This window comes from Miscanthus floridulus, chromosome 3 (assembly GCF_019320115.1).
Source record: "Miscanthus floridulus cultivar M001 chromosome 3, ASM1932011v1, whole genome shotgun sequence".
Taxonomy (NCBI): domain Eukaryota; kingdom Viridiplantae; phylum Streptophyta; class Magnoliopsida; order Poales; family Poaceae; genus Miscanthus; species Miscanthus floridulus.
Window position 1 is genome coordinate 26657566 of NC_089582.1, and position 70552 is coordinate 26728117.

General features: G+C 51.1%; 3 protein-coding genes and 1 pseudogene across 3 annotated transcripts; 3 read left to right on the top strand and 1 right to left on the bottom strand.

Annotated features, from left to right (window-relative positions):
- The first annotated feature begins 23487 nt into the window (after positions 1-23487).
- On the top strand, positions 23488-24580 carry LOC136545283 (non-specific lipid transfer protein GPI-anchored 20-like; annotated as a pseudogene).
- Positions 24581-26210: 1630 nt separating this feature from the next.
- On the bottom strand, positions 26211-38853 carry LOC136545284 (protein FATTY ACID EXPORT 1, chloroplastic-like). Its single transcript, XM_066537319.1, has 6 exons — positions 38492-38853; positions 35798-36020; positions 35310-35477; positions 35039-35085; positions 34921-34961; positions 26211-26901 (listed from the first exon to the last, which is right to left on the bottom strand). The coding sequence occupies exons 1-6, from the start codon at positions 38684-38686 to the stop codon at positions 26820-26822; spliced, it is 756 nt and encodes a 251-aa protein (XP_066393416.1). The 5' UTR covers positions 38687-38853; the 3' UTR covers positions 26211-26819.
- On the top strand, positions 29673-31582 carry LOC136542876 (uncharacterized). Its single transcript, XM_066535515.1, has 3 exons — positions 29673-30423; positions 30544-30756; positions 30868-31582. The coding sequence occupies exons 1-3, from the start codon at positions 29673-29675 to the stop codon at positions 31506-31508; spliced, it is 1605 nt and encodes a 534-aa protein (XP_066391612.1). The 3' UTR covers positions 31509-31582.
- A 2128-nt stretch (positions 38854-40981) lies between the features above and the next one.
- On the top strand, positions 40982-41956 carry LOC136545285 (non-specific lipid transfer protein GPI-anchored 20-like). The gene is made up of 2 exons (XM_066537320.1): positions 40982-41496; positions 41596-41956. Exons 1-2 carry the CDS (start codon positions 41121-41123, stop codon positions 41844-41846), a joined length of 627 nt encoding a protein of 208 aa, XP_066393417.1. The 5' UTR covers positions 40982-41120; the 3' UTR covers positions 41847-41956.
- The last annotated feature ends 28596 nt before the right edge of the window (positions 41957-70552 follow it).

Below are 70552 nucleotides of genomic sequence, written 5' to 3' on the forward strand. Positions count from 1 at the left end.
TAGCACAAAGCGCATTATCGATGTTTGTCGAATAAAGAATACTTGCCACCCTTCGTCAACCAAATGAACATCAGAGACGCCTTGCATACTGGGCATGAGAACTTCCCATGAACACACTAGCCATAGAATATCCCATACTCTGGAAAGTCGTACAGGGAGTACTGGTACCAAACATGCATTTTGAAGTTTGTCTTTGTAGCTCGGTCGTATGTCCATACCCCTTCCTCCTAAGCACAGACCAAATAATCAATTAGAGGCTCCATGTACACACTCATATTATTCCATGGGTGTTTAGGAATTATCAACGCCAAGAATATGTTGTGTCAATGAAAGAGGATGCCAGGGGGGAGATTGAGAGGGATAACGAACATGGGCCAACAAGTGTATGAGGCAGCTGTCATTGCATAAGGATTGAACCCATCTGTTGCCAGCGCAACACGTACATTATGAGCCTCTAGAGCTTTTTCACGATGAATCATATCAAACCTTGTCCATGCTTCACCATCGGATGGATGCACTAGCTTCTCAAGATTGTATCGACGTCCGTATTTGTACCATGTCATCTGTTTCGCGGATTCCTCAGTCATATAAACCTGTTGGATCCTTGGTATGATTGGAAGGTACCGTAGGATCTTCACAGGGATGGCGAGCTGCCTCTTCTGACCATCATCAGAGTCTACCTCCAGGAACCTAGATGATTTATACTTCACACGGTACTTTGCTTCCGCATGTTCTTTCCTAAATAAGATGCATCCCTTTAGACAAGCATTTACCTACTCATATGGCATCTTAAGTGCACGAAGGAGTTTCTGTGCCTCATACATGCTCTTTGGCAGGATGTGAACATCCAGGAGCAGGCTACCCACAACTATTAGCATAACATCGAAGGCTTCTCGACTCAAGCTAAATTGGGACTTTACGGCCATTAGACGTGCAATGGCATCCAGTTGAGAAACCTTGGCATGCCCGTGAAGGGGTTGCTGTGCCGCAGACAACATATCGTAATACGCCTTTGTGGTTGGCTCTGTCTTCTCCTCCCTACGTTCTTCATGGAAGTGTGCTTCATGATAGTCATTTAACATGTCTCCTACCCCAGCATCAAAATCATAATCCTCGATGCGTTGTCTCATGAGCTCGTCTCTCATATGATTGGATTCACCATGGTAGATCCACCCGGTATAGTACGCCGTAAATTCATTCTTGCAAAGATTTTTATCCATGACCACCTTTGTTTGTCGACCGTCACTTTGACTCCAAATCTTACTGAATCCTTCTTAACGCTACGATTCTTCTTCTGAGATATTTCAATTTGTAAACATCATACATGACAGATTGTGTAAAACCTTCTCAATTTTTACCATAACCTCCACGTATGATATCATGAGATCTTGACAAATCTCATGATTTTCAGACTTTGTTTGCTTTTTTTAGAATTTAAAAATCATTCGACCACACGTTCGTGGTCGTGTTTCCTAAATAAGTCTTTGAAATTTCTTTTCATTTCTCGGATAAGGCCTCACACCGGACTCAATAACATGAATATCATTTTTCTATATTATTTGAATCACTTGCGGTTCAAATTTGACTTATACCAAAAAAATCCTTCAAATGTAATTGTCGGTGTTTCGTACAAGCACCGGCAAGTAAATTTATAGTAATGCGCGTTAGGCTCGGATGGTGCGCTAAAGGACACAAGATTTATACTGGTTCGGGCGGAACGTCCCTACGTCCAGTTTGCTGCTGCTTGTGTTATTAGCACCGTGAACGATCTGTAGTAAGGGGTACAAACTATCGAGAGAGGGACTGGTCCCAAGTCTCTGATGGAAGGGTTGGAAGGTGGTCAAGAGCTTCGTAGCCGCTTGACTGTGCGTATGAGTGCGTACTCTTGTCCGATCTTCTTTTTCCGGTCCTCCCTGATGGAGGAAGCGCATCCCCTTTTATAGATGAAGGGGCTGGCTTTACAAGGGTGAGGGACTCCAGGATGTGTACTCTACTTAGTCATGTGGCTCACGTTTACCTGGTCAGGTCCTTCAGTGCGAAGGAAAATAAGTGCTTACCATGTTGTCGATGTCTCTGTAGGATGTCAGGTTAGCGCAGGGTATGGGCTGCAGTACAGTGGTTTTGACTTATGAGCCTCCCCTAGCCTTGCTCTGCACAGCCTTCTGGTTCCCATGAGTCCTCGTTGGAGGAACGCGGGGTCGGGGGTCGATGTAGCGCCGTGGCTAAGGCCTTCTGACTAGGTGGGCCTGAGGGGTCGGGAAGCGGGCGCCGCTCCCCCGGGTCCACAGCGTGGTGACGGAATATCCGTCGTTCGTGGAGATAGCAAATCCTTTCCTGGAGCGTAGCGGTTGTCGTATATCTTCGTCGGGTTCCGTGTCCCAGAGCTGAAGGCGGCGCCTACAACTCTACAGGGCGAGATGCACGCACCTGTAATACCTTTTGGGCTCTGCGGCGCCCGAAAGGGTCTAAAGCATCAGTCCTGTCATTCCCTGGCAGTCCTTTTCCTGCCAGGGCGCAGGGTATGGTCGTCGGAGCCATGGTTGACCCGAACGTCTTGTCTCGTCCTGTACCCATCATTATAAGGGACAGATATCGATCAGGGCGAGGCTCGTTCTGTGCCGTCGGGTGAGGCGGAGACCAATCCCTATCTCTTGGGCGAGACCTAACCTATCCCTCTGGGATCGAGCGAGGCGGAATCCATCCCTTTGCCTTCGGGCGAGACCGAGCCTGCCCTATAGGCGTCGGGTGAGACGGAGATTAGCCTTGAGCTTTTGGGGCGAGGTAGGGTTATCCCACAAAGGCATCGGGTGAGGCTGACCCCGCCCCTCCGGGGTCGGGCGAGACGGAATTTATCCCTCAGCCCTCGGGCGAGACCGAGCCCACCCTCAAGGCGTCAGGCGAGACGGAGTTTATCCCTCGGCCCTCGGGCGAGACCAAGCCCGCCCTCAAGGCGTCAGGCGAGACAGAGTTTATCCCTCGGCCCTCGGGCGAGACCGAGCCCGTCCCGAAGGTGTCGGGCGAGGCGGAACCGAACTCCTGTCACTCGAACAAGGGATGACATGGAGCCCTTATGCGTCCAGAAGTTTTTCACGTTCGGTGGTCATCGGTTCCACCTTCTGGGGTACCCTGGTATTAGGTCCCCGACAGTAGCCCCCGAGACTCCAGGTGATTCGGGTAGAACCGCCTGGAGGGTGTTTTTGATTTCGTTGAAGCTAATTTGCCGGAGGGTGCGCGCGAGCGCACCCGATGGGTGTAGCCCCCGAGCCCCCGGGTGACTCGAGTAGAGTCGCCCAGGGGGTTGTATCGGCCCCTTCGCGGGTAAGGCTGAAGGACTTAGTTTTTCATCAACTGGGTGCTTTTCCGAGTGGGTCGTGGCGTCCCAGTTCGCTGGGGACTGATTCGGGGCCGTCCTAACTGGTGCTTCTGCCCTTGGTGGCGGATTGTTCATGGATTCCTTCTTAGTTGGGCCGGCCGGCGAGTTGCTGGGCCCTAGGTGGCCAAAGAGAAAAGAACAGGCCTTTGTGGCTTGCGCTTCCCCGGTGGGTAGAGAGTCCGGATTCGCTTGGGGAAGGCGAACCGTCCGCCGAGATTTTTTGGGATGAGAGGATAGGGACTGCGGGCGCGTGTCCCGCGACGTGACGCGGTGGCGCGCGTGGCAGGCCCGGAGATCGAGGCGGACTGGTTGCCCTTCTCGCGTCCGTCAGCCCCCTATAAAACCGCGGGGTTCGCCCCCAGGGTCCCGTGTTTCGCTCCCCTTCCTTTGCGTTCTGAAACATCCGCCGCCAATCTTCCCAGCCTCTCGCGCCCGCATCGCCACCGTCGACCGGCCTAGCGTTCGCGTTCCAGCCGCCGTTAAGCTCGCACCTGCCCTTTCCCCCTACTGCTTCAATGGAGTTGTGGGGCAGATCAAGCATCACTTCCCGACGTCTGGAGGGCCTCGTCCGCCGTGGCCTTCTCCGCCCACTATCCGCCGTCCAGGAGTGGTTACTCCCCGGCGACGAGGGTGAGCCGGTGCCGCCTGAAGGGTATGTCGTCTCCTTTGCCATCTTCCATGAGCGGGGATTCGAGGGTACCCGCGCATAGATTCCTTCGGGGGCTATTAGATTACTATGAGGTAGAGCTGCAGCATCTCACTCCCAATGGGATTCAGCATATGGCGGCGTTCGTTGCCCTGTGCGAGGGTTTCCTGGGGATCGATCCCCACTTTGATCTGTGGCGGTATTTCTTTAGCATTAGTCTGTCGAAGAGGAAGATTGGGGGGAAAGAAGTGAATGCGCCGATGGGGTGTGCCAGGCATTCACCTGCGCCATACCCGGTCGAAGGGTTACCCGTACATGCGTCTGGCTACATCCAACAAGGGATGGCATTCGCAGTGGTTTTATGTTAAGGATGATGTGAGTGCCACCCTACCGAAGTACACCGGACGTCTTATTGTGGATGCTCCGGAGTCGTGGGGCTGGGGCGTCCTGACTAAAGACAAGAAACATATCTCCGACCTTCTCTCCGCCCTCCATGCCCTGAAGGGTCGGGGTGTAAAGGGGTCGGGAATTATCTGCGCCTACCACGCGAGGAGGGTGGCACCACTGATGGCGCGTGTGCTTCCCCTGCATCGGATGATGCCCGAGATATCGTTCGAGGGGACGGTGCTCGTTGACGAGGCGCTCCCTTATTCGGAAGTGGCGCAGCGTATCAAGGAGGCGACGGAGCCGACGAAGGATTCCGCCGGCAGGGTCCTCGACATCGTGTATCCGGTGCTCGGGCATCCTCCAATGCGGCCGGAGCCTGGGTTCTTCGAATTCGTAAGCTCTCTTCTCCCGCACTCTTTTCTTTCTCCTGAATCTCCCTCTTTTAACACTTGCTTTTGTAATGTTGGGGCTAGCCGAGGGGGCTAGTCTTCAAGGATAGTCCGGCCCCGCTGCCGAAGGACAAGGTTGTGGTGGCGGCGAATCGACTCGCGGCCGAGCGGGACAAGAAGGCAAAGGAGGAGATGAAGAAGGCGAAACGACTGAAGTAGGAGGCACGGGATCGGGGAGAGGACGTGAGTAGTGAGGATGACGACGATGATGATGATGACGATGACGACGACGAGGTAGCCGTCGACATGGATTGGGGCGTCTTGGAGGACGAGGACACGCTGACGAGTGGCCACCCATCCGTGCAGGGGCCCTTCCCTTTCCACGCGGAGGGAAGTGGATTGATGAGGTCAGTGGAGGCCGGCGAGTCCGCCGCTTCGCACGGCGTGCCGGCCGAGGACCGGTGGATGGGGGAGGGCGGGCCTGTCGCCGCCATCCCTGAGGCGACGATGGAGGGGAGCAGCTCCGGTGCTGCACCCCGTGAGACGATGGAGGGGGACGGCTCTGGTGCCGCGCCCGATGAGACGATGGAGAGGAGCGACTCCGGTGCCGCGCCCGACGAGATGAACCCCCCTGCCCCGGAGCAGGGGGCAGGCATGAAACGGTCCCGCCCAGATGAGTCAGGGCAGGGTCTAGGGATCCATCCCCAAAACGCTTCCGCCGGCCGAGGACGTCAACGTAAGCTGTTGATTCCTCTGTTTTCATCCTTTTTCCATTTTTATTTTGACTTAATGGTTATTACCTTTGCGCAGGTTCTTGCGGACGGGTCACCCCCTGGGGCTGGCGCCCAAGAAGAGTCTCGCCCTTCAAGCGGGACAGACGGCGTCGCCTGGAGTCACCCCTATTTCGGGCAGGAGTGGTGCCGATGTCGAGGCCGCGTTGGCCGAACCGACGGCGTCCATGGTGGCTCCCACGCCCGCGGAGGTTACTGAGCGAGCGGTCTCTTCCGTGGCGGGACGTGGAACAGCCAGCCGAGGACCGCATACCGCCGGTGACGGTGGTCGTGACTGCGCCAAGCCAGGATCAGCCGGACGCGGTCGTGGTGGCACCCGAGGGCGTGGTGCAATCCGCGTCGCCAGGCGCCCATGTGGATCCACCCGTGGCGCTCGAAGCGGCCCAGACGGAGGAGGGTCCAGCCGGAGGGTCCTCGAGTGCGGCGGTGGTGCCGCACAGGGTCAGGAGGGAGCCGCCACCGGCCCCTTTGTCGGGAGGAAGCCGCTCCCCTGCGCGGGGGGAGCCGCCGCTCCAGTGGATGGATGCTCAGGACCCGACGTCGGCTCTTTTCTCGCTCGATGATCATTCCGAGAGCATGGAGCGGGAGGGTCTTGACATCGGGATCTCGACCATGCTGAACGCCCTGGACCAGGCCAGAGGAGCCCTCCGTGAGATCGTTATCCCTACCACTCAGGTATTTTCTGGACTTTCTTCTTTCTTCATGTGTTTTTGTGTTCTCGTATTCCTGATATCAGTCTTCTTCCTCCTCAGATTCTTGTTGCTCGTAGCCGGGATAAATCCCAATTCCTCCGCGAACAGAAGGCGGAGAGGGATCGCCTTTCCGAGGAGGCCCGGCTGCGAGCAGACTTGGCCGCCCAGCTTGCTACTGTCCAGGAGCGGGAGGCCCAGGCGCGTTAGGATGCGGAGGAGGCGCACGGGATGTTCGAGGACCTGTCGGCGAGGTCTAAGCTGGATGGAGAGGAGATTGCCAGACTCAAAAAAGAGCGAGACGAGCTGCTGCAGAGGAATGCCGCGGCCAATGAGAAGGCCGGCGAAGTCCTGAAGGAGCTGGAGATGGAGCGGGACCTCCGGCAGGAAGGCCGAGAGTAGGGCCATAGCCCTCCAGCAGAAGGTGGACGAGGACGTCGAGGTGGTCCGCTCTCTCCGGGCGGAGCTTGATGACGCGGTGAAAGGAAAGTTGAGTGCTGAGAACATCGCCACCAAGCTGGAGAAAGAGGCTGCCTATACGCGAAGGGCCCTTCAGGTTGAGAGCGATGAGCACGATCTTCTACAAGCTGCGGTCGGGGTGGTCCTTAACGCCCTGAATGTGACGGAGCCGGTGGAGACCAGCCCGCTCGCGGCCCGTGTCGGAGGTATCACGGCTCGGGTGGGCCAACTTGAGGAGAGTGCCTTTCACGCCGGGATTACCCAGGCCTTCACCGTCGCCCACGCCCATTATGAGAAGGAAATAAACCTGAAGGTGATGAGCGAAGGCTTCCCGTCCACCTACGAGGATGAAGAGCTGGAGGAAATGGAGAAGATGGTCGCTCCCCTTGCGAAGAACCTGGCAGACAGTCTGAAAGAAATGGTTCTCCCTTCGCGGGAGTAATTAATCGAACAATTTTGAGAACAGCTTATATGTAATATGTGGACAAGTGTCGGTACTTTTCGAGTCTGGACGCCTTTCGTGCTTTTGCGTCTTAATTTCGTTTTGTTTGATTTTTTGCGATTTCATTTTTTACGGTCTTACCAATATGTTCCCCTGAATTATGCCGCTGATTATAATGCGAGGAGATTGAGGAGGTAGCCGTACCTTAACAGCCCCCGAGTAAGGTCCGACCCCCGCACCTGCTGGGGTCGGGTGTTACTGGAGACCGGAATCGTGGTTTTGGTGACAATGGATGTCATCGCAATAATCCCCGCCCTGTCTTCCAACAGAAATCCCCACTGGGGACTTTATGGGCTCGGCAAGGTGGGGCCTTTGTCCCTGCATTGTTTGGCCCGAGCCCCCGAGCCTTGTTAGGGTCTGATAGGGGTCGGCCGTTATTTGCGTGTTACCCCGTCCTCGGTTTTCGCAATCGGAGGGGCTGAGGGAACGACACTTGCCTCGACGGCTTGAGTACCGCGCTCAACGAGCTCGCTAACGGGTACGTTCGTGCGGAATCCGGGTCCATCATTTGCTGATGGGGTCGGCAGAGCCCTCTGGGGGCACTCCACAACTTCTTAACCCGCCTCCCGGCAGATGCCTGAGTCGTTCGATAAGCTCAGGGGGCCCGATGGCCTCTCCTCGATGGAGATTCTGTGGGTTTGGCTCGAGGTTAGAATCGAACGAGAGAAGGTCGAGACGTCCCGGTTCGCTTCTGAGCGGGGTCGGGCAGGGCCGCTGGGGCTCGTCTCGGTTATCTCTCCCTGGCTCTGTTCGGCGTGAGGCGGCCTCGAGCCCTTTGCGGGCCGACCTTCGAACCTCAGCCTGTGGTTGCCTATATCGAAATGAGGCGACAGCCGTTTCGTGGTGCGACACGAATCGTTGGGATGCAATTTTTTGCATATGAATTTTTGAATGCAAGATTTAATTGAAAGTAAAGGCGGTGACGTTACCTTGGTGGTATGAGTGGCGGAAAAGCTCCTACCAGATGGGTTCGGGCCCTGACGTTTGTGACGAGGTTGGAAAAACCTGCGTAAGAATTGCTATTCTTTGTTTTCGTGTCTCGGTGACAATCCGAGCTGTTCGATTAACTTGGGCAACCTGACAGCTTCTCCTTTGGGGGAGATTCTGTAGGCGGACCCCTCCGATCCCCTCTTTGGGAAGGCAGACGTCGAAACTAGAGACGCGAGAGGCGTTGAGCATGATTTTTCTGGTGAATAGAAACACCGTAGCAATCGGGGCGTAGGGTTTGCTAGTTCGTCCAGTTTTACTCAAAGCTTTGTGCCTGTATGTCGCGCCCTTAGTTTCAAGCGTACGGAGGGGTCGGGTGGAGAGGATGTCTAGATTGGTAGTCATCCTCGACAGCCCCCGAGTGATGCTCGCGTCCCTGCTATTTGACGGGGTCGGAATCTTGCGAACAAATTTTAACGCATAAAGTGAGAAAGCTGAGAGGCTTATCTTTCTTTGGTCGTTCGTTCGTCGTGTCTTCTGGGCCGAACGGCCGACCCAGGAGATCTGAAAGGTCCCGTCGCCGGGTCGTCCGTGGTCCTGCATGGGGAGGCGAAAAAGTTGTCTGCCTATGTGGGTGCCTTAATCGCCGCGTCCGGAGCGGGTCAGTGGCGGGCCATACCCAGGCAGTGTTCAGTTTGACCAAAGAGGGACGCCTCGTAGACCGGGGTTCGTCCCGTCACCTCTGGCGCGTCCCCTCAGATATCAATCAGCATTGATTGCGTATTAAAAAAGGGGAAGGGAGAGGGTTTTTTCGTCCGACCTTTCGCCTTTCCTTAGTTACAGCGCTTCCTCTTTAAATAGGGAGGGGGAGAGGAGTTCTCATCCCACCTCCCCCTCTGCCTCCGAGCCGCTATCTCTCCTTCTTCTTCCTTTCCGCCAAACGCGTCCGTGCGTCGCGGTGGTTCCTGAGTGAGGAAGAGTAATGCCAGAGAGAGATAGAGAACTTACAAACTTGCTCGTGAGTCTGGTGCGTGATGTCGAGCCGGAGGTTATCCAACGTAGATGAGATGGTGCGCGCGGCCCTTGCTGAGGAGTCGCTGCTGCTGAAGGAAAAAAGGCGTCGGTGGGCGTCGTACGTCGTTGACTGCGCCGTCGTTCGCCAGCGCTCCTCCCTTGGCGGGAGGCGTTTCCTGCCCATACGCCAGTTGTCAGGGTTATGGCTGGGGATGATGGCGTAGTCCCCAGACGCCATGGCTGGTGGCGTTGCTGCCGGGGTTGCGGCTGACGACGATGGCGTAGTCCCCGGACGCTCCGGCGGAGGCGTCGCAGATGGTGGCGCCTTCGAGGATCCAGCGAAGATGTCGCCGATGGAGAGCGTGGCACGGCGACCGCAGTAGACGAGCTGGCCCGTGTACACGCCCCGGACGTCACCGATGGAGAGCGTGGCGCGGCGACCGCAGTAGTACTTGTGGTAGAGCTGAACCGAGACTGTAATGAAATAACGTTGTGGGGAAGCCCCCGAGTAAACAGTCCTCAGAGTATATTGTTCCTTTTTTGTAATGACATTGCTTTGTAAGTGGTGAATTTGTGCAAAAAATGAACAAAATTACATCCTTTGCTTATGGCAAGTCATTTTAACGCTTTCCAACTCTTCTCATGGTCTAAGTCACTAGGAAGCTAGGAACATCCTGGGAACTAATTCTGATTGAACTGGTGAGCAAAGAGGTTGCAGCCGCTGGGGCGTGGGTGTCTCGCAGTCCTACCAGTTGTATTCAGAATTGGTTCCCAAGATCTTAGCCTTCGAGACTCATTTACGAGGCGAATGGAAAACTTAGAGAATGTTTGTAAGTATAACACAGGGATTTTTTTACAAACGTAATACTTGTATTACACATGACATATGTTACGATCACATGCCAGCCCCCGAGTGAGGTCTGACCCCTCGCGATTTGCAGGGGTCGGAAGTCACTAAGGATCGGGGTTCTGTTAAGACAAAAACTGATAAGGAAAAGTGTAAGCTTATTTTAAGGATAGAAACGACGTAGCTGCTCAATGTTCCAGGCGTTGGTGAAGACCTCGCCTTTGATGGTTTTCAACCGGTAGGCGCCTGGGCGAAGTATTTCCGCGACGATGTAGGGCCCTTCCCAGGGCGGGGAGAGTTTGTGGCGATCCTTGTTGCTCTGCACAAGACGGAGGACGAGGTCTCCGACGTTGAAGGCTCGACCCCGCACCCGTCGGCTGTGGTACCGCCGTAACGCTTGTTGGTACTTAGCTGAACGGAGGAGGGCGATGTCGCGGGCCTCATCCAGTTGGTCCATGGCGTCTTGGTGAGATGCCTCGGCTCCCTGTTCGTCATATGCTCTGATTCTTGGTGCTCCATAGTCGAGGTCCGTCGGGAGAACGGCCTCGGAACCGTAGATCATGAAGAAGGGTGTGTAGCCGGTGGCCCGGCTAGGAGTCGTCCTTAGGCTCCAGAGCACAGCCGGGAGCTCAGCGAGCCAACGCGCGCCGAACTTGTTCAACCGGTTGAAAATTCTGGGTTTGAGGCCTTGAAGAAGCATGCCGTTTGCGCGCTCGACCTGTCCGTTCGTCCGGGGGTGCGCGACGGCTGCCCAATCGATTCGGATGTGTTGTTCATCACAGAAACGAACGAATTTCCTACCGGTGAACTGCGTGCCGTTGTCTGTGATGATGGAGTTCGGTACTCCAAAGCGATGGATGATGTCGAGAAAGAACAGCACAGCTTGCTCGGATTTGATTGTGGATATTGGCCGAGCTTCAATCCATTTTGTGAACTTGTCTATGGTGACAAGCAGGTGGGTAAAGCCCCCGGGCGCCTTTTTAAGTGGCCCAACCAGGTCAAGCCCCCAGACCGCGAAGGGCCACGTGACGGGGATCATCTGGAGAGCCTGGGCCGGGAGGTGTGTTTGCCGAGCGTAGTATTGGCACCCTTCGCAGGTGCGTACAATTTGCTCGGCGTCGGCTACTGCAGTGGGCCAATAGAAACCCTGTCGGAATGCCTTCCCAACCAAGGTTCTTGGTGCGGCATGGTGACCGCATGCTCCACCGTGGATGTCGCTCAGTAGGAGTTTTCCCTGTTCGCTAGGGATACAAAGTTGCAGAATTCCGATGTGACTTCGTTTGTAGAGTTCGCCCTCTACAAGAACGAAGGATTTGGCGCGTCGCGCGAGCCGTCGGGCTTCTGTCTTGTCGGTTGGTAGTACGTCGTGGAGGAGATAGTCGAGGTAAAGCGTTCTCCAGTCATTGGGAAGATCGGACTCCATTGCTGGGTCTTCTTCAAGCTCCATGACCTCGGGGTCGGGAGGAGCAGTTGGCGGATCGGCCTTGGGGGTCGGACTTGAAGGGCCATCGTCGGCTTGTTCCGACCCCGCATAGCGTACCGAGGGTTTGTGTTGATCACTGGCAAAGACGCCTGTTGGAACTGGCTCTCGGTTGGATGCTGCTTTTGCGAGTGTGTCGGCCGCTTCGTTGAGGCGTCTGGGGATATGATTGAGTTCGAGGCCGTCGAATTTGTCCTCCAGACGTCGGACCTCTTGACAGTATGCCTCCATCTTGATATCGTGGCAGCCTGACTCTTTCATGACCTGGTTGACGACCAGCTGAGAGTCGCCCCTGACGTCGAGGCGTCGGATGCCCAGTTCGATGGCGATTCGTAGGCCGTTGATGAGCGCTTCGTATTCTGCAGCATTGTTTGATGAGGGAAAATGAAGCCGAACCATGTACCTCATGTGCACCCCGAGGGGGGATACAAAGACTAGTCCTGCTCCGGCGCCCTTCTTCATCAGCGATCCGTCAAAGTACATTATCCAGTACTCTTGGTCGACGGCTGCTGGTGGCATCTGGACCTCGGTCCACTCCGCGATGAAGTCAGCTAGTGCCTGAGATTTGATCGCCGTTCGGGGGACATAAGAAATGCCCTGATCCATCAGCTCGAGTGCCCACTTTGCGGTTCTTCCCGTAGCGTCATGGCTACGAACGACCTCGCCGAGGGGGAACGACGTCACTACTGTCACGGGGTGTGACTCGAAGTAGTGGCGTAGCTTCCTTTTGGTGATGAGGACGGTGTAGAGGAGTTTCTGGATCTGGGAGTAGCGGGTTTTGGAGTCGGATAACACCTCGCTGATGAAATATACAGGGCGCTGCACCTTGAAGGCGTGCCCCTCTTCCTCCCGCTCTACTATTAAGGCGGAGCTAACCACTTGGGTGGTGGCCGATATATATAGTAGGAGAGATTCTCCATCGCATGGAGGAACTAGGACCGGTGGCTTAGTTAAAAATCGTTTAACCATGTCAAGTGCCTCCTGAGCCTCGGCCGTCCACTCGAAGCGGTCAGTTTTCTTCAGGAGTCGATAAAGGGGGAGTCCTCGTTCGCCGAGGCGTGAAATGAATCGGCTGAGGGCGGCAAGGCACCCGGTGATCCGCTGAACCCCCTTTATGTTTTGGATCGGGCCCATCCTCGTGATGGCTGATATCTTCTCTGGGTTGGCTTCGATGCCACGCTCGGAGACGATGAAGCCGAGCAGCATGCCCCTCGGGACCCCGAAAACACATTTTTCGGGATTGAGCTTGATGCCGTTCGCTCGGAGTTTCGCAAAGGTGCGTTCAAGGTCGGCGACAAGGTGGTCAGCCCGCTTGGATTTGACTACGATGTCGTCGACATAGGCCTCAACGGTTCGCCCGATGAGATCTCCGAAGCAACTAAGCATACAGCGCTGGTACGTTGCCCCAGCGTTCTTCAGACCAAACGGCATTGAAACGTAGCAAAATGATCCGAAGGGCGTGATAAAAGATGTCGCGAGCTGGTCGGACTCTTTCATCGCGATTTGATGGTAGCCTGAGTATGCGTCAAGGAAACAGAGGGTTTCGCACCCCGAGGTGGAATCGACTATTTGGTCTATTCGTGGCAAAGGAAATGGATCCTTTGGACACGCTTTGTTGAGGCCAGTATAATCAACACACATCCTCCATTTCCCGCTCTTTTTCCGGACAAGAACAGGATTTGCTAACCACTCTGGGTGGTACACTTCCTTAATGAATCCTGCGGCCAGTAGTTTGGCTATCTCCTCGCCGATGGCCCTGCGTTTCTCCTCGTCGAAGCGGCGCAGGCGTTGTTTCACCGGCTTGGAGCCCGGGAGGATTTGGAGAGTATGCTCGGCGACCTCCCTCGGGATGCCCGGCATATCCGAGGGTTTCCACGCAAAGATGTCCTTGTTGGCGCGGAGGAAGTCGACTGAGCGCGCTTTCCTATGCGGAGGAGAGCGCGGTCCCGATTCGGACTTTTTTGCCCTCGGAGCTACTGGGATCCAAGAGGACGTCCCTGGAACCCTCTGCCGATTCGAACGATCCGGACGACTTCTTTGCGTCGGGTGTCCCTTCAATGACCTCCTCCCTGAGGGTGGCGAGCTCTTCGGATGCGATGACCGCGGATGCGTGTCCGCAGCATTCGACCTCGCACTCGTAAGCGCGCTGGAAGGAGGTGCCGATGGTGATGATCCCACGGGGGCCCGGCATCTTCAGCTTCAGGTATGTGTAATTGGGTACGGCCATGAACTTCGCGTAACATGGTCGCCCCAGAATGGCGTGGAAAGTCCCCGGGAACCCCACTACATCGAAGGTGAGGGTCTCGGTCCGGTAATTGGATCGATCCCCAAAAGTGACGGGCAGGTCAATCTGCCCCAGTGGCACGGCTTGCCTTCCAGGCACGACGCCATGGAAAGGTGCTCGAACGGGACGGAGGTGCGTTCGGTCGACGCCCATCTCGTCGAGCGTCTTGGCGTACATGATGTTGAGGCCGCTGCCCCCATCCATCAGTACCTTGGTGAGCCGCTTTGGACCGACGATCGGGTCGACGACAAGCGGATACCTTCCCGGGTGTGGGATGGCATCCGGATGGTCGGTCCGGTCGAAGGTTATGGCGGATTCCGACCACCGGAGATAAGCTGGCATAGCCGGTCCAGCGGTATAGACCTCTCGACGTGCGACCTTCTGGTGGCGCTTGGAGTCGTAGGCCGTCGATCCTCCGAAGATCATGAGGGCACCGGTTGGAGTTGGGAAGGTGTCGTCCTTCTCCTCCGTGTCGTTAGTGGTGGGAACAGGCTCCTTCCCCTGCTCCTCCTTATTCAGGCCCCCGGCCAAGTATTTGCGCATAAGGCCGCATTCCTTGTATAGGTGCTTGGCCGGGAAGGCGTGGTTTGGGCATGGCCCCTCGAGCATTTTCTCGAAGTGGTTCGGAGTGCCCTCCGCGGGCTTCCGGCCACCTTTGCGGTCGGCAGCGGCCGCGAGTGAGTTGTCGCGCCGTTGCTTCTTATTTTTCCCTTTGGCGGGACGGTTGGAGGCGCCTTCGCTGGCGTCCTCGTCCCGCCTTGTCTTTCCGTCGGAGCGATCAAAGATGGCTCCGACCGCCTCCTCTCCAGAGGCGTGACTGGTGGCGATGTCCAGGAGTTCCTTGGTAGTTCGCGGGCCCCTGCGTCCCAGCTTGTGGACCAGGGATTCGCAGGTCGTTCCGGACAGAAAGGCTCCTATCACGTCGGCGTCGGCGACGTTCGGGAGCTCATTGCACTAGTCGGGAAAAGCGCCGGATGTACCCGCGGAGGGTTTCATCGGCCTTCTGACGGCAGTTCTTGAGGTCCCATGGGTTTCCAGGGCGTTTGTACGTGCCCTGGAAATTACCCACGAAGATCTCAGTCAGATCCGCCCAGCTCTGAATAGCATTGGACGGTAGGTGCTCCAGCCATGCTCGTGCCGAGTCGGCCAAGAACAGCGGGAGATTGCGAATAATGAAGTTATCATCACTCGCACCACCGGCCTGACATGCAAGCCGATAGTCTTCGAGCCAAAGCCCGGGATTTGTTTCGCCAGAATATTTAGGAATGTTCGTAGGTGGTCGATACCTTAGAGGGAACGCAGCGTTGAGGATGTGCCGGCCAAAGGCCTGAGGGCCTGGCAGGACGGGGCTCGGGCTTCGGTCCTCGTTGCTGTCGTAGCGCCCGCCACGTCGGGGATGATAGCCGCGGCGCGCTGCTTCTCCCTCGTCGCCGTGGGCACGTCTCCGGGCGTTGATGATGCTGCGTACGTCGCGGCCACGACCGAGGCGTTGATGTACAGGGACGACGGAGGGCTGCCCGCCGGCTGGCGGTGTTTGGTGTACGGATGCGTCCTTGGTGGGACGCACTGAGGGCGTGCGCTGGCTGGTGTCGGGTTCGCGTCGTCGAGACAACGAACTTTCCGCCTGCTGCGCTGCTGCACGCTCGAGCAACGTGCGAATCTCCCGATAAGCGCGTCGATCCTCGGACGTCGCGGCCTCCGGGAGGCCATGCAGCAAGGCGGTTGCTGCGGCGATGTTCTGGCTGGCTCGAGCAAAGTGAGGAAAGGCCCCATCGTCGGTGAGGATCCTTTGATGTACGGTGCGGGCTGTGGCGCGCGCGCGCCCCCCGTCTTTGCGGCGTTCAATCTCACGATTGATGTCCGCGTATTCCCGTGCGAGCCCTTGCCCGGCCTCATCGATCTCTTGCTGACGAGCCCTTAGCTGCTCCATCCTCAGGTGAGATGGGGCTGTCCCCTCTTCCCCGGATCTGCTGTCAGGATTGTTTGTAGGGGTGGCCTCTTCCCTGGAGGCGCTTTCGACGTGACCCTCGGGGGTCTGCGTCATGTAGCATTCCCGGGAAGGGTGGTGGCTCCCCCTACTGGAATCTGAGCTGGAGAGCGATACAGGTTCCTCGTTGAGAAGCTCGTAGAGGGTCTCCGTATCCCGCTCAATCGCCCCCACGAACTCGATGTCCGTGGGTGGTTGAACCACACGTAGCGCCAGAAGGAGGCCAGCGGTTGCCCGCAACGTTGCGGAGACCGAACGGAAACGCTGTCGGGGCGCTCCATACGGACCCTTCCGGACACATGGTGGCGTTGTGAGAGGCCTCCTTGGGTGACGGGACTCCCCGGGAGTTGCCCGGTGGGCCCCTAAGCCTGAGACGGCTGAGGTTGATCGAAGGGGGAGATGGGGCGGCTGAGTGAGTCAGCGCCAGCTCTCCTCCTAGTGTGATGATGAAATCCAGGTCGCCGAAACGCACGTGTGCGCCCGGGGCCCAGGTGATTGCGTGGGTGGCCATCCGAGACCTGATTTGGAACGCGCAAAGCCCCTACCTAGGCGCGCCAACTGTCGGTGTTTCGTACAAGCACCGGCAAGTAAATTTATAGTAATGCGCGTTAGGCTCGGATGGTGCGCTAAAGGACACAAGATTTATACTGGTTCGGGCGGAACGTCCCTACGTCCAGTTTGCTGCTGCTTGTGTTATTAGCACCGTGAACGATCTGTAGTAAGGGGTACAAACTATCGAGAGAGGGACTGGTCCCAAGTCTCTGATGGAAGGGTTGGAAGGTGGTCAAGAGCTTCGTAGCCGCTTGACTGTGCGTATGAGTGCGTACTCTTGTCCGATCTTCTTTTTCCGGTCCCTCCTGATGGAGGAAGCGCATCCCCTTTTATAGATGAAGGGGCTGGCTTTACAAGGGTGAGGGACTCCAGGATGTGTACTCTACTTAGTCATGTGGCTCACGTTTACCTGGTCAGGTCCTTCAGTGCGAAGGAAAATAAGTGCTTACCATGTTGTCGATGTCTCTGTAGGATGTCAGGTTAGCGCAGGGTATGGGCTGCAGTACAGTGGTTTTGACTTATGAGCCTCCCCTAGCCTTGCTCTGCACGCCTTCTGGTTCCCATGAGTCCTCGTTGGAGGAACGCGGGGTCGGGGGTCGATGTAGCGCCGTGGCTAAGGCCTTCTGACTAGGTGGGCCTGAGGGGTCGGGAAGCGGGCGCCGCTCCCCCGGGTCCACAGCGTGGTGACGGAATATCCGTCGTTCGTGGAGATAGCAAATCCTTTCCTGGAGCGTAGCGGTTGTCGTATATCTTCGTCGGGTTCCGTGTCCCAGAGCTGAAGGCGGCGCCTACAACTCTACAGGGCGAGATGCACGCACCTGTAATACCTTTTGGGCTCTGTGGCGCCCGGAAGGGTCTAAAGCATCAGTCCTGTCGTTCCCTGGCAGTCCTTTTCCTGCCAGGGCGCAGGGTATGGTCGTTCGGAGCCATGGTTGACCCGAACGTCTTGTCTCGTCCTGTACCCATCATTATGAGGGACAGATATCGATCAGGGCGAGGCTCGTTCTGTGCCGTCGGGTGAGGCGGAGACCAATCCCTATCTCTTGGGCGAGACCTAACCTATCCCTCTGGGATCGGGCGAGGCGGAATCCATCCCTTTGCCTTCGGGCGAGACCGAGCCCGCCCTATAGGCGTCGGGTGAGACGGAGATTAGCCTTGAGCTTTTGGGGCGAGGCAGGGTTATCCCACAAAGGCGTCGGGTGAGGCTGACCCCGCCCCTCCGGGGTCGGGCGAGACGGAATTCATCCCTCAGCCCTCGGGCGAGACCGAGCCCGCCCTCAAGGCGTCAGGCGAGACGGAGTTTATCCCTCGGCCCTCGGGCGAGACCGAGCCCGCCCTCAAGGCGTCAGGCGAGACGGAGTTTATCCCTCGGCCCTCGGGCGAGACCGAGCCCGTCCCGAAGGTGTCGGGCGAGGCGGAACCGAACTCCTGTCACTCGAACAAGGGATGACATGGAGCCCTTATGCGTCCAGAAGTTTTTCACGTTCGGTGGTCATCGGTTCCACCTTCTAGGGTACCCTGGTATTAGGTCCCCGACAGTAATAAATTAATTAAATATAGCAAACAGATCTAGAAATATATCAAATCCTAACATGAAGTACCACATGTTGTATGTGGAGAGTAGAAAAGGTTTTAAGGCCAGAAGAGAAAAAAAATTATTATTTTATGCAGTTATAGCTCAAATTCAATTTATATCAATTAAAATTCTATAATTGCACTTAATAAATTAAAATTATCAAACGGATCCAAAAAATTACCAAAATTTCATATGTTATCTATTACCTATACAAAAAGTTTTGAAGTCAAACCCTAATTCAACCGTCACTTTGACTTCAAACTTATTGAATCCTTCTCAACGCTACGATTCTTCTTCTGAGATACTTCGTTTCATAAACATCGTACATGACATATTGTGTGAAACATTCTCAATTTTTTACCACCGCCTCCACGTATGATATCATGAGATATTGACAAATCTCATGATTTTCGTACTTCGTTTGCTTTTTTATAATTTAAAAACCATTCGGCCACACGTTCGTGGTCGTGTTTCCTGAATAAGATGTTCGAATTTTCTTTTCATTTCCTGGATAAGGCCTCACACTGGACTCAATAACATGAATATTATTTTTCTACTCATTTTATTCTATTATTTGAATTACTTGCAGTTCAAATTTGACTTATACCAAAAAAAATCCTTGAAATGTAATAAAATAATTAAATATAGCAAACAGATCAAGAAATATACCAAATCTTAACATGAAGTACCACATGTTGTATGTAGAGAGTAGAAAAAGTTTCAAGGCCAGAAGACAAACAAAACTTATTTATTTGTCGAGTGCAAAAAAAAATACACTCGACAAACTTATTTATTTGCCAAGTGCCACTAACGGACACTCGGCAAACTCCTAATGGCCGACACACTATCCGATGGATATCCACGTGGCGATTTTTTGCCGAGTGTCGCTGTTTTACCGAGTGTTTTCTTAGTTTGCCGAGTATGTTTTTTTAACACTCGGCAAAGAGTTTGTTTGCCGAGTGCCATTATTTTGTCGAGTGTGTTTTTTTGCAGCACTCGACAAAGAACTTTTTTATCGAGTGTCCGATATAATGCACACGACAAATCTACTGTTTCTGGTAGAGCATCTCCTGTGATCCTATCTCTCTCCCTCTCAGCAAATTGTTTTCTTTCTTTGATTTGATTCTCCATCGTTTAGTCTTCCAGCAGATCGAGCAGATCATATAGCTTCAAGATGATCCGGCGGTTTGTGAATCTGGTGGCGAGAAAGCCGCGCAGCGAAAACGGCGCGTACTCGCTGCATCGGCTGGACGTCGCCAAGCATCTCTTCTACCCGTCCACAGCCAAAGCAGAAGCAGCAAACGCGAAAGGGCAGAGCAGTAGCGGCGGCGGCGATAATAACTAATAAGCAGCCGGAAATCGGCAGCCTGCTGCGCCGGCTGCCGAGGCCGATCGTGCAATTCCAACAGGTCCCTCAAACTCCCACATGGCGGCCTTTGGATGACATGTTTGTGCTCCTAAGCCCCGGCGGCGGCGCGGCGGGCGACAGGATCCTCCACCTCCACGCCAGCAAGGAGGGCCACGGCGACGTCTACGACGCCGACTCGGGTTCCGTCATCAGCACCATGCCAGCCCAGCCCAGCCCCACCCTCGACGGGCCCAACAGAGTCGGAGTACAACCCATCACCTTCTCCATCACCACCGGAAGAACAACCGACCACGACGGGGAAGAGAAGCAGGACAGCTGCCGCCTCTACGTGATGACCGACCGCGGCGGCCAGAGCTTCCAGTGCCTGGACCTCAGCCAGCACCCTCACAGGTGGCAGCCTCTCCCACCCGCACCCTTCGCCGTGGCCGCCGCCGCGCCCGCCGCGGCTTCTTGCATCACGTCCTTCACGACCGTCGACGGCGGCTCTGGCTCCACCATCTGCGTGTCGACGGTGGCCAAGGGCACGTACTGCTTCGACACGAGGACCAACGAGTGGCAGCACGCCGGCGACTGGGTGCTGCCCTTCGACGGGCGCGCCCAGTACGTCCCCGAGCTCGACGCCTGGCTCGGCTTCAGCAGCCGCGCTGACAACGACACCGGCCACGACCACCAGCTCTGCGCCTCCTCGGACCTCGCCGCCGCCATGGACGCTCGCCGAGCGCCGACCCTGGATCACGTGTGGGAGGACCTCGCCCTGCCTAGGGACCAGGAGAAGATGAAGCTGAGCCCGCGCTTCGGCGAGTTCGAGATCGAGAGGTGGAACGAGTGGTACCCGTACGGCTACTACCCGCACGGCGGCCACCACCTGATCAACCTGGGTGGAGGCAGGTTTTGCGTCGCCAAGGCCTTGCGACTCAAGCAGATGAGACACTTTGAAACTTACTGTTACTGTGACGATGAACCAGATGAATTCGCTACAGAAGACCTTGTTGTGCTCGGCGGCGTGGAGGTGCTTCGCGACGGCGGCGACGGAGGAGGGCCGAGGATGGTGAAGCATAAGTCCAAACGTTACAATTTGACCAGCGACGCCGACGAAATCAAGTGGGTTCTCTGAACAATCCTGGCATCCAGCTTCGAGTCTAAACAGTCAGTTATGCATTAGCTTCATGTCTCAACAGTCAGTAATACTACAATGTGATCTGGAAATCGAATTGTGTCATTGTTTACCTATTATAGATAAAAAATTATGGATTCTCTTGTGAGTTGTCCTTTTAATTGTAATAGTTGATTGTGTAACATCGTTGCCTGAGAACTTCTAAAAGTTTAGGCACAAAATTCCACATTTTCAAGCTATGCCATACAGGATTTTAGTGGACAAGACAACGCGAATATTTTCACGTTCAGTACTGGTCCAAAATGTAAATTCCAGGTTTCGTCATCCCAAGCCTAATCTATCTATTTCATGCCAAAGAATGTTATAATTCTAGGTTTGAACTATGTCAAACTTATAAAAAATGCTATCAATATTTATATCTTCAAATAGATTTATTATAAAAGATATGTTCCATGATTCAAATAATAATATTTATTATGCATCATAAATATTAGTACCTTTTATTTTATATATATTTAGATAAAATTGAGATTCATTCACTCCAAAAACAAGAATGCCATTCTTTTTTAAGATGGAGTGTATTTCTATTCTATATTAGTAATATATACAACTAGCACAGTGTCCGCCATAGTTAATATGATTTATACATATATGAACTTTTCATGTTTAACATCAGCAATGTAAACAACTTGCTGCAATTGTCTTTAGGGACGGTTTTTTTAGTTCGTGGCTAGCGCCCAGACGGACGCCCACGCAGCCCACTCTGTTTGCCTTCGCCCTGCCCCATGAGTGTACTCTGTTCCCGTCTCTGTGCCCGCCGGTCCTTCCCCTGACCCCTCCTCTCTCTCAGACTCTCCGCGTGGGCGACACTCGGGAGCCGGGATGAGCGGCTGAGGACGAGCACGCCCCAACCAGCAGCAATCCCGTCCGACGGCCCCTAGCACCCTCGCCACCCCCCCCCCCCCCCCGGGCGCCGCGCGCCCCGTCCACGCGGCACTCGACTCGCCCCACGACCAAACAACGTAAAACACTTGCAACACATGAGTGCAACATAAGATTGAAAATAAATGAAACATTTAGAACATCACTTGCAACATGTGTGTGAAACACATGAAACATAAAAAAACACTTGCAACATGAAACCACTTGCTGCAACATAAGACTGAACCAAATGAAACATTTGGAACATACTGTTGTAAAATATGTGTGAAACATATGCAACATCCAAATCAAAATCGATTGCAACATATGTCTAGAAACAGATGAAATATTTTGAAAAAACGCTTGCAACATGTCTCTGAAACACTTGCAATATATGCAACATCCCCCGATCTACTTTTCCAACATCAAGATGAAATAATTGCAACATACATCTGAAACGTCTAAAACACTTGAAACATACATATGCAACATAGGGGAGGGAAGGCTGGCCCGATCGATTCTGGCCGTCAGGATGGGAGCTGGCAGCGAGCCATGGCGCGCGAGCACCACAAGTACCAACCACGCTCGTTGGTGCCCTTGGCTCGGCCGAGGAAGACCTGAGGCGCCATGGCACGTGCGCCCTAGCGGCCATGGCTGGCTCAGCGGTGCACCCAACGGCGGTGGGTGACGGATGGACGGCGAGGGAGCGAGCAGCGCAGGTGACTAGGATGTAGGTGAGCGGTGCAGGGAGCGAGGGCGTGCGGCGACAAGTGATGGCGGAAGGGCACGGCATGGCATCCCGACGAGTGCGCGGTGCAGGAAGTCATGGACGGACGTCCATATTGGATCATTATCGATTTTTTAACATGGTTGAAGGTCTATAGGATTGACCAGCAATTATAGGTTCAATTTTCAGTTCGTTTTGCACAAGTGCATCCGAGGGGATTCGACCCCATGACTTCTCGCCTCATGCGTACCACCACACATCACAAACACTTGTGACTACATATATGGTGATATCCATGCGTACTAATACGTACAAATCATATATAACTAATATTTCAACTCGTAATTGATTTAAATGGAAAAAATTTCTACTATAAAGTTCTAGATCTCGTCGAGAACTACAAATTTGATATAGAGTGTGTCTCCATTCAAGGTCATTTGAAAAATTCAAAAATTTGAAATTCAAAATCTAAGAACTTAATATAAATATCTTGGCCCCTGAATGATTTCGAATAAAAATTTTACCAACTATAAAGTTTTAGATCTCGTTGAGCTCTACAATTTTAAATAAATTTTGTCTTCAACCGACTTCTTTTGAAAAATTATGAATTTATTTGTACTCCAACTACAGCCATTTCAGAGAAGTCAACCGCAAACCCATAGAAATCACCCATTTTTAGAGGCGGTTGTTATACGTAATTGTCTCGAGAAATCATTTTTTAGGGTGGTTCTCCTATGCCAGCCGTCTCTAAAAATAGATATATTTTTAGAAACTGTTTACTTAACAGAACACTCCCTTAAAAATGTATTTTCAGTTACGGTTTGTAAGCTACGGTGCTCATGATGCTAGTTAAAATTGCTTGCTAGCGTCTGTAGAAGCCATTTCTGCAGTAGTGCACTGCGGAGAAAACGTGTGCAAAGATTTTGAAAGAGGTATATATAGTTAGACCTAATGCAAGAATTTTTTTATACTTAATGCAAGAATATTGTACATATATATAATAATGTTGCCCATCAAATGGTAGATGAAGATGACTAGAGGTAGATGCAGATTTAACTTATTAGCCCATGCTGTATGGATGTTGACACTCAGAAAGAAAGTCTTTGTTCGCAACAGGTGTCATCCTAAGAAGTTGAAAATGGTGACACTTTATCCCTTAGCTTAGCTTGTTTTTTCGTGAGAAACCAATTTAAGAAATAATTTGGTGACGAACCCTTCCTACCTGAGCTGGTCGGTCTCCCATCTTGGTGACGACACTTTTGACAAATGCAAGAGAATATAGTTACGGTAGTTATGCTACCATGACCAACTTCTGACGAACCAACGCAGACACCTCACAAGTCACAACCACATTCCACTCATGCGTCATGCACCCAGTCCTCTTTTTTATCACTATGTGTACATATAAACACGAGCGAGCACATCTGCAACGACGCATCGCATCAGCCAGCAAAGTAGAGCTCTGTCGTGCACGGAAGCATAGAAAGAGAGAGATACGGTCGATGGGCATGACGACGACGACGAGGCTAATGCTCACCTTGGCCGCCGCGGTGGCGATGCTGCTGCTGGCCACGCCGGCGCCGGTGTCCGGGCAGCCCGGCGCCGGCGTCGCGGGCGCGGTGTCGTGCACGGCGTCGCTGGTCACCAGCTTCACGCCGTGCCTCAACTTCATCACCAACGGCGGCGCCTCTCCGACCGACGACTGCTGCCGGTCCCTTGGGCGCGCTGACCAAGGCGAGCGCCGGCTGCGCCTGCCTCATCCTCACCGGCAGCGTGCCTCTCGGCGTGCCCGTCAACCGGACGCTCGCCGTCACGCTCCCCAGGGCGTGCAACTCCACCTCTCTCCAGCTGCAATGCCGAGGTGATCCATCGAGCTGAGCATTCACTGACTAGCTAGTATAGCACTATAGCTAGCGTCCATTGTAACATTGCTAAAGTATCAATCCTGTGATGATCTTGCTTGCAGACGCGTCGTCAGCTCAGAGCCCAGCTCCAGGCCCCGTCGCAGATGCGCCTGCGCCGTCCATGTTCATGGCCCCGTTGCGTAAGAACCTAGCTACCTTGTCAGAACATGGTTAGAGTTTTTTGTGTGTGTGGAAATTTTACTGATGAACGCCATGGATGGTGGTTTCCTTCAAACTGGGCAGCACCAGCGACGGCAGCAGCGCCGGAGCCTGAAGCACCGGCGACAGCTCCACCTGTGGAACCCACGGCCACGGCGACGCCACCGATCAGCCAGGTACAGACGAAGCCGACGGTTGTGCCCAGCGCCGCCTGGAGAGCAAGCTCGGACGTGCCAGCGACGGCTGGTTTGGCACTGCTGCTTGCAGTTGGAGCTGCGCTGATGGCCTGATGTGTGAACAAATGTTTATGTGATCCGTCCTTAGCAGTGGTTAGCTAAATAACGGAGCACTGGAGTGTCTTGGTGAATATTTTATTAGCTGAGTATGCATTATTTGTTTGTTACTAAATTGATGTTCTGAATTGGCAGTACCTGTATTTTACCAGATTTCTTTCACGTTGTTTGAGCCTTAGATCATCAGCACTTGAGCAGAATAAAGTACTGTTATGGTGGAACATATATATTTTGTATTGCCTTCACCAACAAATATTTTTGGAAAAAAAAAACATACGGTTGTGGCAACAGACGCTAAAAAGAACTCTATGCTGCGCTCCGCCTCCACCGCACCGCCCATCTTCCATACTCCGCCTCCCCCGCGTCGCCCGCCGTGGCCACCTCCACAGAGCCGGCAAGCATTCACCACGGATGCTCTAGCAACAGCAAGCAGCCAAGCAGGCAATGAGAAGAGCTTCGTGTGACGCCACCCTACTAGCGAGTTGCCCGCGCCGCTGTCGCACCGGCAAGCTCCGCGCCGCCGCCGACCTCTACACCACCGACGAATAGCCTCCATTCGTCCGAGCAGTAGGGTAACATTGCGCTGAAAGTGCTTGTTGCAAGCGTACGTTTCAATTATTTCAGATATTTCAGAGGTATGTTGCAATTGTTTTATATCAATGCTGCAAAAGTAGATCGGAATGTTGCACATGTTGCAATGACTATACACGTATGTTTTAAGTGTATGTTCTAAATATTTTATCCATTTCATATATATGTTGCAAGTGTTTTATTTGGATGTTGCAAATATAGATCTGGATGTTGCATATATATGCAAATATTTTAAGTGTTTTCATATACGTTGTAAATATTTTATCTGGATGTTTGCATATGTTTGCAATGGTTACACATGTGTTTTCAAGTTTTTCTGCTGTTTTGCAAGTGTTTCAGACTATGTTGCAAATGTTTTAGCTATTTTCGATGTATGATGCAAGTGTTTCATCTAGATATTGTAAAAGTAGATCGGGTGTTGCACATGTTACAATGAGACCCACCTGCTACCGCTGCTGGAGCGCCGCGCCAAGTGGGGGCGTAGACGGTCCTAGCGTGCAGTTGGATGGCGCGGGCGACGTCCGGGGAGCACGACCCCGCGTGGGCGCGAGAAACTGGGTGCTGACAATCCCGAAAAACTTATATATTTTGTACTGCCTTCACCAACAAATAATTTTAGAAAAACAAAAAAGACAGCTACATAGTTCTCTACTACATGCACTCCCTACGGTTGGTCGGGCCGACTAATGAGAAGATCGGACAACACGGAGATATTATCTACGTGGTGGACAAGGCAAGGCAATATATACAAGAAACAAATCCGATTTGTTGTAATAACCGACTAGAATTTATCAATAAACCGACTAGTAAACCAATCTGTAACCTAATCATGACCATATACAACTGTCCCCGGAATATATAAAGAGCCCTGTCCCCAGAATGTATAAGGAGAAATAGACAGCTCCCAATTGGCATCCACCTTAGATCACATCCGATAGAGCATAGTTGGGATCGCCTACTCGCATCTGACACCCAGCTCACGCCACACAAACGATAAAAGCATCATCAATTCATCATACACCAGACGTATGGCATCCCATGTCTGAACCAAAATATATTATGTCTCATGTGCTACCCCTCTAATCTACTTCATGTGATAATCGATCACAAGTCGGAGGCTAAAAATACTAACACTAATGAATGTTTATCAAATCATTATCCAGTAAAACACTCACTAAAATTGTTGAAAGATTATTGTTGTTGATAGGTTGCAAAAGAAAACGTTAAAATGCTTGAAAAACAAGGCAAAACCCTACATTGCTCTGTTAATTTAGGAAAACCAGGTTAAAACAACAATCTACCTAGCTAAACTAGGCTTCACAGCTAACCACACCCCCAACACAAGGGCGAAGATGTGGTCAACAACAACCCAGCCCCGGCACAAAGGTGAAATGAGGCATAACCACTTATAGCAACAGAAGACAAGGACACAATATTTAGACGATTCTAACGTACCATTAAGGTATCGCCGTGCAATTCACTAGACACAACAGCTTCTTTGACCACGCCTTCAAAGAGGGATATGACGTCAGGGATGTCATCGCCGCCGGCCTTAGCATAAGCCAGGCAAGTCTTTGCCCAAAGTCCTATGCCAAGAAGGAATAACCTGGGACAACCCTATTTACCACCATGGTTCAATCCAGCCAAAAAAAATGGTATGGAACCAAACCATCCTTTATTGATGTAGGAAACAACAGTTATGCAGGATAAGGGAAAATCTTATCTCCTCAGTCTTTTACTAAGTAACAGAGCCTAACACAACTTTTGTGTTCAGTATTCACCAGCAGAGAGATATAGTACAATTATGAGAAGATTCAGTGAATGTCTTCAAGATCAGATCAAGCAGCAGCCTTTGCCTTCTTAGGAGGTGGATTCCCTCCAGCAAGAACAACATAGGAGTAGAAGCAGATCATTGCAGCACTGGTAAAATAAGAGATTGTCAGAAGGGCAGCGCAGGATGATATGAGAAATGGCATATTGACATAACATAATTTAGACAAAGATGACAGTAGTGGATTTCCACCACCACCACCACAACAACAACAAAGCCTTTAAGTCCCAAACAAGTTGAGGTAGGCTAGAGTTGAAACCCAGCAGAAGCAATCAAGGTTCAGACACGTAAATAGCTGTTTTCCGAGCACTCCTATATAAGGCTAAGTCTTTGGGTATATTCCATCATTTCAAGTCTCCTTTTATTGCCTCTACCCAAGTCAACTTCGGTCTTCCTCTGCCTCTCTTCACGTTACTATCCTAGCCTAAGATTCCACTACGCACCGATGCCTCTGGAGGTCTCCGTTGGACATGTTCAAACCATCTCAACCGGTGTTGAACAAGCTTTTCTTCAATTGGTGCTACCCCTAATCTATCACGTGCATTATCGTTCCGAACTCGATCCCTTCTCGTATGACCGCAAATCCAACGCAACATACGCATTTCCGCAACACTTATCTGTTGAACATATCGTCTTTTCGTAGGCCAACATTCTGCAACATACAACATAGCAGGTCTAATCGCCGTCCTATAAAACTTGCCTTTTAGCTTCTGTGGTACCCTTTTGTCACATAGGACACCAGATGCTTGGCGCCACTTCATCCACCCTGCTTTGATTCTATGGCTAACATCTTCATCAATATCCATGTCACTGTAGCATTGATCCTAAATATCGAAAGGTATCATTCCTAGGCACTATTTGACCTTCCAAGCTAATATCTTCCTTCTCCCGAATAGTAGTGCCGAAGTCACATCTCATGTACTCAATTTTAGTTCTACTTGAAAATTTTTATCAGCCGAAAGTCATGGATTTTTCCAGAATATCGTCTCTATCGGTGGGGTCCGATAAAAATAGGTATCGGCCAAATTTTCCGGCTTTTTCCTCTTCCCGCGCAGATGGGCCCAAACTTCCCGCGCGACAGTCCAACAGCGCCTCCCAGCCCACAAAATACCCCCAAACCCTAGAAATCCAATCGTAATCCCATTTGTTCCCCTCAAGCAGGCACAGCCGCACAGCCGTGCTCATGGCGCTGCCGCCGCCATAGCCTGGACCCACGAATCCACCCCGCGGTGCCGCACGGAGTCGATGAACGGCGGGCATGCGTGCCGGCGTGCGGCAGCGCCACCGCCGCGAACTGCTCCTCGAGCGCCCGTCGCGGCAGGGGACCTGCTGGTGAGCTTCACACCTTCAGCAGTTCAGCACTCCAGAGTCCAGAGTTTGGTGTGTTTTCTCTTTTCTACTCAAGGAATTAACTTTCTTGCCAGCAATAGATGGTAGATGGTAGAGAAGTGCAGTGGTGGTTTGCTAGCTGAATAATTAGTGCTGAATCATTCTAGGATGTTGTTTGAGTACAAAATAATTTCTTTTATTTGTTCAACTTGGTGGAGTAGAGAATAGTACACTTAACTGGAAGCGTGTATCAACCTGCAATTTTGTACAGAATAATTACTCTTGTATAAAATGAAATTTATTTTAGGAATTTTGATACAGCATGTTTCAATCCTAATTGGCAGACAAATTCTAGGAGAGATGGAATGCCATAGCAGTGGCAAGGGGAAAGTACCTGGCAGCAGCGGCGAGCCATCCAGTGTGGCTGACACATGTGGTTACTACTGGAGGTTTGTTTGTGTAGCAAAATACCCTTTTTTGTTTCATGTTTCATCCATGAATTGTTCTGTTCTAACGATGGATCACACTGTTTTTTAGGGAGGCGGATAAAATTGAAAAGACCAATTGAAGATACATGGAGCCATGGGACACAGTCGGGTACAAATGGCTGGAAGTGTGGCTACTGTTCTGCAGGCCAGAAAAGTGGAGGGAAGACCCGCTTAACGGAGCATTTGTGTGCAATATCTGGTAATGAGAAGTCATGTTCCCATGTGCCACCTAATGTTAAGACAATATTGCTGGATCAAGTAGCCTTAGTGAAGAAAAAGAAGAGAGATGTTAAGGAAAGTCGTCTCTATATTGAGAAGGCACTCATGGAACATGATTATAGAACAATTTAGCTAGCCTTGACGAAGAGGCACAGTATGAGATGGCAATGCAAAACTCACTGATGGATATTGGCTCAACTCCTAAGAATAGGGCAAGTGGTAGTGGTATTTGTCGGACTGCCAGTCCAAGTGGGTCAAGTGGCAGCCCTCTGTTTCATAAGGGAAGTGCCACTAGTACTGGGCTTTCAAATCTAGGCAAAGCAAGTAGCAGTGGGAGTAAGTCCGCTACCTTAGGCAAGGCAAGTAGCAGTGGCAGTGGGGCTGCTGCCTCCACTAGACAAAGTTCGCTTCACAGTTTCTACCAGAACCCAAGTTCTTCAAAAGCGCCCTTTGACATAGACTTGGCACGTAGTAAGGCGCCCTTACAGCCTCGAATTGACAGTATGCTTAGTGGGGATTCCGCGCTTAGGCTTGCGAAAACTTGGTCTAAGTGGTTCCATGCCAATGATGTTCCTGGAAGGAAAGCTGACTGCCCCTACTTTTGATCAGCAATTAAATTGACTCAACAACTTGGTGATGTGCCTATCCCAAAAGGAAAAGATATAGATGGTCCATTGCTAGAACAGAACTTTAATGACTTGAAAGCTCACATGAAGTCTTTTAGGGAAGATTGGGATCGATTTGGAGTCACCCTCATGTGTGATTCATGGACAAGCAACAATATGATGTGTATCATTAACTTTATGATCTTTTGCAATGGTCGCATGTTCTTTCACAAGACTGTGAATGCAACTGGTGAGGTCCAAAATGCAGAATTCATTTATGATTGTATTAGTAAGGTCGTTGAGGAAGAGATTGGTCCCAAGTATATCGTTCAGATTGTGACTGATAATGGTTCCAATTACAAGAAAGCATGCAAAATGCTTGTTGCTAAGCATAAACACATTACATGGCAGCCATGTGCTGCACATACTATAAATTTGATGCTGAAGGACATAGGGCGATTTGATGAGGTTGACCATGTAGTGAAGAGTGCAAAGCGCATATGTAATTTTTTCTATAACCATAACAGACTTCATGCTATGATGAGACAGAAGATTGGTGGAGAGCTGGTCCGATGGAATGCCACTAGATTTGGCAAGGTGTTCTTGTGCTTGCAAAGTTTTTTTGATAGGCAGGATGAGTTCAAGGCATGGATGGTCTCTCCTGAGTGGAAAAACATTGAATGGAGAAATGATCCAGACCATGAATTTGCATATGATTGCTTGACAAATAGGGTGTGGTGGGAAAAGATGGAATTGGTCTTGAAAGTTGTTGGACCACTTTTCTGTGTTCTTCGCTATGCTGATCAACAAAAGAATGGTACTATATCTGGCTTCCTTCCAAAGATGATACAAGCGTATAATGAGATAACTGGTAAAATAAAACATGGTAAAGGAGATTTTCATAAGAAGGTAGCTGAAGTGATCAGTAAAAGGCTTCGATATATTCTCAATGGAACAATTATTCATGCAGGTAACACTATGGACTGATCTGAAACTTGTTCAATCAATGTTTCTTTGCATCCATTCTAAATTTGTAATGTCGCTTTCATTTCTTATCTTTCTAATATTAGTGATTTCTTTACCTTAGTAGCTGCTGCACTTGATCCTTCAGAATTGTACAGGTCAAACCTTGCAAAAAAGTCAAGTTCCCAATTTGCTGTAACCATGGCAATCAAGAAGCTTGCAAAGTCAACTTCAGAAGCAGCAGCTGCGATTGATCAATTTTCTCGGTTCATTGAAAAGAGAGGGTTATTTGGAACTCCAGAAGCTCGGTGGTCAGCACTAAATGGCAGAACCAGTGCAGGTACTGATCTGCTGTTACTCCTGTGTGCAACTAATATCTCTGAAATAAATTGCCTGATAGTGATCATGTTCTTGTAAGCTGCTGCAAGTTAATTTTTTTAATTAATTGTAGCTGAATGGTGGGGTTCTTATGGAGGACAGTATCCAGAATTACAAAGGATTGCAAGGCGCATTGTCTCGCCATGCGTATCATCAAGTGGGTGTGAAAGAAACTGGAGCACGTTTGCTTTGGTGCATACAAAAGTAAGAAATCGTTTAGGCTATGACAAGCTCGAGAAATTGGTGTACGTGCATTATAATCTGAAGCTGTGCATCCAACAATTTGAAGCTGACTTTCAGAACTTTCAAGAAAAAGATCCTGATCCATGTAGCATGATGATGGATCTTGCTCTTTATGATGAAGGCAACCCAATCATGGAGTGGCTGAACAATTCTATGAGTGAGTCTACACCGATTCTTGATGAATATGATGATAGCGATGATGATTGGTCAACACCTAGCAACTTCGTCATTGAAAGTTTACACATGGACGATGAAGAGATAGCTGCATATAAGCGGAAGATGCAATTGGGCAAGAAAAAGAAAAGGAAGATGCAATTGGATGAAGATGATGAATGTATTGCAGATGACTATGACACTTCTTCAGAAGAACATGGTAGCCCAGTGTATGCCGAGTCAGGGGACAGCAGTTCGAACGATGAAGATGGTGATGAGTTTAAATCAGTTTCAGCAATTTGGATTTGTTGTCAATAGACTGTAGTTATTATTTTAAATGTTGGTCTGTCTTTTTTTTGGGCAAAGGTGATAATGATGTTGGTGATGGAAGCGGTGGTACTACAGCTGGTACAGATGTACCAGGTGGTTCAGGTGACTAAAATCAACTCACATGTGACATAAAAATGCATACATGTGGTGACAGTTGATTTTGTATCCTACAATTATGCTCGAGTTATTTATATTTGACATTGTAGGTGTTAATCATGGAAAACCAACCCCTCTACGGCCAAGATCAACTAGGAAAAGAAAGCCGATTGTCAAGAGCATCTACGGCCTATAAAAGGTCAGATGGCCCTTTTATATGCTAACATCAGCATTGTCATTGTGATTTTATTTCATTGAGTTTGAAAATTGTCTATGTCAATATTTTTTAAGGTGTAGGCTCAATATCAAAGGAAAAGATCTGGATGGTGCATGGCACCCTTCAGTGGATGTGCTGTTAGCTTTTAGTGCACTCCTATATTTTGTAATGAATTTGAGACTACTTACCTATCTAATGGACTGTAATATGATCTAATGGACTGTAATATGTGCTATTGAGTGTAGTGGACCTTATTATATATGCTATAGAATGGACTATAATATGTGGGACTTAGCAACGTTCGGCGTAGAACCTATCTAATGCACTCATAATGTTTTATTCTTGTTTTTATCTGTGAACAAGTGATGTTTAATAGCTTAGGAATAGTTTTAACTCAAATTCTACAAAAAAAAATTTGAAAAAATTTGAATTTTTTGAATTTGGTCCGATATTTCCATATATCATGCTTATCCTGATTATCTATGACCTCCGATAAATTTTAATTTCCGAAAAAAAAAACCTTGGTTCTACTGAGTCTAAAACCTTTGGACTCCAAAGTCTCCCGTCATAACTCCAGTTTCTGATTCACTCATATCCGGCTTTCATCAACTAGCACTCATAATCCGCGAAAAGTATACACCAAGGGATGTCCCCTTGTATGTCCCTTGTGACCTCATCCATCACTAAGATAAACAGATAAGGGCTCAAAGCTGACCCTTGATGTAGTCATATCCTAATCGGGAAGTCATCTGTGTCTCGATCACTTGTTCGAACACTAGTCACAACATTGTTATACATGTCCTTAATGAGCCCGACGTACTTCGTTGGGACTTTATGTTTGTCCAAAGCCCACCACATAATATTCCTTAGTATTTTATCATAAGCCTTCTCCAAGTCAATAAAAACCATGTGTAGGTCATTCTTCTTCTTCCTATACTGCTCCATAACTTGTCTTATTAAGAAAATGGCTTCCATGGTTGACCTTCCGGGCATGAAACCAAATTGGTTCATAGAGACCCGCGTCATTGCTCTTAAGCAATGCTCGATAACTCTCTCTCATAGCTTCATAGTATGGCTCAACTTAATTCCCCGGTAACTAGTACAACTTTAAATATCCCCTTTATTCTTGTAGATCGATACCAATATACTTCTCCTCCACTCGTCATGGTTGAACAGTTTGGTTAGCCATACTATAGTTATGTCCCCGAAGCATCTCCACACCTCGATTGGGATACCATCCGGTCCCATCGCCTTACCTCCTTTCATCCTTTTCAACGCCTCTCTAACCTTAGATTCTTGGATTCTCCGCACAAAGCGCCTATTTGTGTCATTAAAAAAGTCATCCAACTGAAAGGTTGTGTCCGTATTCTCACCATTGAACAATTTGTCAAAATACTCTTGTCATCGATGTCGGATCTCATCCTCCTTCACCAAGAGATGCTCTCTTTCATCCTTAATGCACTTAACTTGGTTGAAGTCTCTTGTCTTTCTCTCACGAACCCTAGCCATCCTATAAATGTCCTTATCTCCTTCCTTCGTACTCAAATGTTGGTAAAGATCCTCATACGCTCTACCCTTTGCCACACTTACAGCTCGCTTTGCAGTCTTCTTTGCCACCTTGTACTTCTCTATGTTGTCCACACTTCTGTCATGGTACAAGCGTCTATAGCATTCTTTCTTCTCCTTAATAGCCCTTTGGACTTCCCCGTTCCACCACCAAGTATCTTTAGCCTCGCCTCCACTTCCTTTGGTTACTCCACGCACCTCTGAGGCCACCTTCCGAATGTTGGTTGTCATCTTCTCCCACATGTTGTTTATGTCATCTTCTTTCTTCCAAGAGCCCTCTTTGATAACTCTTTCCCTGAATACCTCTGACGTCTCCCCTTTCAGTTTTCGCCACTTTGTTCTTTCAATCTTAGCTTGTTTATCCCTACGGGCACGCACCTAAAAACGAAAGTCTGCCACCAAAAGCTTATGTTGAGAAACAACACACTCCCCTGGTATCATCTTGCAGCCCAAGCATGCTCGTTTGTCCTTTCTTCTTGCGAGGACAAAGTCAGTCTGGCTAGAGTGTTGTCCGCTACTGAAGGTCACTAGATGAGATTCTCTCTTTCTAAAGAAAATGTTGGCTATCAACAGGTCAAAAGCTACCGCAAAGTCCAAAACTTCCTCCCCCTCCTGATTCCTATTACCGTACCCAAAACCTCCATGAACTGCCTTGAAACCTGCGTTTGTAGTACCTACATGCCCATTAAGATCTCCTCATATAAAAAAGCTTCTCATTATTAGGTACAGCTTTAATTAGGCCATCTAAGTCTTCCCAGAACTGTCTCTTAGCACTATCGTCGAGGCCTACTTGAGGGGCATATGCACTAATTACGTTCAAGACCATATCACCAACGACAAGCTTGACCAAGATAATCATATCTCCTTGCCTTCTCACTCCCGCCACACCATTCTTGAGGCACTTATCAATCAAAACTCCTACTCCATTTCTATTCGCGACTGTCCCTATGTACCAAAGCTTGAAACCTATATTGTCCACCTCCTTCGCCTTCTGACCCTTCTATTTAGTCTCTTGAACGCATAATATATTTACATGCCTCCTAGTCACGGTATCAACTAATTCTCTTAACTTACCTGTAAGCGACCTTACATTCCAACTACCTAAACGGATCCTAGTTGGTTCGACTAGTTTCCTTACCCTTCGCACCCGTCGAATAAAATGTGAAGACCCTTGCTTATTTTTCACTACACACGGACGCCGATGTAGCGCGCCACTAAGGAAGCGACGACCCGATCCTTGCTCACTTGACACCATGCCCAGATCGCGACATGGCGCGTCACCAAGGGGGTGCCGACCCGGCCCTTGCCCATTTAACACCATACCCGGGTTCCGATATAGCGCGTCGCTAAGAGGGTTACGCCCCAACGGTTTTCTTTCGGGTTTCATCTCCATTAGAATGGCTAGATTTAACGTTGGCTCGCCACGCCTATCACAACCCTCCTCCTTTACCAGGGCTTGAAACCTGCTATGTTGAGACAACATAGGCGGTTTCAAAAAAAAAAGAAAAAATAAAGGAGTACCTCAGTGCGACATAGAAGCCCCACGGAAGCAGCTTCCTCGTCTGTAATGGAAGAGTAAGATTGATCAGAAAGCTAGTCCAAGTGGGGTCCATGATAAACAAATTACAGTCTGACTTACAGTGGTGTATGCCTGGCAGTGCTTCCATGCTACCGCAGCGGCAATGCCTGCAAATAATGTGCATAGCATATTAATTATCATAGGTTTCCACATGCAGAACCTCAATTCAGCTTATGATAGCTGGATAGCAAGACCAAATATTTACAGACACCATAATATTGCCTGCTCAGAAAGCATTTAAGGAGATCTATAGAATGTCAACTTGCATCGAAACGCTTAGCCCTGATTCAACAAAATCTGCTAAGATGATGTGTTGCAGAAAATAAACTACCTGCTTGCGCCAGTATGAACGGTAAACTGGACTTTCCACTCCTCCAGACCTTAAGGCTAAGTACAGCCAGGGCCAATATAGCAAGGCCAGGTGCAACACCAAAAGTAAGACTTGCAGGGCTCCTCCAAAACAGAAATCCAACAAGGCCCATGGAGAATAAAAATCCACCTGAACGAGAAAATTTGTATTTTTAGAATTTTTCCTAATATTTTAGAGACAATATTGAATGGATAGCATAGTATTGGAGAAATTCAGAAGCTCTCAAAAAGGTTGAGATATATAAATGTTTTCCGATTAGATCTAATGGTAAAATGTTTAGAAAGCTCCCTAAAGCCCTATTTAAAGATTTATTCAGGGGTGCGGAAAGAAAGAAGAAATAGAAACAAACCATGCTGCTATATCAGTAATACTGAAGCAATAAGCAACTTCTACTTAAAGGTATTCAGTATTCACCCAAAAATTTGCTAGCTACAAAGCTGAAATCATACCAAAAGGTATCCCTAGGCAAAAGTCGTGTATCTTTGCACACTTCTGTTGAGGAGCAGCCTCCTGCACTGTATACTCATTAGCAGGTGGTACAATGGCTGGCTCTTCAGTTTCGCCACCTGTTTGCTCCGAGGTGGCTTCAGTTTCGCCACCTGTTTGCTCCGAGGTGGCAACAGAATCAACAGGAGTGGTATAGTCTGCCTTCATGCACATTGTAGTCCACGGCTGCAGGGCAATACAGCAATGACATGAGAGGAACTATTAACCAAAGAGATTAGGAGTAGAAGAGGAAGAACATAAGAGTAGGTAAACATGCCAGATCTTTTTGCTAGGAAAAATATGCTTCTACAAAAAGGAAGAGAACTAAGTTATTTGAATGCAAGCTACATATATTCATAATCACAAACATATATTCATGGAGTTCAACAAAGCCTGTTTTCATGACAAACACCCTTTCCGCTTTTATTATATGATGAAAGACACTGGCACCTAAAAAATTTGATAAAATTCCAAGAATGAAGTGCATGAGATCTCAAATTTGGCTTAGCTTCGAACTCATATAATCGATGTTAGCTTCACTAAGCGCCTAGCTTGAACCCAAAAGATCCAATATTCAAAGCCTAGGCTAAAACAGTGTTTTGCAAAGGGAATATTGGTTGAAGCAGCATCCAATAGCATGATCAAACAACATATTTGCAAGATCTGTTTATAGCAAAAGCAGGGAAGCTTTAATAGGTATTAAGGCCACTCATGACAACAACAATTAAAAAACTCAGATTCTAAAACTTAACTTCAGTAATGTAATACACACCAGAAATACACTCTTAGGTATTAATCAAAGTTATTCAGCACCATAGGCACATGTTCATTTAAGAAATGAAGCAAACAAATGGTAAGGCCATAATGATAGACAAAACTGTGGTTCCCTGAATTCAGACCACCAAATAAGCATAGTTGTTCTTTTAGACTTTGGAATCAAGTTGAATAATATCATATATATATAAATATAACACAGATAAACAGAGCAAACAAATGACACATGACAGTTCTGAATACTCTTACTGCAGCATAGATAAGCTGAATAAAATAAAGAGCACACTTGTACAAAAATTGGTTGGACTCTATAGGATTTCAGACAAAACACATGCTACTAAAGTATTAAAGTAACTTGAACCACAAGCAATCATGTATAGTTGATGTTTAGATAACAGAGTATAGTGGAAACAATACAAAAATCAGATTTAAAGAACAAAGACCACAAAACTGCACATGAATACAGCTAGCTCTGAACAAACAACACAGAAAAGATTCAGTAACTAAACCCACTATTATATCTGAGTAATTCTAGTGAGATCATTGAAAACATGAGACAAGGACACTACTGCATACAGGAACAGTTCTTATAGCAGTCCAGTTAATGGTATTGGCACACGGAACAGAAGTTCTGACAAATCGACAAGTTGAACCTACAGACTCATTTTGAGTTGAAAGTTTGTCCTTCAATATCCACAGGAAGTTGAAAGGTTTCTCTTTCTTGTGACTGGATCCACACAAAAAATTGGAAATAAAACTGAACACTTTACAAGTTGACATGGTAAATCAGGATAAATCATAGCTGGGCGACCCTCCTGCAAAAGACAAGGAATGTGTCCCCTGGGAACGTTCATAGCAACAAACATGGATTAACCATGCTCCACGGCATTGGCTTCATAGCTTCCAAAGCAGCCTTGGCAACAATGGGACTATGGGAGTGACAGTGCAGAACTGTGGCAATGTTGAAGCCATAAAAAATAGCTGTACTTATAAAGAAACTGGGGTAACAGTTTCAAATTTTTATCTGTTTATTTGCCAGGGTTCATTAAGTGAAAATGTTGATAGAAAGTTCGAATTTTTATCTGGTGAATTTCCTACTTCGGATTTTTTAGCTACCTCTACTACTCGACCGGGTCTATTTCAGAAATGTTCGTGATTCATTGCTTGTTCTGGGTTCCTAGTATCAGGAGGCATGAATTAAATAAACAAGGGTTTTGCAGCTGAGGGAGTCTAGGAGAATGCTTAAGGAAAATTTTCTATTACTACCTTAAGTCTCTAGAATGATCAAGGGGGCAGGAAGATCTAGTGTCAGTGAATACAAGGGAATGACTTGTTGAAAATTGGCATAGAATTGGATAGGAATAACACTAGTACAGGTTACATGAGTTCTAGAAAAAAGAATCATAAATTTCAACTTTCTATCAATATTTTCACTTAACCAACCCCAGCAAATAAACAAATAAAATAAAATTTTGTAAGTGCAGCTATTTTTGATGGGTTTCAAGTTTCAACATTGCAAAAGCTCTGCACTGTCACTCCCGTTGTTGCCAAGGCAGCTTTAGAAGTAGAGATGTCAACAGGGAATTCCCGTTGGGGAACGCTTTCCCATCCCCGTCCCCGCGGGGTAAGAGTAAGACTGGCCCCGTACTCGACTCCGCGAACATTCCCCCGTCCCCGTCCCCGCGCGGGGGTCCCCGATCCCGTCTTGCCGCTGCTATATACCGCGGCTCCGCCTCCATGCGCTCAAGCGGCTCCACCTCTTCCACAGCTACCTACAATACCTTGCAAGTCGCGCCCCACCGTCGCCGTCGCCAGATTCAAGCTTTCCAGGGCTGGGAGATACAGATACCACGAGCTGGGCTGGGTTCGTTGACTGGACTGACCTGTGAATCTGAGGATGAGGTCCGCGCTGAGGACAGCCATCGCGGTTCAGGGCCGCCGCATCGAAGTTGCCCACCTGGGATCCTGGATCTCGTTGCGTTTCGGTGGAAGGAAATGCGAGGGCTTTGATCTTGGGCTCCTGCCTCCTGGGGCAGCGGCCGCCGCCAAGCCTCAGGTGGCAGATGGGTGCGCAGCATCGGCGGCAGATGGGTGGGTGCGCAGTAGCTGGCAAGTCCGGCGCTCGTCGGCGGCTATGCGGACTTTTTCGCGGGCGGGCGGGCGGCGTGTGAGGACTGAGGAGCGGCGACTGGGAGAGAAGAGAAGGAACGGGTGTCTGTCTTGGGAAGAAAGAAAGAGTACACGGTTGACTCTGCACTTGCACTGTGGGCTCAAACTAATGCTGGGCCTTATATTCTCGGGCCCAAAAGGGCACCCGCAGGGGAGATGGGACTTGCCACGGAGACCGAGCGAGCGCCTAGCGCGTCAAACTCATGAGCGAGCGCACCAGCGATGGCGGCCCGGCCGCTTCCCACACGTATCTCATGTGCAATATCTGATCTACTTTTGAAACATCTAAATACAATAGTTGCAGCATATCAAAGAATACAGATAAAACACTTCAAACAAGTGTGTGAAACACTTACAAAAACATCTAAAAAACATTTAAAAACCATTGCAAACATATGCAACATCCAGATGAGACACTTGTAACGTATATATAAAACACCTAAAAACACTTGAAACATATGCTTGCAACATTCATGTATATACAACCTACAGATCTACTTTTACAATATCCAGATAAAATACTTGCAATATTCTTTTGGAACAGATGAAACATTTGGATATACACTTAAAACATACGTGTATAGCCATTACAACATGTACAACATCCCAATCTACTTATACAACATCCGTATAAAAACACTTAAAACATACATATGAAACAACTGAAATACTTGAAACATACATATGAAACATAGGCTTGCAACATATCTAAAAACGCCTGGAAACACTTGAAAAACATAGCATTGCCAGCGGGCACGGCCTACCTGGTGGGGAACTGCGGTGGCGCAAACCTCCCCTTCCTGCCGATGACGCGAGGTGGATGGGGGCATAAGCGCAGGGACATGCTTCCCTAGGCGTAGGCGCAGGCCTCCCTTGCCTTCTTTTCCTCTACGGGCGAGGTGGATGGGTCGTAGCGATGGATGGTGGTGCGGCGTGGGCGCGCGGAGCAGTGAGGGAAAGGGTCGAGTGCCTCGCGGGAAGGAGCGGTGCGGGAAGGGCAGGCCACGCGGGAGAGACGCCGTAGCAGGCGCTCCATGCTGGGGAGGAAGCGGAAAAGAGAGAGCGACCTGCTGCGGGACCTTAAGGGGGCGGGGTTGGCCGGAGGTGTGGTGAGGGGCTTGGAGCAGCTGAGGAGGACACTACAGTCGAGTGGGGAAACTTTCTTTTTTTAAGGCTAGTCAGCTGCATAGGAGGGAAGGAGCACTGGGAGCCATGCCCGACGAGATGGATATCCGTGGCCAAGTGTTTTCGAATTCAAAAATCATATCACTATAAGGGTGACTTATCGGGCTTTCTTGGATAAAAAACAATTATTACTTTTTTAATTAAAACAATTACTACTTTTTGAACCTGGTTTGTTATTTTTTTGAAAACGATTTATAGATACGACTCTGTATTTGGTCGCTCCTATAAGATCAATTTATAGAGGCGGCTGAAAACAAGAGTCGCCTCTGTAAATCCATTCGTAGAGGCAACTATAAATAAGAGCCACCTCTACAGCCTCTATAGTGGCTTTCTGACCACCTCTATAAACATTTTGTGCAGTAGTGATATTATACCTTAGATGTACGCTAACAGATACCAATTATATATTTGTTGTGTTTGTAGTGGTCTCAAAAGAATGGGCCTATTGTTGCTTGTTGTTAATTAACACATTCTAGATTTTGAACTTTGAAACCCCCACCCCTAACCTGTTCATTTAGCTGATAAGTCATGGCTGTAAGTATTATTGGCTGATTTATTGTGAGAGAAAAATATTATTCGTTGGCTGAAAAGTACGGTTTATAAGCCAAACGAACATGGCGATAAATTTGTTTTGATTTTTTAAATTGGTATATTAAAAGTATCATTTAATTTTATTAATAGTTAGTGTAAATATGAAAAGGCAAACAGCACCCGTTTGCTTCAGCAGTTGATATGACTATATGAGCCCGTGCCCCATGCCACACAGGACGCCAGGACCGGTCAAATTCAGTGTCCGTCAATCGTCACACGTGTCTTCCGTGGCAGATGAATCATGGATGTGACGGTGACGAACCCTGCCTACCCGGACCGACCGTCTCACGTGTCACGATCAACTAGAGAATGGTGGAGATTAGCTGAGGTAGTTATGCTACCATAACCGATTCCCTAACTACCAGCATACGACGCCGATCGATGCAAGCATGCATCACTTCATATGCAAAGCACTTTTGCAACGACGACGCATCACGCAATTAGCGAGCGACACAGCAACGAACTGCAAGTCTGCATTCTGCAAGCAGAAACACGATCGATCGACTCGTGCTGTGCCGGCCGTCAGGCGCGTGAGAATTGAAGCAGCAGCAGATCGATCGATCATCGATGGGGCTGATGAGGCTGACGACAACGATCAGGCTGCTGTCGGCGGCCGCGCTGGTGACGACAGCGCTGCTGGCGGCGGTGCCGGTGGCGTCGGGGCAGCAGCAGCCGGCGGGGGCGGCGTCGTGCACGGCGTCGCTGCTCACCAGTTTCACCCCGTGCTTCAGCTTCCTGACCAGCAACAGCAGCAACGGGTCTCCGCCGACGCGGGAATGCTGCCGGTCGCTGGCGGCGCTGGTGAACGCCAGCACCGGCTGCGCGTGCCTCGTCCTCACGGGCGCCGTGCCGCTGCCGGCGCTGGGCGTCCCCGTCAACCGCACGCTCGCCGTGTCGCTGCCCAAGGCGTGCGACTCCATGTCCGTCCCGCTGCAGTGCCGAGGTACGTCGTCGTGCGTGCGCGTGACCGTGAGTGAGCTCTAGCGAGTGCAGTTGTTCTGCAGGTGCCCGATGCTAACCCGTTGCTGTGCTGTGCATGCAGACACGTCGTCGGCTCAGAGCCCGGCTCCAGGCCCCGTCGCAGACACACCCTCCACGCCCGCGTCGACGCCGGCGACGCCAGAAGCTCCGGCGGCGCCTACCGTGGACCCCACGGCGACGGCACCGGTGAGCCAGGGGCAGACGAGGCCGATGGTGCTGCCCAGCTCCGCCCGGAGAACAGCAACCAGCGCCCACGTCGCCGCGGCGCCGGCGCTAGGGCTGCTGCTCGCCGTTGCGGCCGCGCTAGTGTGATCGCACCGCACGCGGCGGTGACCTAGCTGCGGATTGAAAGATTCTTTGTTCTGGTGGAGTGGTTTGCATGTGCAGTGGTGCTTGATTGTTTGCCCGAGAGTGTGGTTCACAGATTTGTAGTACTGTAGTACATATATTTGTTTGCGATTAAAGGCTCTAGTATATGTGTAAACTATATATATTGCATTCTTTCAGCTGGCTTCCTGACCATGGGTTGAATAATTAACTTTGACGTTGCAGTCTCATGGAGTCTGTTTCATATACAAACGATAATAATTATCCGCTCGTCCAGACGCTCAATCTGGTCACCGCAGCGGCTTTATCCACCGCACCATCCGACCTCCGCGCCCGACTCCACCGCACCGCTCGCCCGCCACTCACCTTCTCCAGCACGGGGGGTCGCTCGCTGCGGGCAACACAGGCTCCCATGCGCTGCTGCCTCCACTGTGAGGGCGCCTCACCGTAGGGGACGCCCACCCGTTGGCATCTCCCCCCCCCCCCCTTCCCCCGCTATTCCGCGTCGACGAGCCTCCATTTCGTCCAAGTAGCAAGTAGATGTTACGCTCAAAAGCACATGTTGCAAGTGCCTGTTTCAAGTGTTTCAGATGTTTCATAGGTATGTTACAAGTGCTTCATATCGATGTTGCAAAAGTAGATTGAGATGATGCATATGTTGCAATGGTTGTACACGAATAGTGCACAGCTTCTGTTTCCAATGTTTCATCTGTTTTTTAGACGTATGTTACAAGTGTGTTTATCTGGATGTTGTAAATGTTTTAAACATATATTGCAAGTGTTTTATCTAGATGTTGCGTGTGTATGCAATGGTTTCAAGTGTTTTTAATGTGTTTTTGTAAATGTTTCATACACATGTTTCAAGTGTTTCATCTGTCTTTAGACGTATGTTGCAAGTGTTGCATCTGGATGTTTCAAAAATAGATCGGGTGTTGCATCTCCCTCCTCGTATTCTACTGCCTCACCTTGGTGCTCCTCCTCCTCCCAGAGCCGGCTGGGCATCCGACACGACGTCGCAGCTGGGGCACACCGCGGGTCCTTCTGAACTAGAGGCGTAGGCAAGCGCTGCCCCCTCCCCCTCTTCTCGATGTTGTTGACGTTCAGGTGGCGTGGGCCCCCATGTGGGGCACGAAACAGAGTGCAGGCGCGGACGCTCATCCAGACGTCTGGGGGCTACCAGCACTGTCGTTATACAAAGCACAACGCATGAATTTTTTGCAGGAGTTTGAAGTGAACTTGTGCCGTCCAGTTCACCAGCCAAATTCACCTCCAAATTACTAGGCGCCCAGAGTAGAAATCTTGGACAAGAATGGGTCCTTTTGGGTGGGTGGGTGGGGGGGGGGGGGGGGGGGGGGGGGGGTTGTGCTGATGATGATGAATACCTCATCCAATTTACCTCCAAATTCGACTTTTCGACGCATGTGTCTCACCTCACATACCCTGGGACCCGCACCTAATTTGTACATCCCTTTCTGATGAGGTGGAATGGAATTGTCCAATTTCACTTTTTGTATGTGTTTGTTTTGGTATGAAAGAGGAAAATAGTTTTCAAATGAGAATATTCATGCTACACGAGAACGTTATCGAAACCTCCTCGATAACGCAAGTGGTAACACGAAGGCAGAGAGATGGTGCAGTGTACCATAAGACTGCCCACCGTGTTGCTTTTTACCGATGCTGATACAAGAGAGAGAACATTGAAGCATAGGGTGGACACATTGTGGAGGCTGATGCTGAAACCAGAAATGTTCAACCCAGGGCCTCGTTTAGATCACCTCCAAATTCTAAGTTTTTTTACTCTCTCTTCGTCACATCAATTTTTAGCCACTTGCATAGAGCATTAAATGTAGGTAAAAAAATAATTAATTGCATAGTTTAGTTGGAAATCACGAGATGAATCTTTTGAGCTTAGTTGATCCACAATTGGACAATATTTACTAAATAAGACAAAAGTACTACTATTCATTGGTTTGAAATTTTTTACAATCTAAACATGGCCCAGGTCAACCTGCCTTCCTCGGTGTCGGTGCTGACAAATACGGAGTAAAATAGTATATTTTGTGCCGGCCATTGGTCTGGGCATAACAACCTGGCTCCGTACATTTTTTTAAAAACCCTGGCTCGGTACACTTAGGGCATGTTTGTTCACCCATACTTTAGGTACTAAAATATCAAATACCCCACTAAAGTTTAGAGACCATTAAGATTTAATGGTTTTAAGTCACCAAGGAATAGTTAAAAGTGACTAAAGTATACATGGAACAGCTACTTTAATGATTTTTAGTCACTATAACTAAACAGTGGGTCACTAAACTTTAGAGGGGCTACTAAATTTTAGGAGTGGGTCCAAACAGGCCCTTATGCCTGAGCGGCTGAGCATGCAGCAGTGAAGTATCAACGCAGACATTGTGACCGTAAGTTTTTGGTATCGGTGTAGGGTGGTGCACGGAGATTTTGAGCTTGTTAGGCGGAGCTTCTCTAGAGAAGTCGGAGCCATTTTTTAAATGGAACGGAGCTATTTTGACAAAATAGCTCAAGCTCTTCTATTTTTTACTGAAAAACAGTTCTTCCTACGAAATATTTGATAGGGCTTTAGAAATGGCTCTTTCTACGAAACATTTGAAAGGGCTCCTCCAAAAGTCAGAGTCAGAGTGGGGGAAGAGTCTTACCAAACAGACTCGTTATTTCAGCGTGGATAACACTGTAGATAGTTTATTTAAGGGCAGATGAATAGAAGGTAGTAAGGGTACTGTCACAGTGAGAGAGAACGTGAGGCGCGCCACGAGGCCTGAGCCAAGAGCCTAGGACATGGGAAGCGCACCAGCGTCACGACTCACGACTGAAGAGTCTACAACCAGTGATGAGCGACTGGCCATCGTGGTCACCTTCTTTTCTTTTTTCTTTTTACTGGGTAGCATGCCATGCGTTATTATGAGACAACTAAACTTTTGTACTAAAAACACATGGATCGTACGATTAGTTTTTGTTTCATGCCCACGCGTTACAACAAGAGCAACAAAACTAACACAATCAAGATGATGGTTCATGTCTATATGTTTCCCAAGCAATGTTTTTAGTGAACTCTTAAGATTGAACAAGACTAACACAATCAAAATTTTCTTTTTCAAAATAATTTTTTATTGCAAGGTGCTTCGTGATTACAATTACAAAATACTGAAATATAACAAAGTGCTCCGTGATTCAACACCTAAGCTGACTAGTTCGCTAGGCCTTTTGAGAATGATCTAATCATTGGAGCGCTTCCCTAAGAGAAGGACTCAAAAACCAGTCTTCTATCATGCTTGGATCGTAGGGGCAGCACCAACACTCTCGACATGCCTCCCCAGTCGCCATCTCTGCCACCAGTGTGACTGAAACAAAACAGCTGTTGCGCTTCAAAGTTGAAACCAAACAACTCTGGGGCGTGTCTCTGTCTTGACCAACAATAACAGGAGTGAGTTATGTTTTGACTTGATAATTGTCTTGCTAGTAATCAAGAGAAAAGTAATTACCTAATTGATTGCAATATCAAGAAACAAAAGCTAGTTAAAAAAACCTATTATTCACGTGGTATAAGAGGGCTGCTTGGAGGCCACTGCTTGGTGCAGGCGTGGCGCTCATGACTTCATGAGCCCTGGCTTTCTGTATCAGATGTGCGCGTAAGGAACAAATGTCCCTAGAACAACATTCACTATGCCAGATTTGCACATCACTGTCGGCATCATCACTGCCGGATTTGTGAGAACCGGCAATGATGTACCTTCACTGTCGGTTATGAGCTTGAAAATGGAAAAATGATTGGGGTTGGGCTAAAACCGACAATGAAGGACCACATCACTGCCGGTTTGTGGCTTAAACCGGCAGTGTTTTGGCGGCCACTTATCACTGCCAGTTTAAGCCAAGAGCCGACAGTGATTGTGCTCTATCACTATCGGTTCTAGCAAAGAACCGACGGTGATAAGCCTACAACACAAAAAGGCTGCAGCCATCCTCTCCTCCCCCTCTCTTTCATCCCGAGAACAGAGGCGCGCATTTGGACCCTTCCCTCCATTACTGTGGCTGCTCTTCACCATGAAGCTAGTGCTTGAATTTTGAAGAATGGCTTGATCTTTTTGCTTTAAGGTTAGTAACAAACATCCACTCCTTTGATTTTGTTGCTTAATTAGCTTCGTTTTGATGGCTACATTGCTTGATTCTCATTCTAGTTCTTTCTCCATTCTAGAGAGCACTTTTCCAATTGGACATTTGTGCAAGGCTCAAATTATGGTGAATCCATCATCCAAAAGGTTGGTGTCTATGAACACATTTAAATTCCTAGCTAATTATTCCATGGTGGTCAAGATCATCATTGTTAGTATGTGATGCTATAATTCGTTCTTAAAAGTAGAGTAGAATAGTTGTTCTTCAATATTGTGCAATAATTGTTTTTACTACGATTTTCAATTTACAGGGCCGGGGCTACCAATTTCAATTTTTCAATAATTAGTGTACAATAATGTTTTCCAAAAATGGTACTTTCGAGCTATAATTGTTATTCATGAAGCTCGATTTCTTATTAATTCTTTGTAATTACTGTCTTAGTATTTTTTTGTGCAGAGATGGATCGAGAGTGGATGTGTCGGTGTTTCGGACCGGGGGTCCTCTACCAACTAGTGAATTTGAACTGCGTGCCCCTAATCCCGGATGGTGATGCAAAGAGACACAAGGTTTATACTGGTTCAGGCAATCGATGCCCTACGTCCAGTCTGAGAGATCGATCTTGTATTCCTTGCACCGAAGTACCAGTAGTAGGGGGTTACAAGCACAGTGAGAGAGGGAGCTAATCCCAGGTCTCGGCGAGGTGTCGTGTGGGCTGCTTGAGATGTTGCTCTCAGGCGGCTGGGATGTGTATGTGTGTGAGCTACCAGGTGTTCTCCCCCTTCTCTCAAGGGGCCCAAGTCCTCTCCTTTTATAGTTGAAGGGAGGACAAGGACAGTACATGTGCTGACTATACGGCGTCGTGCCAACAGGGGCGGTGTGTCCGAGCCCTATGGCCTGTTCCTGTGGCGGCGTGGTCGTCGGAGTGGTCCGTCCTTAGAGCACTGGGGCGACGTGTCGGTCACGTCCGACCCTGTGCGTCATGGGAGCTTTTGGGCTACCTCGGAGCAAGCGCGGCGGCCAGGACGCGGATCGCTATAGATTGGCGGCGCGTGAGGCCGAGGCTTCGGTCAGTGCCGAGGCTGCACCGCAGTGGGGGTCTCGGCGAGCACGAACCCCGAGATAGCCGAGACCTTGGTGTATAGTGCCGAGGCCCCGAGAGGGCGGCTGATCTGGCGCGCTGGCTTGGAGGCGGTGATGACCCAGGCCAAGTAGTCCGCGCGATGTTGTTTTCGAGGCGGGGATTGCGGGGCACAGTGCAGTATGGGCGCTGATCGTGGGCACAGCGTCAGAACACAGTGCCGGTAATCCCCGCCGCGCCCTGTCCCAGCCGATATGGCGTTGATGCGACCTTAGGTCTCGTCGGCCATTCTGTGGTGTCAAGTCATCGTCCGGCTGAGATTGCGGGAGTGGTTGAAGTATTAATGGGACATGACGTGCTGTCAGGAGGGTCGGTCAAAGTGGGGGCGACGGACTATGGATAAGCTGGCCTCGCGCAATACGGAGAATGAGGCCTTGCGTGAGACGGAGGGCGGAGCCTCACGCGAGATGGAGATCGGACTCCTTGCCGAGGCCTTCCGTGAGAGGCCTCGCGCGATACGGAGAATGCACCCCCTGCCGAGGCCTTCCGTGGAGAGCCTCGCGTGAGGCGGAGATTGCGTCAGGACACCGAGACCTTCTGCGCGAGGCTCGAGACGAGGCGGAGAGCCTGGCGGGCTCGGACATGGCGGGTGAGGGGCCCACGGCTTACCTTCTAGCTTTGTATTTTGATGGGACTTAAGTGACCCCTTTGATGTTCGCTCGGGGTACCCTGTCCTAAGGTACCCGATAGTAGCCCCCGAGCCTCCGGGGGAGTGCGTGCACTCTCCCTGAGGGTTCGCCGAGGCTTGGTTTATTCCTGCTCCCGTAGGAATCAGGTTTTGTTTCTTGAGGTTCCGGTAGGTGCGCGCGAGCGCACCCGTCGGGTGTAGCCCCCGAGGCCATGGAGGAGTGGAGTTACTCCTCCAGGCGCTTTTTTTGTTTTCGCGTTTGAGCGAGGAGTTTTTATCGCATTTACCGAGCCCACAAGCGCAAGTTCGGGTTGCGGGGGTCTCGGCGAGGCTACAGGAAAAGCCCTCTAGCCTCCGCACGGAGCGAGAGGTCCATCAAGGATCCCCCTGACTTTGGGTACGACCCTCACGCTTCCTTTTCGCTCGGAAGGAGGGGTGGAATGTGCCAGGCTACCCTCGATGGGCACGAGCGTGGGCACTTCCGGTGAGCTGTTATCGGGTAGTCCGAGTGGAGGCCCGAACCCCGTTCGCTAAGGGTCGGCTAGCGGTCCAGAAACGCACTCCAAGAGTTCCAGAGGGTTTCTCTAGTGGGTGTCGAGGCCATTCGTTGGGCCTCGGTGGCTCGGTGCCTCCCTACGGTGGGATCCCATTCGGAGACTTCCCTGCCGGTCTCGGACACGGCTTAGGATGCCCCGAGCGATCGTTCGCTTGGGCCTCGGCCATTCGTAGGCTCGCCCCAAGGTCATCCCTGACTCTGTTGCCCTAGGGTGACTGTCGAAGCCTCTGGAGGCCCAGCCTTCGAACCCCTTGACCGTAACGGGCTCGGTTCCCTTTATCATATTTGTAACGGAACTTCTAGCGTGGACTTAGACCGTTTGTCTTTGTCTTGGGCGTAGGAGGAGCCCCCGAGCCTCCGCCAGGAGCAGGAGGGTGGTCAGGGGTCCCCTAGCTTTTTCATCCGACCCTCACATGTCCTTTTCGTTCGGACGGAGGGTTTGTTTGCCGAGCCCATTCTGGTGCGAGCCGGAGCCGCTGGTCTCGGCAAGGTTGTAGGAATGAGCCCCTAGCCTCTGCGCGGAGTGAGAGGGCCGTCGAGAGTTCCCCTAGCTTTTTATACGCCCCTCGCGCGTGAGGGTTTGTTTGCCAAGGCCCCTTTGGGTGCCAGCCCGGGTCGTGGGGTCTCGGCGTATCTGCAGGAAGAGCCCCCTAGCCTCTGCATAGGGCGAGAGGGCCGTCAGGAGCTCCCCTGTCTTTTTGTACGACCCTCACGCTTCCTTTTCACTCGGAAGGAGGGTTTGTTTTGCCGAGCTGCATTGAGTGCGAGCCGGGGTCGCCGGGTCTCGGCAAGGTTGCAGGAAGAGCCCCTTAGCCCCTGCATAGAGCGAGAAGGCCGTCAGGGGTTCCCCTGACTTTTTGTACGACCCTCATGATTCCTTTTCGCTCGGAAGGAGGGGTGGAATGTGCCTCGCTACCCTCGGTGGGCACGAGCGGTGGCACCTCCGGTGAGCTGTTTTCGGGTAGTCCGAGTGGAGGCCCGAACCCCGTTCGCTAGGGGACGGCTAGTGGTCCAGAGACACACTCCAAGAGTACCAGAGGATTTCTCTAGTGGGTGCCGAGGCCGTTCGCTGGGCCTCGGTGGCTCGGTGCCTCCCTATGGTGGGATCCCATTCAGAGACCTTCCTGCCGGTCTCGGACACGACTTTGGGCGTCCCAAGCGTTTCGCTTGCTTAGGTCTCGGCCCCGTATAGGCTCGCCCGCGGTCGTCCCTGACTCTGTTATCCTGGGGCGACTGTCGAAACCTCTTGGGGCCCAGCCTTCGAACCCCTGGACCGTAATAGGCTAAAAGCCTGGTTCCTTCATATGAAAGGAATAGGCCATGGGGAATATCTTCCCTATTGGCTCGGCAACGGGTGGCGCGCCTTTTGAGGCGGTTTCCTGGGGAGGCGAAACGACGCCTGCTGCCGTAGTGGCCGAGCGTGACATGGTGGATGGGACGTAACTGTTCTCGCATTTAATGAGGGAGACGTGGACGCGTGGGCCGGTGAAATCGGCTTGTGGTTAACTACGCCGGATCGGGGGGGAAACTTCCCCGATTTCGTCGCCCGTTCGTTTCGCCTTCTCCCTGCATAAATACCCAAAGAGTCATGTCCCTCCTCGTCTTACCTTGCCTGCATTAGCACTGCCTCCATCGAGCCGTCGCTAGAGCAGCGGGTGCTGGGAAGAAGAGGGGAGAAGAGCGAGCCTAGGGAGAAAGCGAGAAAAAAGCAAGAGCGGGGGAGAGAGAGAAAAAAACTCACCGCCGCACCCGATTCCTCCATCGCACCCATGGCCGGCGACATCGTCGTTGTCGAGGCGGACCCCTGGGATCCATCGGATGTCACCGAGGAGATGCTTCAGTTGCTTGTCGACGGCGGACTCCTTCGCCCGGTGACAGACCCCACCAGGCCGGAGTGGATTGCTCCATACGGCGAGCCAGAGCCAAGGCCCCACGACGGCTACGTCGTAAGCTTCGTCTCCTTTCACGAGCGTGGCCTCGGCGTCCCGGCGGATCGGTTCATGCGGGCGCTCCCACATTACTACGGCGTGAAGCTCCACAACTTCAATCCCAACTCCATCGCTCAGGCGGCTATCTTTGTTGCCGTCTGCGAGGGGTACTTGGGGATTGCTCCCCATTGGGAGTTGTGGCTCCACCTATTCCGGGCGGGGCACACTACCAAGCCGACGGGCACGTCGGGTACGAGGAAGGCGACGAGGGCCGGTGGCTGCACTCTCCAAGTGCGCTAGGACCGCCTGCACCTCTACATTCCGGCCCAGCTCGCGTCATCCAATCGCCGGTGGTACACGAGTTGGTTCTACCTTTGCAATGACGACGGAGGACTTCCCCCCTACATTGGGCGAATTGTGGGGAGTTGCCGGAGAGATGGAAGTACGGTGTCTCGAAGGACGACTAGCCCAAGCTGTAGCCACTTCTAGAGGGGCTGGCGAGGCTGCGGGGTCACGGTCTCACTGCGGCTGTAGTCGTGGCCGCCTTCCACCGCCGGAGGGTGCTGCCGCTGATGGCTCGGCGGCGGCGGCTATTCGAGATGAAGCCGGGTGAGTCCATTAAGGGCACCCGGATGTCCTCCTCTGTCCTTCCCGACGAGGAAATTCTTCATCGGGTGGGGGAGATGGTAGAGGCAAAGCTGAGGGGCGGCAACTTGACCCCTATCGCTATGCGGCCATCGCGGGGGTTCCTCTCGCTGGTAAGTCATGCGCCGCTGTAGCCTCCGAGCCTCCTCAGTCTCCCCTTACCCCTTGTTTCCTTATGTGCGTCCGTCGTTCCTGCAGGGGATGAGGGACGTACGCTCATCTCCGCCGCCCGTTCCTGAGGACGCGAGGCGGCGGGCGATCAACCGCGCGCACGCCGATGCACAGAAAAGGTGGAAAGACGCCAAGGCGGCGAAGCGCACGAAGCAAATCCTCGTGTGCAAGGAGCTAGATAAGCGCCGCCGTCAACAACGGAAGGATGGTCTCCCGTTGGAGGAATCCCCATCGACGTCGCTGTCGATGGAGGCCTCGGACGGGGATGACAGGGGCGAGGTGGGGCGAGGTCCCCTGGACCATCTTCCTGACGTAGTGGAGGTGGTGCCTGGGGCGTTGGCAAGCAGCCCGGCACTCCTGGGAGGAGGAGAAGCGGACCCGGGGTCGGCGGTTGTCTGCTCTAGGGCCGAGGCCGACACGCTCGAGGCACGGGCGTTGGGCAAACGTGCCGTCAGCCCGGTGGGCTCGGCGGCTATGGTGGAACAAGTGGTGGTGGAGGCGACACCACCGCCCCCGCAGAGGACCGAAGGGGCGCCGGGGTCCATTGAGGACCGACCGGTGCCGATGGACACGGAGGCGACGCCTCTGCCGCTGCCTCCACCATTACGGATGAGGTTTGCCGTGGCGAAGCGGTTGCTGCCCCGTTCAAGGTAAGAGTATTTTTGGCAAGGTCATAGTGCCTTCTGTTCGCCTTTTGGTCTCACGCTGACCCTGTCGGTTATTTTTCCTTAGTCGGAAGCGGCCTGCGGACGAGCTTCCCTTGGTGCCCCTTAAGGCACTCAAGGCGAGCCCCAGCTCCTCCGCCCACTAGGTGGCGGAGGCACAAGCCGCTATCCAACGCGGCGCGGTGTCGGCGAGGGTCGATCCGAAGGAGCCGGCTGCCCAAGGAGGGGCTGCTAAGGCGGCCCCTACACAGACGAGGGAGGGAGTGCCTCCGCCCCATGAGGCCGAGGCTCACGAGTCAGATGGGGCCGGCGTGCCCTTGGTTGCCGAGGCCCCTGGGGTCTCCGGGGCTGAGGCGACGGAGGCCAGGGCGTCCAAGACCGCCGAGACCGCAGTGGCTGTGGTCGGTGTTTCTGCGTCCTCCGAGGCCACGATGGCGGAGGCCAGAGCCCCCGAGACCACCAAGGCCGTCGTGATGGTGGCAAGGCCATCTGTCCAGGAGGTGGAGATGAAGGTGGCGGAGGCCTTGGTGGCGCCCTTGGTTCAGGGGCCGCCGTTGTTGCGAGAGAGCGCCCAGGAGACGGAGGTCTATCCGATCTCCTCCGACGATACTTCCCGGGCGCAGGAGGTGGTCAACACCGAGGATGCCGGTGCTGTGGAACAGCCGGCGCCGATCTTGGACAACGGAAACTCGGCCCTCGTGCGGGTGCGACCTGAGCCTCGCGGGTGGGATCACCCGTAGCTACTGTGGCGGAGCCGAGACGACCCTGAGGGGGAGCCTCTGTTCGCCCTTGAGGACGCAGCCGAGGGTGGGTGCTGGGGCACCTTTGAGCAATACCGCCAGCTGGCGGAGCGATCGCTACGGACGGCCCTGTCCGTGGTGGCCGATGACCTGCCCGGAGTCGCCCAGGTTCGCGTTTTCCTTTCTCGCGCGACGTTGTCCTTTTCTGGTTTTGTTACAATCAATGACCCCCGTTCTGCTTCCCTAGGAGCTCGAGACCCGGTCCCTTGGGAAGTCAGTCTTTCTCCGGTGGGAGAGGGGCGTCTAGGACCAGCTTCAGCGGTAGAAGGGCCTTCTCGCCGGCGCCAACGAGCTCCTGTCGGCGCGGAGCGCAGAGGTAGAGGACCTCCAGCTTCGTTGTGCCGACGCGAAGGTCGAGGTGGCCACGGCCCAGACGTAGCTCGCCCCTCTGGCAGCGCGGGTCAAGGAGTTGGAGGAGGAGCTCACCCGCGCGGTCAGCGATCGGGATGCCTTCAGGGGCCGAGCCACTGAAGCTACGGCCTCGGCCGCGGCTCTCCCGGGGCAGCTGGGGGCGGAACAGAGGGCGCACCAGCTGACGAAAGGTGCCTTGGATGAGGCCCTTGCTACAGCTGAGGCCTCGCGAACCGAGGCTGTGGTTTGGAGGGGGACGGTCGAGGGTGAGTCTTAGTCCCCTCATTTTGTTTTCTTTTCCTTATGTTCGCTCCCTAACTCCCTTGTGTGACGTAGAGCTGGGGAGTGAAGCTTCTAGGGCGGCCGAGGCTACTCGGGTCGAGGCCCAGTGCTTGAAGGAGGAGGCCAAGGCTTCCAGGGCCGAGGCCCTACGCTGGAAGGAGAAAGCTGAGGCCTGTCAGGTTGAGACCCGACACTGGGAGCTGAAGGCCAAGGGTGAGTTCCGTGGGCTTCCTCTCCTAATTTAGGTTGTTTTTTCCCTCGCTCAACCTTACTCTGTTCTCCATGGTGCAGAGTCAGAGGCGGAGGTTACTCGGGTAGCTGAGGCTTCCAGCGTGGTGCAGACGGTGCTCGATAACGAGATCGGGGAGCACGAGGCGCTGAAACGTGCTGCCCTTTCTGCCTGCGAGGCCTTGGAGGTTGAAGGGGTTCAGTCAGGCAGCTCCCTAGGGAGCCGTTTGATCGCGCTGAGCAACCAGATGCGCGAGCGGCTCCGAGGAGCGCTGCACACGGGTGTCAAGCACGCGCTGGCTGTCATCTCTTCTCACTACGTCGGCGTCGACCTCTCGGCCATCAGTGATGGGTATGTCCTGCCTGATGATGACAAGGAGGCTGACGCGGCGGTCACGAAGCTGATGGAGGCGGCGGAAGGCCCTGGCACGGCGCTGGCGACGCTCTTCGAAGAGGAGGTGGTTCCTCCCCTACCATCTGCCAGTGCTGAAGGCCCTGAGCCTTGATCTGGTCCCTAGGGGCTATGTAAAAATAGAGTAGGAGTTATTTTTGTATCGTAACGCTTGTGGCCGTCGAGGCCTTTATTTTTGAAGTATTTGTGTTTCTTAGTTGTTTTTCTCATGTTTCCGAGCCTCTGCCCTCTGTTGCTTCTAATCAGATTTCGCTTTGCAAAACACCCCCTTGGGGCCTAAGCCGTCCCTTGGGCGAGAGGTAGTGAGGGAGTGCCGTAGCCCGGAGGCGTAGGCCGTCTCGCGACTCTAGAGGCCTCTTGCTTAGGAAACAGACCTTGGTCCGAGGGGTTTTTACAACCGATTTGTCAGAGCATGCTAGAGTCTTGGCGTAGGAATTTTTGCAAAAAACGACTGAAGAATGGTGCGTGGGACCTAGGGGGAGTCCCCCATCTAGCCCCCGAGGGAGGCTTGGTTCTACCGAGGCAGAGCCAAGCCTCCCTTATCGTGTTACTGTATTGCCGAGACCTACGATGGGCTCGGGGGATTTCTCGAAATATTAGACCAACTAAAGAACGCTTTTTAATTGTATTTCGAGAAACAACATATACAATGCTTGGAAATTTAGGGATAAAAGCGACGTAGCTGTTCTATGTTCCAAGCGTTGGTGAAGACTTCGCCCTTCTCGTTGGCCAGTTTGTAGGTCCTAGGCTTCAGTACTTGGGCGATGATGTACGGTCCTTCCCATGGTGGGGTCAGCTTGTGGTGGCCCTTGTTGCTCTGTGCTAGCCTCAACACCAGGTCACCTACCTTCAAGTCTTGGCCTCGGATGCGTCGGGCCTGATAACGCCGTAGGCTCTGCTGGTATTTGGCCGAGTGTAGTAGCGCGATGTCTCGGGCTTCCTCCAGTTGATCGAGGGCGTCCTCTCGGGTGGTGCGGTTACTTTGTTCGTTATAGGCTTGTAGCCTCGGGGAACCATATTCCAAGTTAGTGGGGAGGATGGCCTCGGCCCCATAGACCAGGAAGAAAGGCGTGAACCCCATGGCTCGGCTTGGAGTGTTCCTCAGGCTCCAGATGACCGATGGGAGTTCGGCGAGCCATTTCTTGCCGAACTTTTTCAACCGATTGTGAATCCTTGGCTTGAGGCCTTATAGGATCATGCCGTTGGCACGCTCTACTTGGCCGTTGGTCCTTGGGTGTCCTATGGCCGACCAGGCCACACGGATGTGGTGGTCGTCGCAAAACGTCAGGAACTTTTTACCGGTGAACTGTGTCCCGTTGTTGGTGATGATGGTGTTGGGGACTCCAAATCTGTGGATAATGTCAGTGAAGAACAGCACTGCCTGCTCGGATTTGATTCGATTGATCGAACGAGCCTCGATCCATTTGGAGAACTTGTCGATTGATACCAGTAGATGGGTGTAGCCCCCGGGGGCCTTTTGCAGAGGCCCGACCATGTCGAGCCCCCACATGGCGAACAGCCACGTGATGGGGATGGTTTGTAGGGCCAGGGCCAGGAGATGTGTCTGCTGAGCATAGTACTGACATCCTTCGCAGGAGCATACTAGCTTGGTAGCGTCGGCGACCGCCATTGGCCAGTAGAACCCTTGGTGGAAAGCATTCCCCATGAGCGTCCGAGGCGCCGCATGGTGCCCGCAAGCGCCTGCGTGCAAGTCCCAAAGCAGGGCTCGGCCCGTCTCGGCAGTGATACATCGTTGGAGGACACCTGAGGGACTTTGCCTATACAATTTGTCATTGTAGAGGACGTAGGTCTTGGCTCGACGCGTGAGCCATCGTGCTTCGGTCCTGTCGCCAGGAAGCTCCCCCCGATCAAGCCAATCGAGGAACGAGATTCGCCAATCCATGTCCTGATCAGTCTGCGGAGGCTCGGTGTTGACTTCCATGACCTCGGGCTCGGTCGAGGGGGTCTTGGCAGCAGAAAGGTCGTCGAGCTTTGCTGTGGGTCCCACAGGTGGGCCCTCCTCTGTCGTCGAGGTGTAGTCAATGGAAGGTTTGTGGAGGTCTCTGGCGAAGACGTTCGGGGGGACCGGGGCCCGTGCCGAGGCCATCTTTGCCAGCTCGTCGGTGGCCTCGTTGTACTTCCATGCGACGTGGTTTAGTTCGAGGCTGTCGAACTTGTCTTCTAGGCGATATACTAATTTGCAGTAAGCCTCCATTTTGGGGTCGAGGCAATTTGACTCCTTCATCACCTGATCCACGACGAGCTGTGAGTCGCCTCGGGCGTCGAGACGCCGTGCCCCAAGTTCGATGGCGACTTACAAGCCGTTGATGAGGGCCTCGTACTCGGCCACGTTGTTGGAGGCGGCGAAGTGGAGCCGCACCATGTAGCGCATGTGTACTCCGAGGGGCGAGATAAAGAGCAGACCCGTGCCTGCCCCGGTCTTCATCAGGGACCCGTCGAAGTACAGGGTCCAGCACTCCGTCTGAATTTGAGCAGGTGGCAGTTGGGTGTCTGTCCACTCAGCCATGAAATCGGCCAAGACCTGAGACTTGATCGCTTTCCGAGGTGCAAAGTCAAGGTTTCCCCCATAAGCTCGACGGCCCACTTGGCTATCCTGCCCGAGGCCTCCCGGTTATGAACTATCTCTCCTAGGGGGAAAGATGATACCACAGTCATTGGGTGAGACTCAAAGTAGTGACGTAATTTGCGCCGGGCCAGGACCACGGCGTAGACCAGCTTCTGGATGTGGGGGTAGCGTGCTTTGGTCTCGGAGAGTACCTCGCTGATGAAATAAATAGGACATTGGGTGGGTAGAGCATGCCCCTCTTCCTGCCTCTCTACCACTATGGCAGCGCTGACCACTTGGGTCGTTGCGGCGACGTAGAGTAAGAGGGCCTCGTCCCTGGCTGGGGGTACTAGGACGGGAGGATTTGTGAGCAGCGTTTTGAGTCTGTCAAGGGCTTCTTCGGCCTCGGGGGTCCAAGAAAAACGTTCGGATTTTCTCAAGAGTCGGTACAGAGGCAAACCTTTTTCGCCGAGGCGCGAGATGAAGCGGCTTAGGGCCACAAGGCATCCCATGACCCTCTATACTCCCTTGAGGTCCCTGATTGGTCCCATACTGGTTATGGCCGAGACCTTCTCTGGGTTGGCCTCAATGCTGCGTTCCGAGACTATGAACCCCAAGAGCATGCCTCGGGGGACCCCGAACACACACTTCTCGGGGTTGAGCTTGATGCCTTTCTCTCTAAGGCATTTGAAGGTTATCCTCAAGTCGTCGATGAGATCCTCGGCTTTTCTAGTCTTGACCATGATGTCGTCTACGTAGGCCTCGATGGTCCGCCCAATGTTGTTGCCAAAGACCTAGGTCATGCACCGCTGGTACGTGGCACCTATGTTTCTGAGGCCGAAAGGCATAGTCACATAGCAGTACATGCCGAATGGTGTGATGAAAGAAGTCACGAGCTGGTCTGACTCTTTCATCTTGATTTGATGGTAACCAGAATACGCATCCAGGAAAGACAGGGTCTCACACCCTGCAGTGGAATCAACGATTTGATCGATTCGGGGTAATGGAAAGGGGACCTTTGGACAGGCTTTGTTCAAACCGGTGTAGTCTACGCACATCCTCCATTTCCCATTTTTCTTCTTGACTAGCACGGGGTTGGCCAACCACTCTGGGTGGGACACTTCTTTGATGAATCCGGCCACCAAGAGTTTTTGTATCTCCTCACCGATGGCCCTACGCTTTTCCTCGTCAAAGCAGCGCAGGTGTTGCCTCGCCGGTCTAGATTCGGCTCGGATGTCCAGGGCGTGCTCGGCGACCTCCTTCGGTATGCCCGGCATGTCCGAGGGACTCCATGCGAATATGTCGGCATTCACACAGAGAAAGTCGACGAGCACAGCTTCCTATTTGATGTCGAGGGTGGCGCTGACCCTCAGCGCTCGGTCGTCGGGGCAGGCGGGGTCGACCGGGACATGTTTGATGGCCTCTGTGGGCTCAAACGCCCCTGCGCGATGCTTGGAGTCAGGCGCCTCACCACTGAGTTGGTCGAGGTGGGCGATGAGGGTCTCGGCCTCCGCAAGAGCCTCGGCGTAATCGATGCACTCGACGTCGCAGTCGTATGCATGCTCGTACGTGGACTCAATCGTGATGATACCGCTGGGGACTGGCATCTTGAGCTTGAGGTAGGTATAGTTGGGGAATGCCATGAACTTGGCGTAGCACGACCGCCCCAGGATGGCGTGGTAGGCTCCCCCGAACCCGACTACTTCGAAGGTAAGGACTTCTTTACGGTAGTTGGAGGGAGTGCCGAAGCAGACGGGAAGGTCGATGCGCCCGAGGGGTCGTGTGCGCTTCCCTGGCATGATGCCGTGGATGGGTGCGACGTCGCCTCGGAGCCTCGACCAGTCGATCTCCAAGAGCTCTAGGGTATTGACGTAGAGGATATTGTGGCCGCTGCCTCCGTCCATCAACACCTTGGAGAGTCGGGTGTTGCCGATGATCGGGTCGACGACCAGTGGGTACTATCCGGGGTTCAGAACATGGTCAGGGTGGTCGTCTCGATCGAAGGTGATCGCCTCCCGAGACCAGTCGAGGTACTGGGGGGTGGCCACCTTGATCGAGAAGACCTCTCGGCGTTCCCTCTTGCGCTGCCGCGCCGTAAGGCACGCCAAGGGTCCACCGAAGATCATGAAGGCGTTGCGTACCTCGGGGAACCCGTCGTCCTTGTCCTCGTCCCGGTCGCCGGTGCCCTTCTGCTTAGCGTCGTCGTCGAGGAACCCAAGCCTGGCGTAGTAACGCCGCAGCATGGAGCAATCCTCGAGGGCGTGCTTGACCGAGCCTTGGTGGTAAGGGTAGGGTTTCTTAAGCATGTCATCGAAAGGCCTAGGGCCTTTGGGGCCTCGGGGATTCTTGCGTTCTGCGGCCGCAACCAGATCGGCCTCCAGGACCTCCTGCTTCCCTAGGCGCCCCTTTTTCTTTCTCTTGGGGAGGTGGGAGGCTGAGGCCTCGGGGGCCTCGTCCCTCCGCTTACCCTTGGTGTCGCTATCGGGGAAGATGGCTCCGACAGCCTCCTCACTCGAGGTGAAGTTGGTAGCGATGTCGAGGAGTGCGGTAGCGGAGCGCGGCATGTTCCAACCTAACTCTCGAACCAAGTCTCGGCAGGTGGTGCCAGAGAGGAAAGCCTAGACGATCTCCGAGTCACCGACGCTGGGCAACTCGGTGCACTGCTTGGAGAAGCGCCGGATGAAGTCTCGGAGAGACTCATCCGGCTTCTGGCGGCAGCTCTTAAGATCCTAGGAGTTCCTAGGGCGCACGTATGTGCCCTGAAAGTTCCCAACAAAGATCCTAACCAAGTCGCGCCAGTCATGGATTTGTGAGGGAGGGAGGTGCTCGAGCCAGGCTCGCGCCGAGTCTGACAAGAGCAAGGGGAGGTTGCGGATGATGAGCAGGTCATCATCCGCACCACCTAGCTGGCAGGCCAGGCAGTAATCGGCAAGCCAGAGTTCGGGGTTGGTCTCGCCGCTGTACTTCGCGAGATTGGCTGGTTGCCGAAATCGGGCGGGGAAAAGAGCAGCGTGGATGGCCCTGCTAAAGACCCGAGGGCCTGGTAGTTGAGGGGAAGGACTGCGGTCCTCCCCGCTGTCATAGCGGCCGCCTCGGTGTGGGTGGTAGCCCCGAGTGGGCCCTTCGCTGTCGTGGCGTCGTCGCCTGCTGACCACCTCATGGTCTCCCTGCACCTCGCGTCAGTTGCCGAGGTGGTCCAGAAGCACGGGGGTCCTGTGGGCTATCGGTGCTCAAGCGGGCTCGGGACGAGCCGAGGCTTCCCTGTCTTGCCGAGGCGGTGCCGCGGGCAGGTTCGAGACGCCCCCGTGCCATCGGGAGGCGGAACTCTCGGCCTGCTGAACCGCGGCGGTCTCTAGGAGCTCTTGGAGCTCGCCGTGGACCCGCCGCCCCTCCGTGGTAGAAGGCTCGGGCATCGCGCGGACCAGCATTGCCGCGGCCGCGACATTCTGGCTGGCGCGATTGAAGACTGGGGGTTGCTCGCTGCCTTCGTCGTCGTGGATGCGATGATGTACATCGCGGGCCCTTCGTCGGGCTCCTCCACCTTCGCCGCGACCTCGCTGCTCCTGTTCGAGAGAGTCTCGAAGCTGCTGTAGAAGGAGTCGGTCCTGTTCAACCTTGGCCTAGAGCTCACGGAGCTATTCCAGGTCTGGACGTTGAGGTCGCGCAAGAGCAGGGTTCTCGTTCCATGCTGCCGGTAGGACAATGCGTGGAGGTGTGGCGGCGCCTGTACCTGGGCGAAGCGGGGAACGGCTACCCACCCCCTCGTCTTCCTTGCCCGCCCTCGGCATCCTGAGCCCGACGTGGAAACACTCGCGAGCGGGGTCGTAGGTGCCCTCGCTGTCAAAGTCGGAGTAGCCAAAGCAGTAGTCGCTTGTGGCCAGGAAACGGCGCATAGCCCCAGGGTCGTGGAGTCCAGAGAAATCCACTCCGGGCCATGCCTCGTCCTCCTCCGAGGAGTCGGCGTGGGTGCCCAGGTCGAGAGTGAAGCGCTGGCGATGTTCTGAGGGATCCTTGTGAGCGGCGGCGTAAGCGTAAGCATAAGAGGTGGCGGCATTTCTCAACCCAAAGGGGTATGAGGATGGTGCCGTCGCCGGACTTTGCTCCGTCGGGATTGGCTCTTCAGGGAGTGGTGGAGCGGAGCTTGGTGACTAGGCGTCGCCATGTGCCACCGGTGTTTTTCCTTCGTCCAAGCTCAGGCTAGACAGGTCCCCAGCCAGGGAGCCTGTGCCAACAGCTGGTCGTAGGATGTCAGCGGGGAGCGGCGTGCCGTCCTGGATTCGAGTAGCATCGGGGTGGTCTTGCTCGCGTCGTGCCTGGCGAGCACGGCGAGAGCGGCCGCCCGGGCACCGCCTGCGCCTGGGCCACCGGTGCATGACGTCGCCGTCGGTTGGTGGGGCTCGGGGCGTGAGGAGTACCATGTCGTACTCATGCCCTAGAGACATGAATTCTAGGCCCCCAAACCAGATCACCGCACCGAGACGTAACGGTCGTACGGGGTCTGCCATCCGGAACTTGTTGGGATGACGAAACTGACACGTAGACGCCCTACCTGGCGTGCCAACTGTCAGTGTTTCGGACCAGGGGTCCTCTACCAACTAGTGAATTTGAACTGCGTGCCCCTAATCCTGGATGGTGATGCAAAGAGACATAAGGTTTATACTGGTTCAGGCAATCGATGCCCTACGTCCAGTCTAAGAGATCGATCTTGTATTCCTTGCACCGAAGTACCAGTAGTAGGGGGTTACAAGCACAGTGAGAGAGGGAGCTAATCCTAGGTCTCGGTGAGGTGTCATGTGGGCTGCTTGAGACGTTGCTCTTAGGTGGCTGGGATGTGTATGTGTGTGAGCTACCAGGTGTTCTCCCCCTTCTCTCAAGGGGCCCAAGTCCTCTCCTTTTATAGTTGAAGGGAGGACAAGGACAATACATGTGCTAACTATACGGCGTCGTGCCAACAGGGGCGGTGTGTCCGAGCCCTGTGGCCTATTCCTGTGGCGGCGTGGTCGTTGGAGTGGTCCGTCCTTGGAGCACTGGGGCGACGTGCCGGTCACGTCCGACCCTGTGCGTCATGGGAGCTTCTGGGCTACCTCATAGCAAGCACGGCGGCCAGGACGCGGATCGCTATAGATTGGTGGCGCGTGAGGCCGAGGCTTCGATCAGTGCCGAGGCTGCACCGCAGTGGGGGTCTCGGCGAGCACGAACCCCGAGATAGCTGAGACCTTGGTGTATAGTGCCGAGGCCCCGAGAGGGCGGCTGATCTGGCGCGCTGGCTTGGAGGCGGTGATGACCTGGGCCAAGTAGTCTGCGCGATGTTGTTTTCGAGGCGGGGATTGCGGGGCACAGTGTAGTATGGGCGCTGATCGTGGGCATAGCATCAGAACACAGTGGCCGGTAATCCCCGCCGCGCCCTGTCCCAGCCGGTATGGCGTTGATGCGACCTCAGGTCCCGTCGGCCATTCTGTGGTGTCAAGCCGTCATCCGGCTGAGATTGCGGGAGTGGTTGAAGTATTAATGGGACATGACATGCTGTCAGGAGGGTCGGTCGAAGCGGGGGCGATGGACTATGGATAAGCTGGCCTCGCGCAATACGGAGAATGAGGCCTTGCGTGAGACGGAGGGCGGAGCCTCGTGTGAGACGGAGATCGAACTCCTTGCCGAGGCCTTCCGTGAGAGGCCTCGCGCGATACGGAGAATGCACCCCCTACCGAGGCCTTCCGTGGAGAGCCTCGTGCGAGGCGGAGATTGCGTCAGGACGCCAAGACCTTCTGCGCGAGGCTCGAGATGAGGCAGAGAGCCTGGCGGGCTTGGACGTGGCGTGTGAGGGGCCCATGGCTTACCTTCTAGCTTTGTATTTTGATGGGACTTAAGTGACCCCTTTGATGTTCGCTCAGGGTACCCCGTCCTAAGGTACCCGACAGGATGCATCTGTCCTGAACGGACAAGCAGTACATGCATGGGGTCAGCTAGTTTATCACCGATGCCCAAGCCCATGCTGGCCCATGACTATCATGTCATTATGACTCAGCTGCTCCTTGTTGCCCTGCGTGGTATCCTCCACCCAAAGGTTCGCACCTCAATCATAAAGCTTTGCTCGTTCTTCAACGTGATCTCAAAAAAGGTCATTGATGTGTCCACGCTAGAGCAGCTGCAGCGGGACATAGCCGAAACTCTTGTTAGGCTTGAGATGTATTTTCCGTCGACTTACTTTGATATCTCATTGCATCTGCTCATTCATCTTGTTGACCAAATTAGAGCCCTTGGCCCAATGTACCTGCATCAGATGTTTCCTTTCAAAAGATTAATGAAAGTTTTCAGGAGGTATGTTAGAAATAGATTCAGGCCAGAAGGGGCATGGTTTAAGGATGGTCAATGGAGGAGGCCAGTGAGTTCTGCACATATTATTTGGACATCAAAAGGGTCGGAGTTCTGGAATCTCGTCATGAGGGAAGACTACATGGCAAAGGAACGATCGGGGAGAAATCTGTTACAGTAGACGACCCAGTTTCTTTTAGATAGGCACAGTTCACTGTTCTCTAGCAAGCCGAGGGTGTGATGCCATACATTGATGAGCACAGGCAATCGCTGCAAACTCTGTATCCAAGCAGGTCACAGGCTTGGCTAGATAAAAAACATAAGGTGGAATTTGTCAACTGGTTGCGACGTCGCTTGCTTGGAATAAAGTTGGGTAATCAACTAGATGCCTTAGCCAAGGGACCTTCTAGTACATATCTTAAGTACCAAGGGTATGAGATCAATGGATTCACATTTTACACAAAAAAAAGCAAGATGGAAAGAGCACATACCAAAATTGTGGTGTTCGTTTTGATGCTCACGACGAGAACGGCAACATGCAGGCGACATACTATGGTTTCATAGAGGAGATATGGGAGCTAGCCTATGGTCCGTTGAAGGCAGCTCTTTTTCGCTGCTAGTGGGTCCAGCTCGAGGAAATCAACACTGACAGCGAAGGGTTCACTACCGTTGATCTCACTAAGACCGCATACAGAGACGACCCCTTCGTCCTTGCAAGATATGTTATGCAAGTCTTCTATGCAAGGGACAACAAGACAAAAGGAAGGCTAAAAGTAGTCCTAGAAGGGAAAAGGAAGATTGTCGGTGTCAATGGAGTGACGGATGAAGAAGACTACAGGGGCTATCAGGAAATGCCTCCATTCGGGGCGAACGTACCCCTACCTATCCTTCAAGAGGGTGATGAACCTGCTTACGTACGAATTGATCACAATGAGGCCCTCATTGTTGATGCACCTAAAGATAGTTAGATTATTATTAACTATGTAATCATTATGCAGATGTTGTATCAGTAATTCGCACTGAATATTTAATTTATATTTTGTACGCATCTCTACAATTTAATTATTGACTATGTAATCAAATATTAAGATGATGTTCATAAACACTATTATTTGATAATTATAGACCATTAATTAATTATCATAGAATTAAATAATCAAGATATAAATTTTTGTGTTATTTTAGAATATAAACTAACTGCATTATTTCTAACACTTACCGGAGCCGCTCGAGGGTAAATTTTTGTGTTATTTATATTTTAGAATATAAACTAATTATTGACTATGTAATCTTCAAGAGGGTGTTGTTCCTTGAAAACTAGCATTCCCCCAAGAATCTAACACTTACTAGAGCCGCTTGAGGGGTAGAGCCGAACATGAGGCAGAGTATTTGAGGAGACTAAAAGAGATGGAACACAGAATGGAAGCATGGATTGAGGCGACCGTTGAAGCGCGAGTCGAGCAAATTTTGTTGTCCAAAGGGTCAGTAGTACCACAAAACCCTACTCCTAGTGCCTTTAGCCCACAGTTTAGGGGTCGCAGCAGCTGCGGATCAACCCCGCTCGATGAAGAAGAGGTGAATGTGCCTCATCCGGTGGACGACATCACTGAACCCATCAATGTCAGGTTGTACATCCGTCAGGAATGGACAAAGGACAAGGTGGCGCTCGGCTAGGCCTGGCCTGCAAGAGACGGGACAATTAATGGCCGCCCAATTCCACTGGAGTACGCTCGCATCACCATTGACAGAATACTTGATAAGAAGTTTAACAAGATACCCATTGAGTACCCTGTAGCGGAAGACAGGGCGAACTTGGTCAAAACAAGGGCTCTCAAGTGGCCTGGCGCAAGCACTTCATTAAGCTTGACCATCAATTGTCCTCTGATGATGAGGAGGACTGTGAGTCTTCGCCCACCCACAATGATCACTCACCATCTCCCAACAGAGATCACTCCTCTTCTCATCTAGAGCCATCACCCCTGAGAAGACAGAGGTCTCCTTCTATTCCTCCTCGTTCAACTCCATCTTCATCAGCCTCGAGAAAAGAGACTCCTCCTCCTCCTCCCCCTCCTCCTCCATCTTCATCAGTGTCGGGAAAACAGAATTCTCGTCGTCATCCTCCTCCTCCTCCACCTCAGCCCAAAACAAGATTAAGGACATCCTCGCAGTCGCAGAAAAGGTCCTCGGATTCGGTCGCTAATGCTCCCAAAGTGGACCAACAGAAAAGAAAAAGGTCGTTCAGTGGCAGCGTTACCACCTTGATGAAAGAAAAATTTACAGCACACATCTCAAAGGAAGATTGTGTTAGTTTCTTCAATCTCTATGCCTCACTGCCTTCGTATATGTTGAAGTCCGAATTCGAAAGGCAAACACAGAATAAATATGCTACAACAAGAGATGAAGAAATACACAATAAAGATTTAAGGAACATACAGAAGTACATCGAAGACAACCCAGGATTAACCATGGAAGAGGCCACGAACATCTATTATGATGTACAAGGACGGGAACACAGGCAATGAAGTATTAAAGGGGCAATCTTTTGGTTCCCGATGAAGAGTATAAAAATCTAACAACATATATGCGCCAGTTGCATGAATATTACATGGCTCAAGCAACAAAGACGGACGACTTTAGTTTTGAGGTTATTATCCATTTGCCATATGTTTTCCATTATCCCGAAGGAGAGAAGTTCGTTGTCGAGTGGGAGTGCTTGTTCTAGCTATACCAGAAACACGATCTCGATGTTCAAATGTTGACGCTGTGGACTATGTAAGTACCCTACACGCGCGATATTACAATTAACTACTCTCTTGAGACAAATTATTAACTTTTGAACACTTCCCATGATTTATGTAGGTGTATATCAAAATTTTGCATTGTAAAAAGCAAATGGGATTACATAGGCTTCTTGGACCCCTTACGAGTCAATGAGAGAACATATCTAGGCCTCTATGGATGTGACGTGGAAGACCTGAAACAGAGATTGATTGCTGTTTTCGATGAATTCACGATGAAGAAGAAAACCCATATACTTCTAGCCTACAACTGCGAGTATGTGTTCTCGGCTTTTAATTTTATGCTTCTTTTTCGTTAAGATTATTCGATAATTAGGATTCTGTGATTGTAGCAACCATTTCATCTTCATTTGTGTTAATCTTGCCAAAAATCTGATCGAGGTGTGGAACTCGAAGAAAAAACCATTGCATCATCTGGATGCACTGGTGGCAGTGCTGAATTAGTAAGCGATCCTAATAACATATTATCTTCTAATCACACATACCGCTTTCTAATGTTTCTCCCTTTAATGTTGCTCAGTGTCCGAAGAAGACATATCGGTGGGACGCCGGTCCCATTTAAGGTTGTCAAAATGGAGGGGAAGTACCTGTTACAGCCGGCGGGAAACAATGAATGCGAGTTTTATGTAATGTGGGCAATGCTTTGCTACATCAGCGGGAAATCGGAAGAAGCCGATAAGTTGGTGTGTATAATGCCCATTTCATTTATGTCTGTTAATAATTCAACAAAATGATTTACTGTTCCTCTTTGGATATCATCTATTTTGAATGACAGCGCAAGAAATATAACCACCAAAGGCTGTTAGACATGGAGATCGTCGCACTACAATCGGAGCTCGCAAAGTTCATCTTAGCCGAGGTATTAGAAAAAGATGAAGTATTTTCCATTGCACAATCTGTGAGATACAAGGACCAGTATGGCCCAGAGCGGCTCGCTAGATTATTGTAAGAAGTCCAAGAAGCATTGCACAATCTGTGAAGTCCGAGAACATTTCTTTTTTGTTTTGAGGGATTGAGATCTGGATAAGAACATTTGAACTGTAACCATAATATTTGTAATGTTTAATATTGATGGACCTGTCATCTACGTAGTGTATATAAAGCGAAACCCGATTCCACAAAAAAATATAAATTAAAATCAATTATAAAACAATAAAATGCGAATAGGCTATCACTGTCGGTTAGCAATGAACCGGCAGTATTGTCGTAACCATCACTGCCGGTTATCAACAAACCGACAGTGTTGGATTTCTCAACACTGCCGGCTTGAGCCATGAACTAACAGTGTTGTCTTGCTCAACACTGCCGGCTTGAGCCATGAACCGACAGTGTTTTCTTACTCAACACTGCCGGCTTGAGCTATGAACCGACAGTGTTGGATTTCTCAACACTGCCGGCTTGAGCCATGAACCGACAGTGTAGGCTTGCTCAACACTGTTGGCTTGAGCCAAGAACTGACACTCTTGAAGCAACCATCATTGTCGGTTGGGACTACAAACCGGCAGTGTTGTTCAACTAGACACTGTCGGGTGGAGCTAGGAACCGACACTATTTCCTGTAGATCAGTGTTGGTTTTTAAGAACCGACAGTGATGTCAACCCCACATCACTGCCAGTATGCCAATGTCGGTTCAAAATCCAGCAACGAAGGGGGTTTTTGAACCGACAGTGATGTCCAGATCTGGGGTAGTGATTGCAGAGAAAATAGACTTACCTAGATTAGATGTTGTATGTATATACAACATCTGATATTGGTAAACTGAACAACATTGCAGAGGAAATAGACTTACCCAAGATAAAAACCAGATTTCTAGGGTACCACAAAACAATAATAGGAAACAATTTGAACAAAACAAATTGTCTTACTTTTATTCTTTTTAGTTGTAGGAGATTACATTTCTGTATAAACTTTGGAAAAGTTTTTCAAAACCTCTCTATAACCTTTTTCTTCAAAAAAAACTCTGTACATATGTACTCCCTCCGTCCAATTTTATTTGCACCTCTGCGGTTTGAATTTTTTTCCCATATTATTTGCACACATAGCCAGCTAGGGTACGGTGCCAGGTCTATGTGGAACCCTCTCTGGTTTGAATTTTATGTACTCGTTAGTACTATTGCATGCAGCAATGCATCAGTCTCCTGATTAAAAAAATACACGCGGAAACCCTCTCTAGCTCTCTCCTCCACTCGTTTCCACCCGCATCTCCCCATACCCAATCGAAGCTGCGAGCCTGGAGGGGTCGAGCCCCACTTCCGGTGGCCCATGGCCGTCGGCGCGAGAGGCACTCGGTGATAGTGAGGGCGGCGCACTGGGTGATTGCGCGTAATCGGCGGCCTGCCGGGCGGTGGCTTGGAGCATGCACCTAGCGGTGGCCTGGAGCAGTAGGCGAGCACGCGGCGGTGGCCCGGTGTGGAGGTCGAGTGCAAGCGGCAGCGGTCCTGTGCGCATCGAGCGAGCGCAGCGGTGGTGGCCCGGCATGGAGGTTGAGTGCAAGCAGCAGCAGTTCTGTGCGCATCGAGTGAGCACGGCGGTGGCCTAGCATGAGCAGTGTGCAAGCACGCGGAGCAATGGCATCACGACATGTTGCGACGGTGGATCGTTTGGGCTCGAATGAAGCAAGCGCCTAGCGGTGTCAACGGGTGGGCGGCGGCGGCGGTCCTAAGCGGTGGGGAACGCTTAGCAGCAGGTGTCTTGCCGTCTGGAATGCTCCAGAAACTTCTGCGGTGAGGTTTTTTATTTTATTTTTTTATTACACAGGAGCGCATGGGCCACCTGAACACCAGCCGCACACTGCTGTAGATATCACGGTTTTATCGGGGTATTTCTATCATTTTCCATTGGCATTGGTTTGCGTGTCCAATTCTAGAAATGCAATTATTCTTGGACGGAGGCGGTAAGAGTTTTCTAAAAAAAGTACAAAAGAAAATATCTTTATATAATTTAAGGCATGGACAACAGAGAGACAACTGTTGTCTGTATGTTCTTGGAATTTACAACAAAGACAGATAAATAGACAGCTAGTACAACCCACAGACAGTTGTTGTCTGTTTGGCTGTTTACAAATCATTTAATGCTTGACATGCAACTATGATCAATCATGAATATCATTTCTATGTACCATTATGTTGATAATTGATGCTAAACAAATCACTCAAAATAAATCATGTATTATATTCCATCCATACTAAACAATGAAGTTATTTTGGACAGTGACACGGTCTCCAAAGTATAACTTTGACTACTTAGTTTTATAAAGATATTTATCAAAAAGTGATATATGTAAATTTTTGTGAAAGTATTTTTAAGGCAAATCTATACATATGGTTTTTACATTTCCAAACTCAACAACTTAAAAATTATTCATGATTTATATTCCTAATATTTGACCCAAACCTTATCCAAAACGACTTCATTTTTTAGTATGGAGGGAGTATATATAATATAATAAATATATTTCATAAATCAAATATAACATACGTTACAAGTAGAATTTTTAGTGAACTGAATAAGTGAATTCATAGTCTGTCATCAGAACTACTGGGCTGAATCATCGGAACCATCAAAACTGAACAAGTGAATTCCTAGGCTGCCATCAAAACTGTTGACCATCAACTGATTATACTAACAGAACTATCAAAATTTCCTTGCTGGAAGCAAAACACAACTCACCATAGCTCCCTCATTTTCCCTGCTAGTAGCAAAGAACATCTAGTTATCAGTAACTAAAAACATTCGGTCATCACTAACTGAAAATAATGATCTTAGAACACATGGATCTTGCAAAGCTGCAAATGCTATCTAAAAAATAGAATTGCAGTGCATGCCGAATTTCAGGGTTGCAACTAAACAGGTGACGTTTACAAGGAGATTACCTAATTGCCGGATCCCAAACTTGACGATGCATCCATGCATGAGAGAACAACCAAGTCGGTACAAAGCCACTGGTGGATTTCTGGATGCAGGTCAAGTTGATAGAAGAAGAGATGCTAGGGAATGGAGCTGTTAGATGGATTTCTAGATTCAGTTTCCATGGACACCTGCGAAGCTCACCTCCACCATATGCACCCTGCTTGCCCTACCCCGCCGCATGGCCCAGCTCTTCCTCGCTGGTGTGGCTGTGGTCCGCCACGCCCTTGTCCTCGTTGTGCGGCTCTACTCCGCCTCGGTGCCGGTGCCCTGCTCACCCCGCCCTGCCCCGATGCCGACGCCCTGCTTGCCCTGCCCTTGCCCCGCTGCTGGCGTCGTCTGCTCGCTGCTCGCCCTCCATGCGCCGCCGGTGAGGACTAAGGGACAGAGAAGACGTCTTCGATTTTTGCGTGATTCTTTCACCTCGCGTGCGCACAGCAAGATCCGCACAACGTCGGCTCAGGACGACGACTCCGTACAACACAAAGCCAGCCGTCGAGTCCATCTGGGAGCACGAGCGCTCGCCGTCGTCTCACGACGCGATGGCTTCGATCTCTCTCCTCATTTACTATAGCGAATGGAGGGGGATATTGCAAAATTAGCTCTTGGAGACGACGGCCAACATGGCCGTTGTATGTGCCCTTATGTATATCAGTTAAATACATCATTGGTCCATAAACTTGTCACGTTGTGCCATTTGGGCTCGTGAACTTTCAAAAACACATATTGGATCATTAAACTTGTTAAATGGTGCGCCTTGGGTTCATGTTACCCATGCCAGCACCTTAATACCTACTTCTTCCGTCTCAAAACAAATGTTGCTACGGTATTCATGTCGACCAAACTTTGTTAAGTTTGATTAGGACCGTAGAAAATACTAGCGAAATTTGTATCTCTAAATAAGATTATTATAAAAAATAGATTCAAGGAGCTATCTAATAATACTAATCATGTACTATAAATATTAATATTTTCTTGTATATATTTGGTCAAAGTTGAAAGAGTTTGACTTCTCGGAAGCGAGTATGACACTTATTTTAGGGCAGGAGTATGTGGCATGGTGTAGGGTCGAGATGACGGACTAGAGGGGGTTGAATACTCCTTTCTAAAATTAATCGCGTCGGCTAATCGAAACAAATGCAGAATTAAAACTATCGGTCTATCCAAC

Bases quoted from the DNA above. Each gene is read 5' to 3' on its own strand.
- LOC136542876 (XM_066535515.1), top strand. From the start codon at position 29,673: ATGTTCTTTCACAAGACTGTGAATGCAACTGGTGAGGTCCAAAATGCA. The intron at 30,424-30,543 runs GTAACACTATGG...TTACCTTAGTAG, and splicing joins TGGAACAATTATTCATGCAG to CTGCTGCACTTGATCCTTCA. The intron at 30,757-30,867 runs GTACTGATCTGC...AATTAATTGTAG, and splicing joins AAATGGCAGAACCAGTGCAG to CTGAATGGTGGGGTTCTTAT.
- LOC136545284 (XM_066537319.1), bottom strand. From the start codon at position 38,686: ATGCTGCGCACCCATCTGCCACCTGAGGCTTGGCGGCGGCCGCTGCCC. The intron at 35,478-35,797 runs GTATGATTTCAG...TTTCTCGTTCAG, and splicing joins TTGCCTAGGGATACCTTTTG to GTGGATTTTTATTCTCCATG. The intron at 35,086-35,309 runs GTAGTTTATTTT...CATTATTTGCAG, and splicing joins GTTCATACTGGCGCAAGCAG to GCATTGCCGCTGCGGTAGCA.
- LOC136545285 (XM_066537320.1), top strand. From the start codon at position 41,121: ATGGGGCTGATGAGGCTGACGACAACGATCAGGCTGCTGTCGGCGGCC. The intron at 41,497-41,595 runs GTACGTCGTCGT...CTGTGCATGCAG, and splicing joins CGTCCCGCTGCAGTGCCGAG to ACACGTCGTCGGCTCAGAGC.